This window comes from Netta rufina, assembly GCF_964035555.1.
Source record: "Netta rufina genome assembly, chromosome: 30".
NCBI lineage: Eukaryota > Metazoa > Chordata > Aves > Anseriformes > Anatidae > Netta > Netta rufina.
This window is the reverse complement of record NC_140154.1, coordinates 1,659,541-1,725,949: the sequence shown is the minus strand read 5'-3', so window position 1 is coordinate 1,725,949 and position 66,409 is coordinate 1,659,541. Positions and strand designations below refer to the sequence as shown.

General features: G+C 59.7%; 5 protein-coding genes across 11 annotated transcripts in view; 2 read left to right on the top strand and 3 right to left on the bottom strand.

Moving 5' to 3' along the window:
- TMEM106C (transmembrane protein 106C) overlaps nt 1-6,948 on the bottom strand; it is a gene marked incomplete at its 5' end in the record, with an annotated part of 8,232 nt that extends 1,284 nt beyond the window's left edge. Inside the window, 7 exons of the mRNA XM_084303649.1 lie at nt 338-391; nt 669-718; nt 972-1,112; nt 1,206-1,365; nt 1,882-1,945; nt 2,053-2,262; nt 6,861-6,948. Coding sequence (XP_084159775.1) covers nt 338-391; nt 669-718; nt 972-1,112; nt 1,206-1,365; nt 1,882-1,945; nt 2,053-2,262; nt 6,861-6,948 — 767 coding nt within the window. The remainder of the gene's footprint in view (nt 1-337; nt 392-668; nt 719-971; nt 1,113-1,205; nt 1,366-1,881; nt 1,946-2,052; nt 2,263-6,860) is intronic.
- Nucleotides 6,949-9,155: 2,207 nt separating this feature from the next.
- Nucleotides 9,156-45,539, top strand: VDR (vitamin D receptor). Its single transcript, XM_084303498.1, has 11 exons — nt 9,156-9,179; nt 13,376-13,541; nt 27,247-27,318; nt 28,693-28,843; nt 34,251-34,381; nt 41,456-41,640; nt 41,883-42,006; nt 42,391-42,562; nt 43,021-43,172; nt 44,237-44,353; nt 44,440-45,539. The coding sequence occupies exons 3-11, from the start codon at nt 27,255-27,257 to the stop codon at nt 44,697-44,699; spliced, it is 1,356 nt and encodes a 451-aa protein (XP_084159624.1). The 5' UTR covers nt 9,156-9,179; nt 13,376-13,541; nt 27,247-27,254; the 3' UTR covers nt 44,700-45,539.
- A 1,682-nt stretch (nt 45,540-47,221) lies between these two features.
- Nucleotides 47,222-54,310, top strand: MYG1 (MYG1 exonuclease; the record flags this gene model as incomplete). 5 transcript variants are annotated; one of them, XM_084303540.1, is made up of 8 exons in its annotated part: nt 47,222-47,395; nt 48,287-48,399; nt 48,480-48,639; nt 48,808-48,957; nt 49,046-49,168; nt 49,961-50,142; nt 50,244-51,320; nt 54,232-54,310. In XM_084303540.1, 7 exons carry the CDS (start codon nt 47,222-47,224, stop codon nt 50,428-50,430), a joined length of 1,089 nt encoding a protein of 362 aa, XP_084159666.1. In that variant the 3' UTR covers nt 50,431-51,320; nt 54,232-54,310. The 5 variants fall into 5 exon arrangements, with proteins under 5 accessions (XP_084159666.1, XP_084159665.1, XP_084159667.1 ...); XM_084303539.1 differs by lacking the exon at nt 54,232-54,310 and adding an exon at nt 52,232-52,317; XM_084303541.1 differs by lacking the exon at nt 54,232-54,310 and adding an exon at nt 52,118-52,168.
- Nucleotides 51,529-58,908, bottom strand: AAAS (aladin WD repeat nucleoporin). Of its 3 annotated transcripts, XM_084303531.1 has the most exons (17): nt 58,842-58,908; nt 58,095-58,230; nt 57,882-58,009; nt 57,481-57,539; nt 57,287-57,378; nt 56,958-57,004; nt 56,685-56,783; nt 55,875-56,018; nt 55,617-55,737; nt 55,102-55,226; nt 54,795-54,855; nt 54,607-54,697; nt 54,065-54,158; nt 53,877-53,944; nt 52,990-53,071; nt 52,691-52,775; nt 52,183-52,464 (listed from the first exon to the last, which is right to left on the bottom strand). In XM_084303531.1, exons 2-17 carry the CDS (start codon nt 58,215-58,217, stop codon nt 52,324-52,326), a joined length of 1,560 nt encoding a protein of 519 aa, XP_084159657.1. In that variant the 5' UTR covers nt 58,218-58,230; nt 58,842-58,908; the 3' UTR covers nt 52,183-52,323. The 3 variants fall into 3 exon arrangements, with proteins under 3 accessions (XP_084159655.1, XP_084159657.1, XP_084159656.1); XM_084303529.1 differs by having other exon boundaries at nt 51,529-52,464; nt 54,607-54,855; XM_084303530.1 differs by lacking the exons at nt 52,183-52,464; nt 52,691-52,775; nt 52,990-53,071 and having other exon boundaries at nt 53,122-53,944.
- Nucleotides 58,909-62,100: 3,192 nt separating this feature from the next.
- On the bottom strand, nt 62,101-63,159 carry SP7 (Sp7 transcription factor; the record flags this gene model as incomplete). The annotated part of the gene is made up of 1 exon (XM_084303543.1): nt 62,101-63,159. The coding sequence occupies one exon, from the start codon at nt 63,157-63,159 to the stop codon at nt 62,101-62,103; it is 1,059 nt and encodes a 352-aa protein (XP_084159669.1).
- Between the last annotated feature and the right edge of the window lie 3,250 nt (nt 63,160-66,409).

Below are 66,409 nucleotides of genomic sequence, written 5' to 3'. Positions count from 1 at the left end.
GCCACCAGCAGCCTGCATTTGTCACAAAACTCCTCTTCCCACCCTCAAAAGCTGCGGATCCTCTCAGATTTCCAGTGAGTGCACCCAGGACTGCTCGCTGCAGGGAGCTGGTGAGTACAGCCCCACGCCACCCATCACATGGGAACTCAGTTTAGGGCAATCTGGTGCCTTTTCCCCCCTGCCTTACATTTTACCCAACTGCGTCAACTGGTCTGCATGAAAGCTGACACAGGGAACCAGGCCGGGGTGCCTGCCAAGCGGGATTTTCCTCGTGCACCCTGATCTGCTGTGGCAGCAGTTCCCCTTTGAGTCAGGAGCAGCGCAGAAAGCAGCCTACCTCATGAAGATGACGATGTTATGCACCTTCACCTTGGGAAACGTGCAAAAGAAACTGGAAGAGACCAAAACAAAGAAGTAGGTCAGGACAGCCTAAGCAGCCTGCTTCTCGGTACCTTCCCATGTTGTTTTCCCCTCGGTGCTAACTCAATTCAAGACAGCGTCCAAAACCCCATCACAACATCCTCACAGAGCAACCTTTCGAGTAATTTCAAGCAAAGTTACTTTTCAGAGAGTTAGCAGAAAGCTGGTAGTTTCCTGAGCAAATGCTAAATAAAGGATCTGAAACCTTCCCACTCCCCAGCCAGACACAGAGAACAGTAAATGCTTACTACACGTAAGAGAAAGGTCCGCCCATCTCCGCCTTCACCGTGAAATTCACCTGCAAAAGAAAAACACGTCCACATGCAGCCTGCGTGCTCACTTCAACCCATCCCTTTTGGGCTCTTTTCTACCTTATTACATTTCAGCTGGTGCACACAGAGCCCAGCCTGCTGTAGCCATGAGTATTTGCTAAGCAAATGTCTGTCTTTAGGTATAGACAGACAATATTTAAGGTAATTTGTAATACTGCATAGGTTCCACACGATTTAGTGATGCTTTTACTTATTGTGAGTGTAAAGAAGGAGAAATACCAGTTTGTCACTCAGGGGCTGGATGCTGGAGACGTTGGTGATCTGCTGGCTTCCCACCACGGTGTTCATGTACTGCACCTGGCTGGTCAGGCTGGTCACTGCCACCGAGTAGAAGTTGGAGTTCCTGATCCGTAAGGTGGCCTGGAAAGAAAGGGGAGAGAGGTAGCAGCGACCTCCTGGGCAGCTCAGCACGGGGCTTGTTCCCTCGGGAAGAGAGGGGCAGAGAAACTTTACCGTGATGGCAAGGACGACAACTGAGTTCTTCTTGTCAAACCAGACTTGAACCACTTTGATGCCACCGTCATCCACCAGGACAGAGTGGGGGAAGAGGAAGAAAACCACCAGCCCTGATATCAGGAGGCAGAGCAGCACCGACAGCAGGACGTAGAGCTTCCTGGAAGAGGCAGGGAAGGGCTCAAAAACAACACTTGTGACCGTGGGACCCCATGAAGCTGAAACCCAGCAAAAAAACCACCCATTTGTCCTTCCCTGAAAGAGGCCTAAAGTGCTGCTCAAACGTTTTCGATATCCGATCTTGCTCAAAACCATCACCCTTTAGCTACTCATTACCAAAAAGTAAACTGCCTCAAGAATCACTCTTGCCCCCGTGGTGCTTTCAGCGCACGTTTTTGCTGCTGCTACGGCGGTTTCTTTCTAAAACCCTCAGTAAAGAGCACGGGGACAGAGGCTGTGAGTGGGACGATTGTTTCCATGCTCACCCCTACGGTGGGATTTAACAGGAAATATTTAGAGTTAAAAGTCGCATTTGTTAGCATATTTTGGTGAAAACAAGCCAGTAGGGTGAAGGAAAGGCTGGAGACTGTGTAGAGCGTTGAGCTCTGCTACTACACGACAAAAAAAGCCCTGTCTGCTCTTCACAGAGGAGCAGTTACTCTTACTCCACACTTACGTTCTCTGCGGGCGGAGCCGCTGGTCGCTGTAGGGGATGAGAGCCACCAGCTCGTTGACCTGCTCTGGAAAGCAAAAAAAAGAGCACGAAAACCGAGTTGGAGATGGAAAATTCAACAAGGAGCGTTTCTGCCCCCTGCTTTTTGGTTTTACGCACGAGGGGAGCGCTCACCCGTGGGAATGCAGCCGGTGCCCTGGCAGGTGGGGCAGGTGATGCTGTCCTGCCCCGTGAATTCCACGTAGGGGAACTTGGCGATGTCCTCCTTGCGGTCCCTGCTGTCGAGCAAATCATCATCGTCGTCGTCACCGCCAGCCTTCCTCTGCTGCCGGGGGGCAGCGCTGCCAGCCGGGGGAGAGAGCGCAGCCCCCATCGCCACCGAGCCTGTGATGGGGACACGGGACGTTAAGGACAATTTCTGGCAGGCCAGGAGACCCGGCCCCAAAATATGTGCACGGGGGAAGCACCCAGCCCCCAGAGAGCCCCCCAGCAGGGACCCCTCCCAGCACCCTTTAGGGAATCCCCCAGCACACAGAGACCCCTCCCTCAAGTCAGAATCCCCCCTCCCAGGGGTCCAGCCCCCACCCCAGGGACCTTCAGCCTCAGGGGGAGCTCCCCCAGCACCCTGCCAGCAGAGGCACCCCACCAGGAGCACCTCAAAGGCTCAGCTCCCCCACCCACCCCCCAAAAAGAGAGGCCCCCTCCCCCAAAAGGGAGACCCCCTCCCCAAAAAGAGAGGCCCCCTCATGCTCAACCCCCCAAAAAGAGACCCCCTCAGCCCTAAGCCCCAAAAAGAAGCCCCCTTACATCCCCCAAAGAGACCCCCCTGTCCCCCACCCCTAAAGAGAGACCTCATATCCCTCCCAAAAAACAGACCCCCTCATCCACCCAAAAAGACCTCCTCTTGCCCCCCAAAAAGAGCCTCCCCTCATATACACCCCCAAAAAGAGCTCCCCTCACCCCCAAGCCCCAAAAAAAGCCCCCCTTGCCCCCCAACCCTAAAAAGAGCCCCCCTCACACACACCCCCAAAACGAGCCCCCCTCAACCCTAAGCCCCAAAAAACAGCCCCCCTCACCCCCCTCCCCAAAAAACAGCCCCCCCATGCTCCCCCCCCAAAAAATAGCCCCCCTCACAGCCCCCTAAAAAGAGGCCCCCTCAACCCCCAACCCCAAAAAGAGGCCCCCACACCCCCCTTTTTCCCCAAAAGCCCCCCCAGGCCCACAGGGGGTCCCCTCCCGACCCCCCCCCCCTTCACCGCCACCGCCTCCCCTCAGGCCGCGCAGCCGCCGTTGCTATGACGACGACGCGGGCGGAAGAAGGGGGCGGAGCCTAAGCCTCGCCCCGCCCCCCTCCGCTGAAGGCGCATGCGCACTGTGCTGAAAGGGAGTTGGATCTTCGCTGGCCACGCCCCCTAACTGAAGTCACGCCCATTGCGTGCGCCGGGCGGGGCGTTGCGTCATCGACCCGACCCCCGAGGTAGTGGGCGGGGGGCTGTGGGCCCCGCCCCGTCGTGACGACAGAAACAGCCCCGCCTGGGCGCGGCTCTCCCTCACTGCGCATGCGCTAGGTGGCAGAGGGGCGGGTCTGCGGCCACACCCGTTGGTGGGGCTGAGGGGCGTGTCCGGAACTGCGCATGCGCATTAACATCCCGGGTGGAGGGCGCGCTGGTGGGCGGGGTCTGGGCGAGGTAAGGGCGGGTCCTCGTGCGCATGCGCAGTGCCCGCGCTCGCCGCTCTTTGCCCGCGCATGCGCACACACGGGGTGGGCGCCGGGAGACAGCGCGCATGCGCGGCGAAGGGGTGGGGGGCGCTGGGGGAGGTTCCCAGTCTGGAGCCGTCCTGCACCAGTGGGGGGGGCACGTGTCCCAGTATGAGCCCTGCCCAGCCAGTATAGGGGCACCCGGCCCAGTATGGAGCCCCCTGCACCAGTATGGGGGCACACATCCCAGTACAAAGCTCTCCCTCCACCAGTATGGGGGCACCCATCCCAGTACAGAGCTTCCCTGCACCAGTATGGGGGCACACATCCCAGTATGGAGCCCCTTTGCTCCAGTATGGGGACACAAACCCCAGTGCAGAGACCCCCTGCACCAGTATGGGGGGCACCCATCCTAGTATGATCCCTCCCCAGCAGCAAGTATAGGGGCACACATCCCAGTATGAGGGCACCAGTCCCAGTATGAACCCCCGTGCACTGATACGGGATCACCCATCCCAGTATGAACCCTCCTCCATCAATATGGGGACACCCATCCCAGTATGAGGGTCCCCACACCAGTACTGGGGAATCAATCTCAGTATGGAGCCTCCCTGCACCAGTATGGTTGCACACCCCCCTGTATGAAACCATCAGCACCACCATGGGGGCACACCCCCCCAGTATGAGGCTGCGTGAAGCCATTTGTGCTTGTGCAAACCCCACAAGGCTGCGCGTGCTTGTGCAAGGCCCTGGGTGCTGCTGTGGGGCCATGTGAAGCCCTGGGTGCTGGTGTGGGGTCGTGCAAGGCCCTGGGTGCTGGTGCAAGGGTGCAAAGCCGTGCAAGGCCCTGGGTGCTGGTGTGGGGCCGTGTGAGGCCCTGGGTGCTTGTGCAAGGCCATATGAGACCCTGGGTGCTGGTGTAGGGCCGTGTGAGACCACGGGTGCTGGTGCCAGGCCCTGGGTGCTGGTGCAAGGGTACAAGGCCGTGCAAGACCCTGGGTGTTGGTACAGGGCCATACGAGACCCTGGGTGCTGGTGCAAGGCCATATCAAGCCCTGGGTGCTGGTGTAGGGCCGTGTGAGACCATGGGTGCTGGTGCCAGGCCCTGAGTGCTGGTGCAGGGCCATATGAAGCCCTGGGTGCTGGTATGAGGCCATATGAGACCCTGGGTGCTGGTGTAGGGCCATGTAAGACCCTGGGTGCTGGTACGGGGCCGTGCACGCCCGGCACTCTCCATCCTTCACCGCAGCCTCACTAGATGTCGCCTCAGCCGGCGAGGAGCAGCAGCAGCAGCTCACCAGCACCCGGTGCACCCCGCTGCTAACCCCCAAATCCAGGCTTTTTTCCCCCACAGCGCTCAGAGGCGCCGGCTGCAAGCACAGGGCTTCGCTGCGGGGACTCGCTGCCGCCGGGTTCGGCTGAGGAAAAGTGAACCTGGCTGTGCTGCTGCAGACAAATTACCCCAAAACGCGGCGTTTAAGGGGGAAATTGCCTCTCATTTGCAGTCGCTGGGTTCGCAGGGTTTTTCCTGGCACCAGAGAAATTCGGCTTTTCCTTCTCCTTCATTTTCCCCAAGGATTTCCGTGCTGCTGGGGGTGCCGGTCCTTTTGCACCGATTTATCAGGGTTTTAGGGGCTCTGCAGCCCAGATGCACAAAAAAAAAAAAAAAAAAAAAAAAAAAAAAAAAACATAGCAGAAAAAAACATCCTGCCCCAGTTCCCAAGTTCCAAAAAAACACATTTTTTTATGGGGAAAAAAAAAATCAAACCAGCCCATTCTTCTCATCCTCTCCAGCCCCAATAGCTCTGGGACAGAAACAGGTAAAAAATGATCCTTTTGGGTCAGTGGATGCTCATAAACTTGCAGAGCCTCCCATGTAATCACTTTTTTTTTTTTTTTTCTGCCACAATAAACGTGAGAGCTCAGTGGAAAAACAAATTCCTTCCCCTCATAATCGCCCAAACCATAAAAATTAAGTTTACGGCAAGAAAATATTTCCATCGACCTGTGCCGCCGATGGAAACTTAATGGATCATTTGTTCTCTTCTTCCCGGGAGTGAAATGCCAGCAAGAGGGAGGCTCCCCGGCTCGCTGTCCACGCTAATTGCTCCCCTTAATTGGATGGGCTGCGCATCCCCCAGCGCCCCCCAGATGAGCTGGGGACCCGCTTGCTGCATGCCCTGGGTGCGGACGTGCACCACGCAGACAGACACCCACACGGACAGGCTGCAAACAGCATTTTGGGAGGGGTGTGGAGAGGGAGGCTTTCACCAGGCTCCCTGAAGGGCGAGCTCAACCCTATAGCAGACAACAGAGAATCCCAAAGGGGCAGAAGCTGCGCCAAAGCCATGAGTGCTGTGCTGTCCTGTCCTGGGGATGCCAAAAAGACATTTTAGGGGATGCGTGTCCTGAATCAGTCCTTTTTTTTTTTTTTTTTTTTTTTTTTTTCTTCCTAGTTTTAAACTCATTTTCCCTCCCAAGCCAGCCCAGATGGGCAGAAAGCGGGGATGGGGCTCCCCCAGCCCCACACACCCACATTGTGTGGGGGTGTTGTGGTTGCTTCCTGAGAGCCCTGTGCTCACCGGGGGATGGAGCAAGTGTGGGAGACACCCTGGGAGAGCTGTCCCTATGCTCATCCCCATCCCTGTCCCTATCCACATCCCATCCCATTCCCATCCTCGTTCTCATCCTTATCCCCATTCCCATCCCATCTCCATCCCCATTCCCATTCCCATTCCCATCCCACCCTCATCCCTGTCCCTGTCCCCATCCCCATCCTCATTCTCATCTTTATCCCATTTCCATCTCCATCCTTATCCCCATTCCCATCCCATCCTTATCCCTATCCCCATCCCATCCCAACCCCATCCCATCCCCACTTCTGCCTGCATCCAGCCCTGAATTCCCTTTCCTGAGCTGCAACGGGGTGGGAAAGAGCATGCAAAAAGGGGTTCAGCTGGGAGCAGGATTTCTGGGGTCAAAAGAAACATCATGCCAGCGTGGTCCAGGCAAGGACAGGGAGAAGCATGCGGTGTCGAGCCTTAGGATGGATTTTAAGCAGACAAATGGCTGAGGTTTAAACTCAGCAGAGGTGGTCTGGTGATGGGCACCCTTCTGCACAAAATCCCCCACCCTTCGTCTCCCTGTTCCCTGAGAAAGTTCTGCGTGACCAAATTGTCTCTAATGAACTCCCATTTCTTCCCAGACTTTTTTTTTTCTCTCTCTCTCTCTGATTGGCCTCATTAAACCAATTTGAAAACATTTAGCAAAGCACTTTCCCCACGTGAATTAAAGCTGTTGAACTCGGTGATCACGGCTGCGGGGTGCTGATTGCCGTCTGCCATGACGGCGGCGCGGCCGCCCGCGCTCATCGGCACGGCGGCTCATTTTCTCCGAGGATTTTGGGTTTAGGGGCCCTTAGTAAACCCTGGAAGATCACAAAGGGGCTTTCTCGAAGCATTCCGTGCTGCTTTATAAAACGTTGCTGATGTCTGCACCCTGGACAGGTTTTGGAGGATGGAAAGGGAGGAATTGCTAAATATCCTGAGTTTTTCAGCCTGGGGGTGTAACGTGCCCTGAAGATTGAGTGGCTTTGGGCTGGAGCTGCAGCACCAGCTGAAACAGCTCAGCTTGAATCCGCATCCTCCAGGTTTCCTTCCATCCCCAGCGAGGGGATTTTGGGTGGCTGAGCTCAGCACTTGGACCTGGCCGGTTGCACGGTCCCAAACACCCCCAGGACCTGCAGGAGCAGCCAAACTCCGGAGTCCTGCAGGCCCCTGCTCCCGAGACGTGCCAAGGGCTTCACACGGGGTCCGTTTATGCAGGACGTGAAGTCCCGGCCACACCGAGGTGAGCGAGGGGCCGGAGCAGCTTGGAGGCTGCAAACATTGCAGGAACCTGCCCCCCCTTGGTTTTACTTGTCTCTAGTGCTTGGAGCTGTGCCTGGGCCCTTGCAGATGCTGCTATCTCTAGTCTAGAGGCCAGGGATGAATCAGCTCTCCTTCTGCCCTTAATCTGATCTAAGCATCAGAAAAATCCACGAGCTCTCCAAGAGCTGTAACCAGAGAGGGGATTTGCAGTCTGCGGTGGCAGGTCTCTTGGGTGGCATCCCAAAAATGGGAGAGGAAGGAGACGAGCCCGGCAGATGCTGCAGCTGCAGAGACGAGACGGAGTCCACTTGCCAGGTGATAAATGCGGCGAGTGCTCCTGGTACAGGGTGGCTCGTTGCATAGAAATCCGGAAGGGAAGGAGACTCTGACCCACGGCCAGCCCCGTGGACGCCTGAACTTCCAGAAGGCACCAGAGCAAAGGTGAGACACTGCAAGGACACCTAAACGTGATCAGGAACCGATGCTGCCAGGAAAATGTTTGCCCCGGGCTGCTGGGGGGACACCGTTGTACTGGTGGTCTTTGCCCTGTCCCAGTAAAGGGCTGACCAAGAGCCAGGTGGAAAGGAGGACACAGAACTGCATGCCCATGCACGCAGAGCCCGCTGAACTTTCTGGAATGGCTGTGAAGCCATTCAAGCAGCAGCAATCCCAAAGCCCCCAAGCAGCAGCAGCACCCCAAAAGGCACAAACAGCAGCAGCAGCACCCCAGAAACCCCAAGAAGCGGCACCCCAACTCCCCCAAGCAGCCCCGCTCCAAAAGCCCCAAGCAGAGCACCCCAAAGCCCCCAAGCAGAAACATGTCAAAGTCCCAAGCAGCAGCACCCCAATTGCAGCAGCAGCACCCCAAAGCCCCACAAAGCAGCACCCAAAAGCCGCACAAAGCAGCAGCACGCTGAACTCCCCAAGCACCAGCACCCCAAAGCCCCAAGCAGCAGCAGCAGCATCCCAATTGCAGCAGCAGCACCCCAAAGCCCCAAGATGCAGCAGTACCCCAAAAGCCCCAAGCAGAGCACCCCAAAGCCCCAAGCAGCAGCACCCCAACTGCAGCAGCACCCCAAAGCCCTAAGCAGACCACCTCCAAACCCCATGCAGCATCACCCCAAAGCCCCAAGCAGCAGCAGCACCCCAACTGCAGCACCAGCACCCCAAAACCCCCACGCAGGTGAATCTCAACCCCCCCATGCAGCAACACCCCAATTGCAGCAGCACCCCAAAGCCCCCAAGCAGCAGCAGCGGCACCCCAAAGCACTGAATTGTGTCAGCAGCACCCCAAAACCCCAAACAGCAGCACCCCAATTGCAGCAGCAGCACCCAAAGCACCGGGGGGGGCCTGAGCACCCCCCCGCCGGGCTCCCCAGGCCGGGCCGCCACGTGCAATCTCCCGCCAGCCCACGCCACGCCCCCAGAGGGCGTGACCTCACCCATTCATTACCTTATACGGGCATGGGAGGCGGGGTCAGGGCGGGCCCGCCCGCGAGGGGGCGGTGCCGAGGCGGTGCCGCGCTGGCATTGGCGGGGGCGGGGCGGGGGTGGGGGCGGGGAGAGGGGCGTGTCCTCGGACAAAGGGGGCGTGTCCTTAGGGAAAGCGGGCGTGGTTTAGCGGAGGGGGGCGTGTCCCCGGGGAGGGGCGGGGCGCGCGGCCGGCGGGTTCCCGTCAAAAGGCGGCTCCGGGGCGGGGGGGGAGGGAGGGGGAGGCAGCGCCGGGAGCGCAGGTACCGGGGGGTACCGGGGGTAGGGAGGGGGCACGGGGGGGGATGGAGGCATTTTGGGGACCCCCCCCACTCGGTGCCTGCCACTGTGGTTGCTGTGGGGTGGGGGGTGCGTGGTGCTGGGGGTATTGGAGTCCCCCCCCAGTGGTTTAGGGGGTGCTGGGGGGGTCACCGGGACCCCCCCATGGCTCTGGGGGGTGCTGGGGGGGGTGACCCCCCGGTTTGGGGGTCCCGTGTGGGGTCCCGTGTGGGCTTGGGGCTCCGCAGTGCTCAGCGTGCCCCTGTACTCGTTTGGGGTGCTGGGGGTGTGTGGGTCCCCGGGTGCTTTGTGCCCCCCCCAAAATTTGGGTTCCCCCCCCGTGACCCCATACTGGGAGTCCCCAGTCCAAAAGGGATGCTAAGGGATTCCACCCCAAAAATGGGCTCTCTTAGGAACAGGAGGGGTGAAATGGGGGGAGCAGGGGGGCTACCTTAGGGTGGGGGGGTCCCTGACCCTCCCGACCCCCCTGTGGGGGTGACTCCTGGTTTGGGGATGGGGATGGGGGGTCAGGGTTCACGTCCTGACCCCCCCCCCCATTGCTGGGTTTGGGGTTTGAGGGTTTGGCCGGAACCAGGGGGTGCCGGGGAGGCTGTGTTGGGGCCCCCATGTGTGCCCCGTGCTGCCCTGAAGCCCCTTCCCCAGCTCCATGTCCCCCCCCCCATGTCCCCCAGCTCCCCGGGGTGGGACCTCGCCTGTCCCCCTGCCCCAGCCACGTGCGCCCCTTTCCGGGCGCCTCTCTGGTGTTTTGGGGTTTCCATCCCATTTTGAGTTAATGAATCAGGTGAGCACCTCATTAACGACCAGCTTTAAGCAGCATCCTTAATTGGATTCCCCCACTGGTGCTTTTGGGGGGCTGGGGGAGCTGTCAGGCTCCAGGCAGAGCCCCCCCCCCGGCACCCACCGCGCTCGCTGTAATTCCCCCATGGGTTTGGGCTGCCCGTGAGCGATCCCACAGCAGCCGGGACCTCTCAGCCACCAGCTCCCAGCACGAGGAGAATTGGGGGTACTGGGAATCTACTGGGGACCTTCCCGCATCCCCCACCCGAGGAATGGGTGCTCCTTTCCCCGGACCCAGCCGGGCACCCAAGGGTGCTGCGGGGGGGCTGCCGTAGGGTGTCAGAGGCGCCGTTCCCCGGTTTGCTGAGCCTTCCTCTTCCTCCTCCTCCTCTGGCTGACCAAGGCTGGAGCCTTCAGCGCTGAAAGTTTCTTTGGAAACGGCTTTTCTCAAGAAGCCGGCCCCGGCGTTCTGCGGCGCTCTCCTCCCACGCGAGCTGGGCACTGACTCATCTTCCTCCCGGGGCTCGGCGAAGGGAGCGCCGGCAGCGGGGCCGCGTGCGTCCCCTCCCGAAGGGGGGACATCTCCCCACGGACCCCCTCGGTGCTTCCTCCGTGCCGGCCACGCTGCCCCCGTGGTGCCTCCGTGCGCTCAGCCCGCTGGGGGAGGACGTTGGGGCTGTAATTACTCATTTAGCTAAAACCTCTTCTTCCTCCTCTGAAGTCTTCCTCCTCCGAAGCAGCCGCTTTGCTGGGGTGAATCGGATCGAGTTTGTAGCTTTCGGATGGGGTCTCGGGATGGTGTACCCGACTGGGTGAAAATAGTGGGGTGGGCTGAGATTTGGGGGATTTGCGTAGCCGAGGAGCTGGGAAAACCCAAAGCTGTCAGGTGCAGGGGGCGGCGCGGATGTCTGCCCGAGATCCCGTCTGCGAACGCATCAGGTGCAAGATCTCGCAGCAGCACTTCAAGTAACAAAGGCACAAAAAAGGTTTTTCATGAGTCAAGAATTCGCCTCGGGTGAGTTAGCTTTTCACTAGGTGTTTTCTTCCCCAATCCCGGTGTACTTAATCCGAAATAATCCAAGCTCTTTTTTCTCTTAATGACTAACTTCGGAGGAGCGGCTCTCCTTCCCGAGTGCACCTCTAGCCAGAGAGAATAATTTTTAACCTGCTGTCGCTGAGCCGGAGCACAGTCAGTCTGGCCCAAACTTCCTGTGGCTTTGCAGAGGGGAAATACAGAAATGTCAAGTCACTGGGAGATAAATAATCCTCCTCGAGTGGCTGGAGGTGGGTCTGTGTCTGCCATGCAGCGTCTGAGCATGGGGTTCCACGAGTGTTTGTGGTCATAGACACTTTATATGTTTTTTTTTTTTTTTTGATATATATTTTTATATATAAATAAAAACAAGGTGAGGACAGGGACTGGGTTCTGCTGAAAGGGGCTTTCCCAGGACTGCGTGGCGTTTTGGGGCTCAAATCCCACTTCTGTGGAAGCTGGTGCTGAGCACGGGGTGTCGTGATTTGGAACCACGTTGCAGTTGCCTGTTTTTGCGTGCCGCCCATCAGTATCTGAGCGTGACGCGGCAGTAGATGCAAACAGCCTCTAAATATTGACGTGGGGGCTGCCCACGTGCCGGGCAGGGTCCGTGCCCGTCCCCACGGGGCCGTCTGCGTCACGTTTCCTCCTTGCGGCCGGAGGTGCTGGGAACCCGCAATTTGGGCAAGCGCCTGCCCCAGCCTCTGTGGGCTGGCGAGTTTCTAACCACGGTTACGGGGGGCAGGTTGCCCCTTCGGGCAGCCTCCTGGCCACGTCCCTGGGGTAGGAAGTGGCAGCAGAGCATTTCGGAGCTGGGGATGGTGTAACTGATGCGAAACGGCTCGCACTCATCATCCGGGCTGAAAGATCTGGGGCAAAGCAGCTGCCGCATCTCCGGGCTGCTGGGGAAAGCTGGTTGTGAGAGGTGGCTCCTCATCTTGCAGCCCACGGAGGGCAGGACCTGGCTTTTCCTGGTGGTTTTCTCACATGAGCCTGCTCTCGAGTGGGTCTCGAGAGGTGGCAGCTTCTCCACGAGTTTCCCAGTCGCCCTTCGTGTTGCTTTTCCAGCCGTGATCTCCCTGGCGTGGCAGCAAACGTGGTGCTCATCCTGACCTGTGGGCACCCGCTGCTATCCAGCAACACCCCTTGGGGGGCATGGGAGGCAGTGGCATCAATTCTTTGCAAGGGTAGAAGTTAAAAGATAACCCCCAAATGAGAGAAAAGCAAGAATTGTGTCTTCAAATAGAGGCACTGAGACCTCTGAGGGAGACCTGTGACTTGTAGCTGGATGTTAATGCTGCCGTCGTGGAAGGCATCCCTCTGATCGGGGCTGTTGGTGTTAAGTTTTGTCTCAGGTTGTACATGCTGGGGCAGAGGGGGACACCGAAGAACCAGGTGGAAATGAAAAGTAGTGTGTTTTTAATGTGAGAAACCACAGGTCTTGGTTAAAGGCAACCAAATAAGACACCCGAACGCTAGACAGACGTTGCAGCAGGTTAACAAGTCTGAGCGCAGAGTTGTGAATGCATGAAAGCCCTGAGCAGGCACCGTGGAAGAACTTAGTGCTGTCCTGCATCATTTTCCCCTCTTCCTGCTCAGCTCTCAAGAGTGTGTTCTCTCCAGATATTGCTTATGAGAAGGGTGAAATGCCCTTGGTGAGTGCAAATGGAGCCTGGGGACTTGGGAACCCCGCTTTAACAACCCCCCTTTCTCCAGATTTGGGAGATTAGCGGGCTCTCAATGCTGTAATCCCTTCCCTAGGGAAGGGAAGCCCAAACTGCAGGTGATAACACGGCAGCAGGACGGTGCCATGGGAAGTGAAGCCCACCGGGGAGCTTGAGGAGCGCCGGGACAGGCGTGGAGCTGCCCGCAGAGCATCTGGCACCGGCACAGCCCGCGGGGCCGGGAGGGGGAAGGACGGTTAAACCAGGGCGTGAGGAATATAAATGACAAGGAGAGCAAAAGTCCAGGGAGATAAGGAAGGTCAACGACTCTGCAGGCTTTAAAACAGGGCTTCTCAGCAGTGACCTGAAGAAGCAGATGCTTTGTGGTGGGGGAACGGGTCTTCTGGAGCAGTCAGGAGACCTCGTCGTGACTTCTGAAGGACCGAGGCAGCTTGGTAACCTCTGGTGCTGCCCCTGCATGCGTCTGCCTTCCCTTCAGGTGCTTGCTGAATCAGCCACAATTCACAGGCAGTTTCCTTATCTGTGGCTTTTAGTGGTGGTTAAACCACCTCGCGCATGCAAGTGACTTTTGGCTACTAATAATTGGAAATGGGGTGTAAAAGCAATTAAAAACAATACCTGGAACGTTTATCTGTATATCTCAAAGCCCTTCCTTCGTTGCCAGGAATTTGTGCTGCCTGCCCTGGTTGCTGGGACCTGCTGCCCTGACTTCTGACCTGCGATCCCAAACCGCCTGGCTCTGCTGTGTGCCTCCTGTCCTAACCCAAAGCCCCACTTGTGGCTTGGTTCCAGCCCCCGGAGGTTTTTGGTGAGCCTGCGTGTTGAACAAGGTGAGTTTGGTTGATAGAGGTGCTCTTAACCAGGCTGCCTTTGTATTCCTGACAAACCCACGGCTTTTTGTAGGGGTCTGCCCAGCAGGAGCCTGCTCTCCCCTTTGCTTTGGGCTATCCCATCCCGTCGGTGCAGGCTGGGCGTCCAGCTCCTGTGGGTGCACTTTGGTTTCCCAATCTAGGGCTGCAATTCAAACAGCAGCTTTATCACTTCTCCCACCTCCTCCTGCCCTCTCGAGGCAATCGGTGGTGCCGAGGGGCACCCATTCCCTCACCCACTGGGTGGGCTCGTGCCCCGTGCCCCCCATCACTGCCAGGCGAGGGACGGGACCCTGGGGACTGCAATCACGTCCAGGCCCAGGAGGGTTTCTCCTCCCCTCCCCGCATGGGTAGCGCTGACACAGACGGTTCCTCATAAACATTTATCGCCTCGTCAATATGCCTGTTTAACAGCAAGCAGATAAGATACGAGCACCGGCTATATTTAGACTTGCTTAGCCCTGCGGAACGTGTGGTGCCCTCGCTCAGGCCTGCGGGCGTTAGCGGGCTCCTTGGCCTCAGGGTGGGCCAAGCGCCGGCAGCACTTGCTCCTGAGCCCTGGAAAACACCTCTTGGGACACGGTGGCCTTCCCTCTGTCCCCATTGTCCCCTAATCCCTGTGTGCTTGTAGGGAAAAAGCTTGGCTTGGTCCCGTTTCCCCAACTTTAAGGGATTCTTAGTACATGAGCAGCCATCCATTCTGTGCTTATCTTCTCCCTAAAACGGGAATATTCGGGCCTTGCAGTTCCCCCAACAAAAATGTTGACTTTCACTCTGTTTTGAGGATGACGAGAGAAAAACAGGAAGGATTCAGTAATGTAAGCAAGCTCATGTGCAGAGGAAGGTTGATGTGACTCCAGCTGTATTTTCTAGGTGGTGCATAGGGACGTGGTTTAGTGGGTGACCCCGGTGGCAGGGGGATGCTTGGAGCAGATGACCTCAGAGGCCTTTTCCAACCTTAATGATTCCATGTTTTTTTTCTGTTTTTGTTTTTTTTGTGTGTGTGTTTTTTTTTATTTTATTTTTTTTCTGAAATCACTTTGATTTGATAGCTTGAGTTACCCTGAAGGGGGAGATGGTGCTGACCAGTTCCCGATGCTGAGCTTAAATCTCTTCTTTGGGGGCTCTTTCATACAGAGGGGAACTTCTCAGCCCGGCGGTCCTGTGCCCTGCTTTCCTCTAGCCTTTTGCCCCAGGGTCTGGGTGCAGGAAGCTCCCATACGTGTCTGTGTAAAAGCAGCCTGATAACTGGAGTTTCAAGTTGTGCTCTGGCTGGCACGCTTGAAGGAGAGGCAATTGTTTTCCGAGCATTTCGGCTTCGTGCTCAGACACTCGAGTAATCCTGTGGTCTGCTCGGTGCTGGACAGAGGAGAAACCTGTTTTTCTGTGCCGGGCTGCTGCCCTGCTCCTGGTGGTGCCTCCCACGCTGTCCTTGTTGACACTGACTTCAAATTACTGTTAGAGGGTGCAAAAGCTGGCGTGGTTGGGCTGTCTGCTCTTCAAATATAAATTATTGCTCACTATAGCAGGGTAGGAGACCCTGTATTTGTACCAGAGCTGCTGGATGTGCACTGCGAGAGGCCCTTCCTTCAGTTTTTTTTAACTTTGCATGCATGACAGAATTTCAAACCAGTGAAGCGTGTTGTGACAAAACCTGTCTGTGGCCCTGGTTGGGATCTCTGCTGTGAAAACGTAGCAGGGACGATAAGGATGAGGCTGGACCTGAGGTGGTGCCAAAATCCGTGGGTAACCTGGGCCTGCTGGTGGGAGCAGCGGTGTTTAATTCCTGGCAGGTCGGAGCAGTGTTTAACCACGGTGGTTAAAAGCACAGAGACTTTGTGCAGCCCAGACCTACCTGGTCAGAGCACTCGGCTCGAGGCAAGCTGAACCGAAACCGGCTGCTGTGGGGTAACGGGATTCCTACAGCTCATCTCTGGGAAGGAGAAATCTGCGGGTAATTCTGCTTTTCTGAGTAGAGGGGAACAATTTTAACCCTGCTCACCCACTCACTTCCTTAAGTAGCAGTAAAATTGCTGGAGAAGGAACTGCCTGTCGAGGGCAGGGCATGACTCTGCCTCGACGTCACGTGCTGCAGCTGTGCTGAGCCCTGAATTTGCCCATCGGCTCGTCCAGACAGGCACGAGAAGCAGCGACCTAGGAGCCAGCTCCTTGTAGCCTTGCTCCCCGGGCACCTATTGCAGGTAAAAAAAAAAAAAAAAAAAAAAAACCATCCTGGAGGACCGAGGGCTCCACCGAGCTCATGGGTCTGCTGCCTTCTTTAGGGTCCCTGATCTGCTGTGATTTTGAAAAACTTTTTCACGAAAAAATGCAGTTAATTTTAAGGTTTCACAGTCCCTTTGTTTTATCTCTTCTCTCCTCGGTGAGATGGCCTCTTTGTTTCGTGTCTCTTGTTTTGCTTCTTGCTCTGATGTCCCCGTCCTTCCCCTTCTGGCTTGGTGCTGTTGTCTGTTTGCTTTAACCTGTGGCTGCTGCATTTCTGGTTGTCCTTTATGCAGCCGATAGAGATCTGCTGAGGAATCGCTGCTCTGCTCGTGGCTCGCAAGGAAATTAAGGTTTGTTGGGAATGCTTGGGCTCCAAAGGTGCAAGCAAGCAGGCTGGGCTTCAGCGTGGATGAAAAGTGGGATGACCCGAAGGTAGAGAATTAATGCAAGTCGTGAGTCAATGAGGAGACAGCACGACAGCGACAGCAAGCTGAGCCTCGGGAGCCTGTGTGCAAGGCAGGGCTCTCCCCTGAGGGACTGGAGCTGGAGAGTTTGGTGCCAGAGGTGCTCCCTTGCAGCTCCTGTCCTGTGGCATTTGCATGCATGCAAATGTTGCTGACTGTGGGGTGGCCTCGGAGGTGGCGTGCTCCGGTCTGTTGCTCCCACAAACTGGAAATAGCCCCCAGGGATGCACCAGCCCAGGTCGAGGGATGTGCTGATGCCAGGTCCCATCCTACCTAAAAGCTGGCAGCTGCCGTGGCTGTGCTGTAACTTCCTGCCTGATTGCACAGGTGAGGCTTTCGGTCCTGTTATGCTGTGTTTTGGAAGCTATTTTTTTTCTCTTTTCAGCAGTAAGACTCATGGTGGCACTTGCTGTCTGCCGTAATGCCAAATTCCTGGGAAATGTGCTTGGTGGTGAAGCTGGAGCTCTTTTAAATCAGCGGGGAAGCCTGCGGGGTTTACCTGCCTCTTGAAACGAGGGCTGGTCAAGGCTTGTGTTTCTATGGTGTTGGTTTAAGGTGACTAATCCATCACAAATCAGCTCCTGTCACTTGCTGCTTCTCCAAATGTGGCTTCCTCCACGTCAGTGTCTTTCCCCACCCTAATGAATGTCTGAAAGCAGCATAGGAAATAACGCAGCAGGGTAGAAAGTCTGCCATCAGAGCAGCTTGACGCATCTAGGTTGATGCAAAGGGCTTACATTTTGCTGTTTTTTCACAAGGTGTTATTTTTTTGGTCACAAGGTAGGTCTGTGAGTGTGGCTGGGTGTTCTCGGCACCTCGCGGTGAGTGCCTACCATCTGCTCCCAGCACAAATCGACCAGAGCTGCCGGCTCTCCGCTTCTGGGAGCAACTTCAGATGTTGCTCTCTATCTACTGGAATCTTAGTCAATTAGTTTATTATTTCAAAGGCCACTGGAGCAGATCGGCAGCCTCAGAAGGGCCCTATCTTTTCTGCATATGATATGATTTTGTGAATCCCAAGACCTTGAATTCTGGACTCGTTCTGCAGAGCTCCAGGTTGGCACCTTGCAAAGAGGAGCTGTTTTCCCGGAGCCCTGATATCCGAGTGCTTGCCTATTTTTAACCCCCTTGTTTTCAGCAGTGCAGGAGCCTGAGGAATGTCTGTTGTAACACCTGACCTGGTTTTGTCATGTCTGGCTGTGGCTGCAGCCACTGGCACCGAGCTCGGGTGGCTCTCCAGCCCTCCCACCCTCTCCTGGTGGTCTGGAGCAAGCTGTGAGTTGTTTCTGCTGGGGGGTGGCCAGGCACCTCCTGACACTTGCTCTGTGTCAGGGGGGAAAAGGCTCCAATTCTCCATCTCACAGCTCCAGGTCACGTCTTCAGGTCGTTACCTCTAGGCTGAGTGAGCTGCAGAATACTATTGCTGAAGCTTGTCCTCCACCTCCAGCAGAAAACAAACAAACAAACAAAAAAAAGCAACACAAAAAAAAAAAAGCATTGACTTGATCTGAGAAGAGATTTTCAATATCAAACTTCCTGGGGGGTTGTATATTCTTGGTGTGATCTGTTTTGTTGTTTTTTTCCCTTCTGGAGAAGGATAGAGCAGTTTGCATTCTTCACGAGAACCTGTTTGCATACGTTTCGAAATAGGGGAGAAGCCCTTAAGCAGTGTGGTATTTGCCACATGCAGGGACAGCTCCTTTCCGTTGGTCCTTCCTGAATTTTTGGTGTATGAGAGCGAGGATTCTTCGGCTGCTCTCACCGAGGTATTAGTGCTTGGGAAACGAAGGCACAGCCAAGGCACACAAGCAATTTGGGGCAACAGAAATGGGTGACTGAAACCCAGGGAGGCTTCAGGGGACACAAAGTGTCACGGGGAAGGATCTGTGGAAATAATTGCTCTTGTGATTTTGTTAGGACCAAGCATTCCCTTTGCCCTGTCCTTGCCGTGCCCTGCAATTAGCTGGGTGCAGATGTGCTGCTGTTACTCCGAGGCACAACGGCACGGGCAGAACAACAGCAATATCAGTGTGGAAATCATGTTGACTAAGCTGAAGGCAGAGTTTCCATTGGAAACATTGGCTTGGAGAAATAACTCCTCCAGATAAGAAGTGAAAATGTGGAAGAAGGAAATGGCTGTTGCACGCTGCTCCTGTCTGCAGTTAAAACGACGAGCCAAAAGGTTAGGAAAGGCAGACATCTGCTGCTGATAATTTGTGAATGGGCTAGGGTTACAGCACCTTAATGCCAAGCGCTACGCGGTGCAGCTGGTGGAGATTTAATTTCGGAGCCCGCCCCGCTGTTGTGAGGGCTTCGTGCTCAGCCAGCTCTGCAAACCTGCCGGATTCCCACCTGGGAGCTCGGGGGGAGCGAATGCCTGGCTCCTGCGTCCCCTGATGGTGGTAAATTTTGGTGAAGCCGTAGCGGGTGACATAAGTACCAGCTGCGGTGCTGTTTGGAGAGAGGCCGTGCCAATAAACATGTATTTGTTCACTGTGTCCATCTGAAAAGCAAACACGGCTCAGCAGCGACAGCCTGCAGCGCTCCCAGCCTCAGTGCATCCCCAGGCGCCTTCGGGAGCTCTGATCTTGACTGTTTATTCTGATTTTTTGTGAGTTGCTTCCTCTAGCTGGCTTTATTCTGTAGCCCTTGACCACCTTAGGACAGCCAAGCAGGATTTTGTGCAGCTGGGATCAGGCTGAGATGGCTTCTTCCTTGGCTTCCACAGCCTGCAGTAAATCATAGACATATGGGGGGGGGGTGCAATATAGCAGGAATGACTTTTTTTTTTGGTACTTTGTCCCTCTTTTTCCCTATGAACCAATGAATATTTGAGGCAGGGACGGTGCTGGCTGTTAAATAGCTGTTTTGCCTTAAGCAGCTTTCCCCAGAGGAGCAATCCCACTGCTGCACCTTCGCAGGGACCAGCACTCGGAGCACCTCGTGCGGGGGCCAGCTCAATGTGATTGAGGCACAGCCAGGATCAGGCCCTTCCACCGAACCCAGAGCAGCTTGCGGGCTGTTTTGGAGAGCCACGAGGGGCCAAATCCTTCCTGCAAACTGGTGCTCGTGCACCTGCCTTCCTGCTGACCTCGGGGCTGAAGGTGTCTCGTGGCACCTCCAGCCCCAAGCTCAGGAGGGATGAGGTTGGGCTCCCACACTGCTGTCACGCTGCCTGCGGCGTTTTTAGCCCTGGTTGCAGTGGGAAGGGATCCTGGCAGCAGCTTGGCCAACGTGCAGGCATGAACACGCCACGTGTGTTCGCTCTGGACTGGTTTTGACAGACCAGGATTCCCGTTTAGAGACTAAAGTGCACAGAACAGACCCCTCGGATGTGGCTGAAGGGCTGCACCGATGGTGACCATCTCCATGCCCTGCAGGTTTTGGGGTGGCAAGGGCACAAGTGCTCTGCAAAGAGCATCAGTGACCAGAACTGCCCCTGGAGCAGCGTGTAACCCTGGCTGCTGCTCCCCAGGGTGCTCAGCACCAGCAGAGGTGCTCCTGGGTGCAGGAAGGGCTGGGAAGATTTTGGTCTAAACCAGCTCGTTCTGTGCTGGAGCCAAAAAGTGCTTTTCTGTCAGTCTTACCTGAGCCCAGCTGAGGAAGCACCGTGGGTTTTGGCTGCTGAGCTGGGTGTGGAAGGGCTGGGTGCCCTGTTGGAGCAGCATGGGGCTGGTGGTGAGCGTGGAAATGCAGTGTTCTGTGTTTCCTCCCAGCAGATTGGGAGGAATAAATGGCTTTCTGGATGCTGTGTAGCTGGGTTTGGGCATAACCAAGGCACCGTGTTTTAAGCAGAGCAGGCTGGCAGCTGTGCCTGAATTTTAAATCACTTTGCTGTGAGTGCAGCACGATAGCAGCACATAAACCATTTTGGAGATAATCCAGTTTAACATCCACCAGCTGCCTTTCTCCTGAAACAAATCACAAACACATGCAACAGCTTCTGGGCCAAGGGAAACCAACACAACTTTCATTGCACGGATCTGATGATTTTTATTTATTTATTTTTTTTTTTGGTCATCTTACCACTTCTCATTCATGACTAACATCCTCCTGTGGCTCTGCGCAGGAAGCGAGGCAGCCTGCAGCTCGCCCTGCTGCCGTGGGCGCTCTCCCCTCGGTGCTGTGCTGTTTGCTAAGTTGTCCCTTGACCCTCAGGCTGCGTGGCCGGGTTTTTTTTTTTTTTTTTTTTTGCTCTCTGCAAGCCTCGGTCCTTGCAAGGCTGTGAAATAAACTCGGTGTCTGTGGGTGATGCTCATGGGGAGGGCAGGCATCCCTCCCAAAGCACCCGTGTGCCCTCCCGAAATGTGCAGAGGCTGTGTTTGGTGGCATTGCTTCTCCTTCAGAGTGCAGGGAACGTCCGTGGCCGTGCTTTATTAACGTGCACCAGTTGTGGATGTGCACCATCATGTGCTGCTGCACCTTAAATGCGGCCACTTTGGAGGGGGAGCTTTGAGGAGGGATGGAGCAAACGGGGAACATCGCTCGTGCAGTGGGGTAATGGGGTCGAGTGCTGGGGGCTGACGTCTTGGCACCGGGGCTCAAAGCCACTGCCTCATTCCTGGGGTGAGCTGCCCCAGCACGGGTGTGTTTGATCTGCCTTGCGTGCATGTTATCAGTTGGCAAACCTTCACCCTTCCCTCTCCTTTTTTTTTTTTTTTTTTTTTTCCTGGTTTTTGTATGGGTGGTGGCTGGAGCTGGTGCCAGCTGCATCTCCCCCCACGCTTGGGGCATTCTTCCTGCTAAAACCCCACGTTTCTGCTCTGGGGCTCTCAGCCCGTGGGGTTTGGTGCCAGACAAGGAAAAAGGACTCAGACAGGGCTGGGAGAGGCGTCTCCTGCCTTCCTGTTCCCCTTTAAAGCACGTGGTGGTTGTCTCCTGTCACCTCCCGTGAGGGGAAATGGGAATTGTTCACCCCATTGCTGGAAACCAGCCCCCGTTTGGCAGGGCATTGGTGGGGGCCGAGCTGGTTGCTTCACCCCCAAACCCGTGTGGGGCCCCAGTGCTGCTGGACCCTGCTTTTGGGGATGCCCCAGGCTGGGGCTGCTCAAGACTGCAAAGAGAAGAGCAATTTTGGTGGTTACCTGCTCAGACTGGAGGCACTGGGGTTGGGACTGGCTTATACTGTAGGAATATTTTGGGCCTGCACAGGACAAAGGGCCAAAATTACCCAGGACACTGAAGCTCATAAAGAGGCAGTGATGTCTATGTGGACTCGAGGTGTGTGTGAGACTTTTTTGCACGGTGTCGGTGCTGAATCATTGCTCGACGTCTTCTGTGAAATCAGAGTCTGTGAGAACAAGGCTTTGCCGAAACGTTGCTCCCATCTGAAAGCTTTTATGACTGCTCTTGCTCTAGAAATGTTTTGGGGCTCTGGATCTCGAAATGAATCACGGATACGTGATGCTAAAACGCAACAGCTCCTTCACCCCAGGGTGGTGCTCTGAGTGATTTTGGGCATCGCTTCTGGGTGAGGGTCCCCAGGACAGACCCTCCCCGTGCTGGTGGGCATCAGGAGCTGGTCAGAGGTAGGGAGGGGGCTCGGCAAGCTCCGATGCCCGGGGGGAGCCCACAGCAGCCCCCGTGTGGCTCAGTGCTCGCTGTGAGCTCTGCCACTGTGGTGGCTCCTCCAGGCGGAGACGGGGGCTCCGTGGGCGCTCCGGCGATGCCGTAACCGAGCGCTCGTCTCTGTTAATTGCCCTTATTAATTACCCTTATCGGCAGCCGATGGGCAGGTGGGGTGTGCCGCGCTTGCTCATCCCAGTTGGCAGCCGGTCCTGAGAGCTGGCTCTGTCTGCAAGCTCTTACATCAAGAGAGAGTGCGTGGCTTGGAGAGGGTCGTGGCTGGGAACAGGGGCAGAGCCTGGGCTGGGTGGGCTCAAACGAGACCTCCTCCATCCCCCCCTTGTACCTACAACCAACCGAGGTGACACCAACAGGTACTGGCTTGTGCCACGAAGCCACAATACAAGCTAAAAATGAGAAGAAAAAAAAAAGAGGACAATCCATCAGCTATTGGAGGTCCGGCCATATGAAGTTTTGTTGAAGGTGAGGTTGAGGAAGGACCCTCTGCTCACAAAAATCCCATATTAGTGATATTATTTCTGCTAATCTGGTGCTGGGGGTGTCCTCGGCTCGCGGATCCAGCGGGGTTTCTGCACTGTGGGCTCTGGCTACCTCTTTGTGGCCTCAATGACAAAGCGCCGTGCCAGCGAGGAGTCAGGTTGGAGGTATTTTTGACGCTGTGCCCGAGCGGTAATCTGGAAATCTGTTTACTTCATTCCTCCCCGTCAGGGGAATGGCGCTCCGAAATATTTTCTGCTTTTACCTGCGCATGTAAGGATTTGTTGCCTAATTGCGATGTGAGATCCCATAAAGATACTTGGCTGATGTGGTAAAAGAGCTTGTGTATGGCCAGATGTTTTTCTCCTGTCTGTCCAAGCTAGGAAAGCTGTTGAGGGCTTGCATCACGATGCTCGTCTGGCCACGGTGTCCCCTGCTCCTTCTCCTGCCTCTTGGTGCCGTTTGTGCCCGGACTCCAGCCCCAGATTCCAGCCTGCAGTGGGGCAAGAGGAAACACATCCCCGGCCCTTGGACCTGCCCCGTGCACGTGTTTGCTTGAGGCCGTGTCGCTGCACCAAGGGGTGAGGGACAGATTTTGGAGGGTTGCACGCTTCTGTGTGCCTGTGAGGTGTCCTGGAGCTGTTCTGTGGGGTTTGGGTTTCTCTGACACCCTGGGAAAGCCGTCACCCTCTCCCAAGGAGCCAGGAAGGGCGGTATCAGCACGATGGCCGTGGAAACCCAAAGAAACCCACACATCCCCTCTTCCCCCCTCCTGCTTCCCCATTCACCCCATCAGAGTTATGGACACAGCAGCAAGGGTGCCCCACGGTATGGGGTCCCCACCACCCCCAGTGGGTGGGAAGGGCCCCGCAGGGCTGAGAACGGACCCGATCCCCCTCCATCAACGCTGCTTTATTTGAGCTTTGTCACCAAGGCACCGCTGTCTGCTCCCAGCTGCGTCACCGGGATGCGTTGGGGTGCCTGTGGTCGAGTTTCCCGTGTCCCTGGGCTTGCTCTGTCCAACACCACAAAACGTTTGGATGGCCCCGATTAGCAGGATTAGCATCCTTCGAGCGGGGTTTTCGGGTCCCTTTGCCCTCCTCGGGGCTGATGGCGTTGGCTCCTCCAGCTGCCCCGCAGCTGTCTGACTGCAGCGACACGCTGCTTGCAGACGGGGAGTGTCTGGCCTCTGCGGGGTAGGAATTGTCATGCTTACGTGTTCCTGGCACGGAGGCGCCTCCAGCCCCGGTCTGGGGGCGTTGGTAGCACTCCAGGAGGGTTTTTACATCTGATCAGGTTAATGGGGCAAGGGGTGGCAGGAGCTGGCTTGCAGCAGGTGAGGAAGCGCTGCCGGTCTCCCGACTCTGCCACCCTCGACAGCCTCCTTGCCCAGCTCCCGGGATGTTGCAGCCACTCTGGGTGTTGCAAAAAAGAAATGACAATGTGCTTCTAACCTAGAAACGGAGGGGAGCGTGGTGCAGGGAGCTTCACCGTCCCCGCACAGAGCAGTGCTGGGCTCCAGATGCGCCCGTGGAAGCAGCGCTTCGTCCTCCCAGGAGGCTGTCAGTCAGCTCCCTAATAAATCTCACAGAGAGCAGCAGCAGGGCTCCCTGGAGCTACAGAGGGAAATGATTTAATTGCCTTTTTAATAGAGAAAGGGGTTGCCTGCGTGCCGTGACTGGATGCTTTGAATAGGCTGATTTGTACTGGAATATCTTCAAGATGCAAGTGCGTTGCCAGCGGCTCTGGGGATGCTCCACGGAGCAGCATCGCTTTGTTTTGGCGTGTCAGCAGTGGTGTGAATTGAGTGTGAGAGCCAGGGAAATAGTAAAAAACCTCCGTGTGAACGAACGGGCCTCTCCAAAACGAAGCAGAGTCCTCAGCAGCAAGTCGAAGCGGCGCTGGGGTGAGGATTTGTCAGGAGCCAGCCTGTTCTTTTCAGGCTGTGTGGGTAAAGCTTTTGTTTTGCTTGGCAAAGAAGCGAACCCAAAAATGCGTTTCGATGGGGGAACAAAGATATTGAGAACTTGACAAATATTTTCCTGCTATTGTAACGGTATTTTCGGCGTCCTGAGAAGGTTTCAGGTTGTCAGTCTCCAAAACACTGAAGGCTTCACAGCCTCTTCAAGGAGGTGCCACCCGCGCTGTCCGGGGAAGGCTCAGCTGTTCCTTAACTGGCTCGCTTTCTCCCCAAAACTTTAGCATGATGGTGAAGCTGGAGCCTCCTGGGCATGGGAGGCTGGATACAGGCTCCTCATATTTGCACCCTTGGCCAGACAAAGCCTTGGTCTTGATTCCAGCTGTAAACTCGCCTGTTGCTTTCAGCAAACTGGGTTTTCCTTGCGCACACAGCCCCAAACAGACTCTTTAAAGGCTTTTCCTATCCCGGGAGCTGATGTCAAAATCAAAATGCATTCCTGGGAAAGTGGGGGGCACCTGAAGCCGAGCCCGGCGAGCTGGGGTTTGTGCAGCAGCTGTCCTGGCTGGATTCGTGCTAGCATTTGCTCCGGTCGCTGCTGGTGCCAGCAGGGGAACGTGCTGTCAGAGGGCAGCGTTTCAGCGCCCTGGTGCTGGGGAGGAAGCAGACGCTGGGAGCGGGTGAGTAAGGCTTCCAGCAGGAGCCGTCATCCTCCGGAGCCTTCTCCCTCCTGCCAAGCCTTGAAGAGCCGCGAGCGCGGGGTTTTGCAACTGCAAGCTGGCAGGAGAAAAAGGAAAGTGATAAAGCATGAGAAAATGCTGCAGAAAAATGCTTCCTACCGGGGGGAACTCGGACATAAATACGGGCTTAAAAGCAGAGAATGCTGCCTCCCTTGGGCTCAGCAGCAGGTACAAGCAGGTAACTTCCCACACTCAGTTCTTGCTGAAATTTTCCCTCGTACCTCTGCCTGCTGTCCCAGCATATGGCCAACAGGTTGTGGGTTTGGTGGCTGTTATGGCTCAAAGGCTGTTATGCCCATCTTCAGGATGATTTTACCCCAATTTGAAGGAAACTGGGCGCACCTGGGGAATGTCAGCCCCCTCCCCAGGATGTTTCCAGGCATTCTGCTCCTACCAGGTTTGTTCCCCAGCTCTCCCCGAGCACGGCTGCTGACCTCCTGCCCTGTGCCTGCGCTCTCAGCATCCCCCCATCTGTCTCAGCCTGGGTACGTGGGATCTGTCGCAGCCCTGGCTGAAATAGCAGCTGCTGGCAGCGCTTTGCATGGAGCTGGCTGGCCGAGCTGTGCTCTTCTCCCCCCTCGACGTGTCTCCAGCAGGTGAGCGGTTCCCAGGGGCTTAAACCTTGGGCACGGCAGCTCCTGTGCTGCTCCTTTCCCCGAATGTCATCTGGCAGCATCCCAGCAGGGTGCTGTGACTGAGTGTGAGCACACAGCCTTCCTTTCTGGCGTTTTGGGGCTGTTCGAGCTGCTACAGCTCTGTACAAACCAGGGGAAATAAAATAAAATTTAAAAAAGGGTCACTGGAAATCACGTCTCCTGACCTGTTTGTGGAGCCTTGGGTTTGAGGTGGTGCAAAACCTTAAATTTAACTAATCACGGCTGCTCTGCAAGCCAGCTCGCCGAAACTTTGCTGTGCCTGCTGCAAAACTAGTTTAACCTTTTGGATGCCCGGTGGGGAGAGCTCAGCGCTTTTAAAACAAATTATTTTGCTTTTTTTTTTTTTTTTCCCCCCCCCCCCCCCCCCCCCCCAAGAGGTGAAGGCTAAATGTCACGTTTGATGAATGAACGACCTTTCGTGGGGGTGGAGGGGAAACTCCTGCGTGCGCTCCACCCCGCGTGCCGACGTCACGGCCGTGATGGGGCTGAGTAAGGTTTTCCAAGAAGTCTGCGATGGCAGCTCGACGCCGCGCCACCATCCCTGCGGGAATTGTGGCCGGCGCAGGCTTGCTGCTCCCTAACGAGCGGCGGTGACCAAATCACCTCCTGCTAAATCACCTCCTGCTGCTTAACCGAGAGCTGGCAGAGAGCAAGAGGCGTGATGAGGGCGCTCGGAGAGCTCCCCTAGGCTGCCACCAGCGCCTGCTTTCCTCATCCTGGGGGTGTCGGTGCCCCTCTGCGTGGTGCTGGGAAGGGGGGCAGAGCAGGAGCAGCACGAGGTGCTGGAGGAGCACGGGTGTCATGGTGTCTGTGGATGCTTTAGGTGGCTGCACACCCAAGAGTGAGATTTGGGGTCTCCACAGGGGTCTCTTTTGGCACCGTCATCGCTTCAGGCTGTGGGGTTGTGCTGGGAGCAGTGTGGTGACCCCCAAAGATAAACCACTCAGCTCCCTGCTCCCCGAGATAGGGAACCTTAAGGAAGGCGAAGCACCTTAAATCCTCTTCCCTATCTCCAAAAACCTTTTTCCTGTCCCTATTTTAAGACCGCGTTAGCCCAGCGCCGGTGAGGTGCTTCCGTCTGCAAGCTGAAAGAGCCAAGTGACGTGAGGAGGGAGCAAAACCCCCAAAAGCTCCCCGTCCTCGGCTCTGAAGCGCCGCAGTGATCCCATTGACTTTGAAGACGCGTGCTCTGCTGCGCGAGGAGCCGCGTTTATAGCAGCCATCCAGCTCCGCTTCGTGCCATCCCCCGCGAGCCGGCGGGTCGCACGCCGCTGAGCGCCTGACAGGCTGAATTGTGAAATTTAAATTTATAGGGAAATATTACCGAGGTGAAGGGAACGAGCCGTGCGGCTCTCGCTGCCTTTTCCTTCCCGTGCCCTTGCTCTTTCTCTCTCTCGCTGCGTTCCCCGGGCTCCCCCAGCAACGTGCCGGAGCGTTGCGACATCTCCTCCCGGATCCGCGGTGGGAACCCAACAAGCGGTGCCCGGTGGGGCTGGCTGCCTCCAGGTCACCCCACGCTGCTCGGGGTGCGAGCTGTGGTTGGTCTGCCCCGGCTCATCGACCTCGGAGCTGTCTCAGACTGTCCCATCCGTGTCGTTGCAGGTGGCTCCATGTCCCAGCTCCAGAGCTCCTGGGAAACGCACCGGCAGGACATGGCTTATCTCCCAGACCCAGGTAAACGCTGGCCCTCCTCAGGCTCCTGTCCCTTTCCGTGCAGGACCCCTAGCTAGAGGAGCCTTGGTCGTGCTAAATTTCAAGCGAGAAACACAAAAAAAAACAAGAACCAAGAGCTGCTGCAGCTGCGTGGGGACCCAGGGGTCCCCAGGTGCTCTGGGGACATCTCCCTTGTGCGCTGCCAGCTGCAGGGTTTGGGGCTTCGTGGCCAAACTCTGCAGGGCTCTGTCCCCAGCAGCAGGTCGAGAGGAGTCCAGGTTTCTCTGGCATCAAGCACCAGCAGTCTGGTAGACGTATGGTGGGGTTTAAATCGCTCTGGAGGGTTGGGCTCTTGTTGTTCTGTTTGTTTTTTCTGAGCTCGATTTTGTTCCAGACTCATTGTCTGCAGTCACCCGGTGACTGACGATGTTTTGTGGAGGACAATGCATCAGCTGAGAGCAGACTAGACCTAGACAGCAGCTATCTGCAGCAACCTCTTGAGAATATACATAAATAAAACTAAAAAAAGAAAAAAAAAAAAAAAAGAAAAAAAAAAAAAACAGGAAAAAAGCTCTCTTGAAGCTCTTGAATCAACTTAAAAATCTCTCATCCTGAGATGCACAAATGGGATAACGCATCCTGTGCGTGGGGACATGGGGGCACAGGAGCTGAGCTGTGGGGTGGTGCCACCTGGAGACACAACTGTGGGGTCTTTACCAAGACCTGGCCCCGTGGAAGCTCCTAACCTTTATTTTCTTGTTGGTTTTTAGATATTTTATCTTTGTAACAGCAGATGGACTTGTACCGGTGGATATCAGAAGCCAGGGAAAGCCTACTGAAAGCTCCCTTTTAATATTTATTTCAGCTACGCTGCACATGCTCTGCACTAGGAGCACTGTTTCCTTCCTCCCTTGTTTACGTCCCTGCTGAGGATTTTTTTTTAAACAACGTTCAGTTGACTTGCGTTTGGGATTTTTCGCACTTACGGGAGCTGGCATGAGTGTGCTGGTGTCGCTTCCTGTCTGTGCACAAGGGAAATTCTGCTCTAGCTGGCAGGCGGTGTGACCTCTTTCCCTGTGGTTTTGCAGCTCTGGTTTGGGTGAATTTGGGTCCTTTCAAGGCTTTTTCTTGAAAACAAACACTAAAGGAGTGTAAGGGGGAAAATAGATCAGGGTTTGGGGTGGGCTGTAGGACCCTTCCCATCTAAGAACAGCAGGTAAATGCGAGCACAATCTGCGGTGTGTTCAAGGCTGGGAGCATGGGCAGGGGGGATTGGAAGCTTTTCTCATCAGATCACGATGAGTGCAAGGAGGCTTCCTTTGCTTGCACCTAATTAGCTTTTTGTGACGCTGTTGACAGCTGCAAATAAATACCTGCCTTCCTCTGCTCCCCCAGACATGGAGACCATGGCTGCCAGCACGTCGCTTCCCGACCCAGCCGGCGAGTTCGACAGGAACGTGCCCCGAATCTGTGGGGTCTGTGGGGACAGGGCCACGGGCTTCCACTTCAACGCCATGACCTGCGAAGGCTGCAAGGGCTTCTTCAGGTGAGCGAATCTCTGGGGAGAAGGAGTCTTACCCCGCCATCCTCGAGCTTTGAGGAGAAAGTGACCTGGTCCTGGGGTGCTGCCTGGCTGCGGCTCACTACCTGGGCTGCGGGCAGCTCTGCCAGCCCCATGCCCGCACTGCAACCAGCTGATACGCCTGCAGATCTCAACAAGAGAGGCCCCAAAGCACTTCCTTTTTTGTGGCTTGGCGTGGCAATCCACTTCCGCAGAATAATTTTCCCCATAACCATCTCGCTGGGAGCCTTGCAGACCTCCGCGTGCTGATGCGCCGCGTAGCAGGAGCATAAAAGCCCCTAGGACACTATGGGATGGGAAAAACACACCTGAAATGAGCAGTTTTTTGAGAACTAAGCTGGTTTGCTGGGCACAAGCTTGTCTTTAAAGCAGCCTGTCTGCTCAGAAGCTCTGCACACTTCTGTAGTGGGGGATGCACGGGGAAACCTGCTCGCTGCTGGAGGTGGCACCGAGCTCCCTCCCCAGCTCGAGCAGCCTTTCCGTCCCTGCTCCTGGAGCCCAAAGCAGCTGTAGGCTGTACGTGCAGCTCCTCCGAGGCTTTTTTCCACTGCCAGGTGGGAGTCTTGAGCAGTCCCTGGCTTGTCCCAGAGCAAAAACATCTCAGGGCTGTGGGGGCCGCAGGTTTGTGGATGTTTGTTAGCGGCCCGTGTGTCTGCACCGAGGGTGCTGAGCCATTCACGTGGGAGTTCAGGTCGCTTGCACCAAGTGAGAGAATGACTAAGTGCTGATGAGACCAAGTAAGATAATGACTGGCGTGGGACTGGCTGGGAAAAGCCTTGCTCAAGTATTTTGCACTGTAATGAGATGGCAGCAGCAGGTGGCTGGGGGATTGCAAAGAGCAGAGCTGGAGGCTTTGCACGCCGAGCAGGGCTCTTACATCAAGCAGAGCCCGGGCTTTCACAGCAAAATCGTGACTCCTCCTCATGCAGGAATTTCGGGGCTAGATGGGGGTTTTCACATACCACAGGCTTGCAGCCTGCCTGAACCCTGGCCAACCTGAGCAACAACATTTTCCTCAATCGCTGCTGCTAAACGAGGAGCTCTCCTCTCAGGTGCCCTCCTCTGTGCTCTGGTTTGGGGTCCCCAACCTTCCCCGTCCCCCCTGTGCCTGCGGAGGCCGCTGAAGTGGCTCTCGACCCCTGCAATGACTGGTGCTGCTTGACAAACCCTTGACAGGGCTCCAGTGCTGCTGCATTTCCCCTTTCTCTATTATCTCACCGGTGTAGCCATGTACGACGTGTGATTGTGACAGTATTTCTGAGCAGACGTTTTAATGAGGTGAGAAGCTCTCATCTTCAGCTAGCCCTTCATGCCCCATATAAGGCCTTTATTTTCAATTTGAGGCTCGTTCTATGTTTTTTAATCAAGCTTCCCAGACACGCTGTCCCCGCGCTAGGTCTTGGTGTGTTCCCTCTTGCTGAAACGAGCTTGTTTGCAAGCCATTTTCAACCGTTGAGTTAATTAATGCTTGCTGCTGCCATGAGATCCGAGTGCTCTCTGCCTGAGAACACTGCAGCGGGGGAGCCTGGACCCCTACAACACCCCCAGGAAAAGCTAAGGATCCCTTTGCAAGCACCTTGTGCTTTATACCAGCTTGTGCTTACGTGCATTAAAAAAAAAATAGAAATCTGCTTGTTTTCCCTGAGCAGGTTTTTGGAGAATGGCTGCACAGGTGCCAGTTCCTGGTAGCTGTTCCCCGGGGGTCAGCCTTGCACTGGAAGGAGCTAAAAGAGGGCGAGCAGCTGAGAATATCGAGCTGCAGCAGCAAAGCTGAGGGTGAAGGACCTCTGGGTCGCTCTCATCTGCCTCGGGGCCATAGCCGTCTATGATTTCCCAGCATTAATCCAGCGTGAAATCACCCAGGAGGGTCCCAGGTTTAATGGCCCTATAAAAGGCGTTAGGAATTTACGGGCACCTCTGGGTGCTCCGACGTGCACGTAACCCGCAGCACAAACAGGCACGAGCCAACCTTTGGCCGCTTGCTTCAAAGTCCACTGTTTATTAATGATGCCAACGGCAACGGTGGCCTTTTATTGAGCTCTGCTGTTTGCTCAGGGGCTCTCACAATGCGGCCAAACCCCGCTGATTTGTTCTGCTGGGACTTGGCTGAAGCATCCGCGGTTCCTCGGGTTTCTTCAGTCGTCCCGGGCTCCCCCAGCGCCCTGACCCCGGGTGTTAATAGCAGAGCTGCTTGGAAAGGCTCCGGGTGTTTCAAAACCGACCAGCTCCCCACCCATCCTGTCTGCATCACTGCATCTCCCACTCCTATAATCCTCCCCAATTGTTCTTTGAGCTACTCTGCATGAAGCTGTTTTGCTGGCTTTTTTTTTTTTCATTTTAAAATAAATCCATCTCTCCTTTTGTGCTTCCCCGGGGCCACGAGGTGTTTAGCTTAAAACACTCCGTCCCCTTGTGTTGGCTTCCTGCAGCCACGTGGCTGTTGCTGGAGGGGAGGAGGCAGCCTGAGAGCCCTGTCTGTGATTTTTTAAGTATGTGGGGAGGAAAGGATGCGAAGATCCAGGTAACGCAGAGGCCAGGAGTGATCCCAGACCCTGGGGAAGGGGGCTGAGCACCCAGCAGGAGGCGTGCACCAGCCCAAGGTGATGCCCAGGCTGCCTAGGGAAGGGGTGGAAAGCAAGCAGAAGAAACCAAGCATTGATTTTGCTCCTTGGCTTGCTTCAAAGGGCTGCTCCTGATCTATTTCCCTAGCAAGAACATGCCAGGGGCTCTCTAAAGATGTTTTTGGGGGCAAGGGGCAGTTGTCTGACCAGCTCCCAGGAGCGGAGGATGGAGCAGGTGGAATATGGGGGAGAAAATATGAGTAGTGCACCGCTCTGCTCTAAGCCTTGGCTTGGCTGTTGGTGGTGGGCTTCATAGGGGGCTGTGAAAGAGCACGGGGAAGGAATAGGGAATTATCTGATCCCAAGCAGTTTGGCCGTGCCCTGTTTCTCAGGGAATGGTGCTTCTGCCACAGTCTTGGTGCCCAAAAGACCCCCAGTGTGCCAGCCGTGCGGTCCCCAGCCAGCTCCTGGGGCTGGTGAGAAGGACACGGTGACCAGAAGGTGGCTGCAGGGTTTGGTTATGAGTAGGGAGAGCTGCGTGCATCAAAATCTCATCTTGCCAACAAAAATTCAGAGGCTCCCTTTGACGATCAGTCCCCTTGGGTGCAGCAGAAGCAGAAGGGCTCCGTGTCCATGCAGGGTGGGCGTCCTGCGAGCGATGGCTGTCCCTCCGTGCCTTGCAGTGCTTGATGCTCCTCGTTCACAGGCAGCGAGTGGTTGTGTTGGAGGACACCCATGGAAACGCTGTCCCCTTTCCCCACAGATGCTTACAGACCTCGGAGCTCCTTGCTGGGCAGATCCCAGCTCCCTCGCCGCTGGCTGTGTTTGCGCAGGGAGGGATCTCGTTATTTTTAACCTTCGGCAGCCTGCCTGGGACGTGGATCTAAATGAGCCTTGAAATGGCCGGTTCTGGGGCTTTACAAAAATACACCGGAGCAGGACACTGTGTGCTCCACGCCGCTGATGCAAGGCCGGGCGCTTCGGAGCCGCGAGCCGCCGACCCCTAGGGCAGAGAAGCAGCTGCTCAGAAACCCTCTATTGTGCCCAGCCGCCCTGGGTTTGGATAAGCTGCAATTTTCATACCAAAACCATAATGTTGGTTTGCACGCAGGACATCTTTCCCTGCCCCAGGGCTTCGTCTTTCTCTTGTTTGTGCCCTCCGCAGCCTTGCCCTGGGCTGTAGGGGAGAAGGTGCTGCTCCAGATACTCAAAATATCCGAGTTGTTCACCGAAACTGGGAGACTCCAGCGTGTCCTGTTCCAAATCCTGCTTTGCCCCTGGGTTGGGAAGCGTTTGTCCTTGTTCCTGGGAAAGCAAAGGCGCCGCTGGCCTTGGTGGAAGGGGAAAACCCAGAGAAAAACATGATTAAAACTGAGAGCCGGCTGCTGGGGGAAACACAAATTTCAAGCCGAGCACTGCTGCGTGAGGCAGGTTGTGGAGGCTCTGCCATCAGCCTCGCCTGTGTTCGTTTTCCTAAATGCATTTATTCATCCGTTAGGTGAAGGGAGAGCAAAACCTCCTTGTTTACATCTCTCTTTTTAAAGCAGCCTCTAATTGCACGCTGGAACAGCCCAGGAACATATATTTATACCCTATATGTGCAGCCTTGGCGCTGGTCCTGGGCTGAAGCTCCGTCTGCCCTTGCCTCTCTGCCTTCCCCTGGGGACAGTTGCACGGGGAGCTCGGGGTCCTGCACCCCCTGTTTGATACCACGAGGGGATTTTATCACTGCTCCTCCTCACAGAGGATGTTTCCTCCAGGCTCTGAAATGCAGCACCAGTATGGGGGTGGCCGGGTTTGGCTTCTTGATGCCGTACCCAAGCTGCATCTCAGCTCTGCGCTCTCCCAAGGGCTTTTCTGTTGCATTTGCCCCTCTGAGCATCCTCGCTTCAACTTTCCAGCCTGGAGGTGCCCCGGGCTTGGTTCCCTCCACCTTCACTTAACGTGAGCAGCGTGCGTGGAGATGCTTGCAGCCCAAGAGCAGCTTTGCTCACCGATGGGAGGTCGTTGAGTAACTTTCTCCAAAGCCCAGATGTGGCATCCTCGAAACCGCCCTGAATGGAGGAGCTCAGCTATGCCTGCAATGTGTCATTAGTGGATGTCGCGCTGGATGGCTGCGCAGGAAGGCGAGTTTTTTTTCGCTGGGAGCTGTGGCTTTGACCCTTTGTACTTGGAAGATTTACAGGCCTGATTGTAGCAGCGGATTAACGTGGCACGGTGTGGTTTTGGTGGAGAAGAGGTTATTATGTTAAGTGTTGTTTCTCTTGTATCCTGCAGTGAGATTTTTTCTCGTGCACACGCAAACATGCACTCCAGCCAGTTATTCTAGCAAAGCCGGGCTTTAAAGGCTGGTAAATGTTTAATGACACCGCTTTGGTACGTGCTGGCCTGCCCTCTGCTTTCCTTTCGTTGCTGGTGGCTCGGGTGGGGGGTTCCCTGCAATCCTTCCACCTCCTTTCCAGCTTCAAAGGAAGTTTGAGACCAGAAAGCTGGCAAGTGGTGGTCGAACCCCTGGGCTGTGTCCTTTTAAGAAGGAATCCTTCCCATGCTGTGCAGCAACAACTGGATCTCAGGGATCAAACCACAGATGTATTCAACCAGGTGCAGCCTTCCGAGCTTGGTCCCTGCTGGAGACCAGCTGAGCTGCACGGCGTCAGGTCAGAGCCCTTTCTGACCTGCCCTTGGGGTTTTTCTCCAGCTATTTGGGGGATATGGGTTTGTGATGCATCTCCCCCAATGTCCAGAGCAGCCTTTTTGTGCACCGAAAACTGAGTTGGGTGACCCGGGGTGTTTTCTCTGCTCCTCTCCAGGCGAAGCATGAAGAGGAAGGCGATGTTCACGTGTCCGTTCAACGGCGACTGCAAAATCACCAAGGACAACCGGCGGCACTGCCAGGCCTGCCGGCTGAAGCGCTGCGTGGACATCGGCATGATGAAGGAGTGTGAGTATGCAGCCGGGCATCCCGTGGGGAAGGGCCCTGCCTTGCTCTCCGACGTCCTTTTCCTTCTCAATCAACGCACGGCACAGAAGGAAAGCGCGCGAGCGTAAAGCTGTAAAAGCTCCGTAAGGCGAGGATGCAAAGGGCAGGGGACGTGGTGGGTAATGATTGAGAGGAGCTCATTTAATGATTGAGGCCTTTCCCGTGGCCGTTAGCTCCGTGGGGAGCTGCCCGTGCCAGAGCCAGGCCGTCTCTGTGGGCTGCTTGAGGGCAGCCCCTTGGGGAGCGCATCCGGAGCTGTCGCTGATTAACTCGCAGCCTTGCCCTTGCAAAGCCATCGGCCTGGCACAGCACGAGATCCTCACCCTGTCCCGGCAGGCAGGGAGAACCAAATGGGCTTCCCCATATCACTGGTTTGCCATTTGGTGGTGATTCAACGTGGAATCAACTGACTTTTTGCTCTGCAAAACCTTTTGGGCCTTTTTTTTGGGCCTTTGTTCTTGCAACGTGAGCCTGGCCACCTGGCCACGTGCACGGCGGAGACTTGAGCAAATAGCAGAGGGAGGCAAAGTAGTTTTTAACCCAATCCAAACAGACTAATGTTGTCCAAATATTTATTTTCTTCAACGATATTTTTAGATAAGCAGCTTTTAAAAATAAAAGCTGTTTGACACGCTTCCTCCTACGCGCTTTCCGCGTCTTAAGTCTTCGGGAGAAGGCAGGCATTCGCGTAGCGTTCAGACCAAAATAACAGCCCTCTGCTAGGAGACTCTGCAAACAGGACATTGTGTCCCGTGATTGATGGACCTGAAGATTTGGAACCAGCTTGGAAAATCGGAGTGCTGCTGGTGTCCTTACGCGACAAGCAGAGAGCAAACAGCGCCTGACGTCACGGCGCGCCGCCGAAACGCAGGTCTGGCTCCTCCAGCAAAGCAAAACTTGCAGGTGTTTGCAGGAAAAAATGCCCAAATTTCCAGGTGTCACAAAGATCAAGCAAATCCCCAGGAGTAGAAGGTCCCTGGGTCTCCTTTTAAGCTGGTAGCAATGCCCTGGGGAGAGGTGGAGAGGTGAAGAGCAGGTAGCGCACCACGGGAACCGTTCTCGTGTGTGAGTACAGGGGTGGGTGAGCCCACGGTAGCTCAGACCACATCCTGTGTTTTGTCCCACAGAAACAATGCTCAGATTAACATTTAGACAGGAGCAAAGAGCCAGCCCCTGTCTCTGTAGCTGACCAAGCAACCTAAAAAATGCTCTGCACAAAGCGCGGTCTTGGCGTTTTGCTGCTTTGGCACCTATTGCTGCAGCTTTTCGTGGTTGGGACAGCACCAGCAGGCACCTTCTGCACCAAAAACCATCTCGGAGGCCTCCTGGGATGTTCCCAGGATGGTCAGAGACCCGGCTCCTCTGATGGTGCTTCTTGTACCGATGTTATCTCGTAATCACGACGCGCGGAGAGAAGGCGCCGCGTTGTTGGAAAGGAGAGCGCTGCCATGCCCCAGTGCACAAAGCTGCCTGCTGGAAGCTCTCGGCTCCGGTTGCTGCGGCTCATTTGGTGCAGCCGTTGCTAACGAGGGAAACGTGTTGACTTGGACCAGCTAATTACCTGGGAAGGGCTGGAAAATTCAGTGGCGGCAGCGCACCCCGGCCGGGGCCCAGGACCCGCCTGCTCTGGGCAGGAGTTAACTTGTAAGCGACCCCCTTAGCAAATTGTTACTGAATTAATGAAACCTGACCAAGGAGCCTAAAAATAACCTTCCTGCGGACTTTGCTGCTGGTGAAATGAGTGGGGACAAGGTGTGCTGCTGTTATTTATAGGTCGCATCAGGGATCTTTAAACTCTGGACGGGAGCTGGTGTCTTCCCCCGGCTGTCATTGGTGGTGATGAGGACAGCCACGGGCAAGGACGGGCTGGATTTGCTCTGCTGCCGATGGGTCCGAAGCAGAAATAAGAGCGAGATGGGGGTAAAGAGGAGGAGGAGGAAGAGGGGAGATGTTGACAAGCCTTGTGCTTGCGTTAATTTGAGGTCTGGTGCAGGCAGCCCCATCTCCTTCCCGAGTCCTGAGGTGCTCGGACCTAAAAGCCAGGCTGGTTTTTGACGTCGTCCTCAGCCACGTTTGCAGGGACGTCGCCAGCGGGCTCGATGCTGCGGTGACGGGCTGGAGAAGGGCGATGAGGCGAAGGGAATCAGGCAAAAAACTCCCCGGGGAGGGGACGAGGTGGAGGCTGGAGGGCAGCAGGAATGCTCTGAGCCCGGCGAGCGCATGGGAGCAGCGAGGGTCAGGGCCGGGCTGGGGGCAGCAGCAGCCGTCGGGACGATCCCTGGCCCCGCCGCAACGCCTGCGGTTCAACCCCGAGCTCTCTGCAGCCAGCGTTAGCAAATATTTGTGGTTTTCCACCCGTCTTATCTGCGTGGGGTAAAGCACAGGGCAAGCTGACAGCGGCTGGGGATCAGCGGAGGCAAAGCCCCCCTCGCAGCCCAGGCGAGAAGCCACGGTGGTGGGAGACGTGCTCAGGAGCTGCTTCTCTTTGGATGGGGTAAATGAGGACAGGTTTCCACCCCGGGGTTACCGCTGCCTGCCCTGCCTGCTAGCCACTGATTTCTCCTAGGATAAAGCAGCACCAAGGGTCCTATTGCCTGGGTGGCGAGAAAACGCTTAAGTTATCCCTTTTGCCCCCCAAAATTGCCTTTTGCCAGCTGCCTGGCACTCGGGAAGGGACATCCATCCCTCCAGGGACCTGGGTGTCGCAGCCACCCCTAACCCACAGGCGATTCACCTCTCTTGGTGTCTCTGCCCTGTTTTCCCCTGGCTTTTATCAGCTCTCCGATATTTACAGCGTGTGCACGCGGGGACAGGGGACAGGCTTCCCCTCGGCTGCCCCGTGCCTGCACGGTCTAAAGGTGTTGCTGCAAAGCAGGGAGATAAATAACGTGTTGCTGCAGCAGCCTCGTGGCGCTGCGTTTGTCCTCTCCCCGCTGTGTTACTGCCGGGGAATTTTTTGTGCTTGTCTCAGTGCCCGTCAGCTGGGATCAGGGAGTCTCCTTGGAAGGCTCCCAGCTGCACTCTGCATCCTGGGGCCGTTTGTCTGTCTGCAGGTCCTCAGACATCGGTGATCCCCGTCCCCGATGTCACAGCAAGGTCTGGTTTCCCTGGGGTCTGCGCCCCAGGGGGCTGCTCCTTCACTTTCCCCTTTCCCAGGGAGAAGGCTTGCGGTTGCAGTCACGAGCAGGTGATGCTCAGCTTTCTCACCACGAGGCCCAATTCGTGATCTCAGCGCTGAAAATCCCCTAAAGGGAGGAGAATAAAAAGTCATCCTCTGGGAGCCGGGGAGAGAGGAGGAGAAGCTGGAAGGAGAAAAGGGAATTTCCCGACTCCGTGGGACCATGGGCGAGGGCCGTGGGGGCGCCAGGAGGGAGCTGGTGCCTGCAGCCCTCCTCCGCTTCCCCGAACAGACGGCGGGACTCGAAACCGAGCAGCGTCCCCAGGGCCCCAAAGGTGGAATTTTTCTTATTCCCTTACTCCCCACCCCGACAGCCCTTGTGCAACGCCGGGCCCCGTGCTGACGCCAGAGGCTGGCCGAGAGGCAAAGAGGGAGCACGAGAGGGAAGGAGGAGCAGCAGCCGGCCGGGAAAACGGCACCCGGCGGCCTCTGGGCTTTGGGGGCTGGCTGGGGGGCATCTGCTCCCCAGGGGCTCGAAGCGCCCGCTGGAAGCAGCCGGTGTCCCCTGTAATTAGGGCAGGCTGGAAAGGCAGCGGGGGCTGAGCAGCTGGGGAGCCCTCTTCAAAATCTGTGCGAGCATCGCTTTGGTGAGCCGTGGGGGGCAACCGGGGGCCCTGTAGCCGCTGGGGCTGCTCCGCTTGGCTCCGAGACCCACGATTTAAAGCCCTGCTGCTTGCTTATTGCTTTGTTTCCTGCTGCAAGCTTTCCTCCCCTCCAGTTCTACGTGCCATAGACGTGTGCTGCCCGGCCAACCCCCCCCCGCTGCAGTTTGTGCTCCCATCGCACAGTTTTGGCCGTGTCACCCCTCGTCCTGTCCCGTCCCCGCTGGCTGATAACACCCAGAGGGTGTTATCTCAAACCACCCCGTGTCCCACTGATGAAGGTGCTCAGGGCTCAGCAGTGGGAGCTGGGATTTGGGGGACATGGGGAGGGCACCGGTTTGGGAGAGGCAGCGGGGATGAATTCAGCTTTGCTCCTGCAGCTGCAAAGATGAACTCAGAGCGATCCTGGGCACCCGTGGCAGCTGAGCAGGGTCTCAGCACCCTGAGGAGCTGCTCAGGGAGGATTTCTGCCCTCGGTGCGTGCATCTCATCCCCGTGGTGTTAAACACAGAAGTGCTGCTGCTTCTGCTGCTCAGCCCTCATCTAGCTGCAGCTCGCTGCAGCTGCAAGGGGCATTTCTGCTTCTTGTTGTCCCGCCGAGATCCCGAATTTCACCCCACTATGAGAGCCGTGCCAGGCAGGCTGTCACAGGGTGAGGGACAAGCCACGGGGCTTGAAATGCTTGCACGACATCCAGCCAGCGCGCTTCGTGCCTGAAGTTTGCCAAATTTCATTTTTGGCTGCTGTTCAGCTGCCCCTTTCCTCACCCGATGGGCCGAGTCCCTTCTTTTGGCTGTGTCCTCGCCCGGCCGCCGCATCCCCCGGCGCTCGGTAAGCCCAGCACAACCCCTGGGGTCGGCTGTGGCTTCCCCTGCTGTCCTTGTGGTGTCTGCAGAGAGCTCCCGCGTCTGTCCAGCAGCGATGGGCAGATTTTATCTCAGCCTCCGCGTGGGCTTGGGGTCAGGGCAGCCCACAAGCGCTCTGCCCGTGCCAGGAGCCTGGGGCTGGATGCTTTCAGCTCGGCTTTGGGGAAAGGAGCGGAGCTGGGGCGATCTCGAGGGGAAGGAGCAGGCAGGCAGGGGCATGCGGGGCCGCATCCGTCCTCCTGAGCACACAAATGAGATGCTAATCCTTTTTTCCCAGGAACCGCGCTGGCATCCTCACCCGTGCGCCGCTGTAACGCTTCTCCCTCCCCAGACCAAGCTGTGCTCGGGGTTTGCTGCTCCCCGGCGGCACCTGGAACGATTTCCCCAGCCGTGCCGGGCCGTTTCCCAATCCCCTGGTGCTGGGCTCTGTCGCAGCTTGCACCAGCAGCGCCGTGTCGGTGCGCGGCTGGAAGGGACTCGCAGCCCCGCTTTATCTGATTTTTCAACTTGCCTGCAGGGCTTCCTTTGGGTTTTAGTCTCCTGTGGGCTCCGGCAAGTCCTATCAGAGCATTAAACACCCAAACGGGGACCTGCTGCCAGCTTTGGCCACGGCCCCTCTCCGTCAGCATCGCTGGTGGATTTGCAGTGGGTTCAGAGGCCCCAGCGTGATCGGCCAAGGCTCAACGCACCAAAACCCTGGGACGGGCAGGAATCGGTGCAGACCCTGTACAGGGAAATCCGTCTGCCTTAGGGGACAGGACCAGGGGGCACGAACCTCACTGGTGTTTGTTCCCCTGTGGAGGCGATGCTCTGGGAGATGCTCTTGCTTTTCAGAAGCTCCCACCAGAGCGAGAATTGCTGCTGCCTCGGTGTTTCTCCCAGCAGGCACTAGAAACAAATCCGTTCTGCCAGCCCTTTAAAAGCAAAGCTTTCCTATGCCGAGCCTTTAAATAGGGCTGATTGCAGCAGGGTCACACCGAAGCCCCAGTTAACCTGTAATTGCTCCCGAAGGAGGCGGCGTGGGCTCCTGCTCCGACGGGCCAGGCAGCCGGGTTTCACTGCCCCATCCTCATCCTCCTCCTCCGTTTTGGGTGCTGGGGTGAGCATGGGAGACCCGGACAAGACCCAATTTCAGCTCTGTCCTCACCCCCAGCCCCACAAGGAGCTGTTCCCTGCCCTCCCCTTCCTCTGCCAAGGATTTTCCCTCGTTGCACGCAGCACCCGGATGGATCCGATTTTTCCCCAATTCCAGCAGGGACGGGAGGTGGCGAGCTCCCAGTTTGGCTCCCTGCAGCCCTGACCGCACCGCGCCGGTCACGGGAGCGACCTCTTGGCCCGAGCCTCCCAGATCTTTACATCCCCTCGGAGGTTGGGCGAGTTCGAAAATGTATTGGAAAAACGCTGTCGGCTAAACGCGGCCGAAGGAAGGGGCCGGGAACTGCAAACGGCTCCTTGCAGCCTCCAGCCCCGACCCCTCCTTGCGAATTCCACCCCAGCTCGCCCCACGCCACGTCTCCGCAGAGGGCAGAAAGCCTCCCGTCATCAGATAAGGTGCTTGTTTTTTTTGCTAATGACCGGTTGTAGGGTTAATAGCGTCTCCACCAAGGGGCACTGCTATTTTTAGGATCCGCGGGTTGGGAGCACGAAGTCCCCGGTGGGACTTGGTGTGAGGACGAGTGGTTGTGACCCCCACGGGCTGATTGTGGCTCTCTGGTGTTTCCCTGACTCTCTGGGGGGCATTCAGGTCCTTAAGCTCCTTGGAAAGGTAATTTTGGAGCCCAGATTTCCTGCGGGGGTGCTCCCATCCCTAAATAAACGGGAGAAGCTTGGCGTAGCGCCTTCGGTTCCCTTGGCTGCTGATGAACTCTACCCCCCTGTAATATAAGCAATATACGGGTATATTTATACATCCCTTTAGCTTAAAAACACCCGAGGTATTGCAGAAGTGCTGCCGGACACCCAGACTGCCTGCCTCAGCGTGGTGGCCCGCTGGATGCCGCGCGGTGCCGCCGCATCGGGCTCCCTCTGTTGTCAGCAGCCCAAAGCGGCGCCGGAGCCGGCTGAACCCTCTGGCCCGCCTCTTGCAGGAGCAAGATTTCTTCCAGCCGAGAGCCCAGAGCAAACAGGAGGGTTGCACTCGAGCAAGCACGACCTCGCTGCACCCTGTCCTCGCCTAAAAGCACCCGAGCGGGCTGGAAACGGCGCCGGTCTCGTAGCGGGGAGCCGTGACCTGGCAGGCAAGGGCACGGAGCAGGACGGGGTGGCGCGGGTTCAGTGGAGGGATCGGCGACGTGGCAGGGATGCTGCTGGCTGCAGGGGTCCTGGGCTGCTTCTTTCTCGTTTTCCCAGCGCCTGTTTGTAACTCTCCCTTTTCCTCCCGGCCCTGCAGTCATCCTGACGGACGAGGAGGTCCAGAGGAAGCGCGAGATGATCCTGAAGCGCAAGGAGGAGGAGGCGCTGAAGGAGAGCCTGAAGCCCAAGCTCTCGGAGGAGCAGCAGAAAGTCATCGACATCCTCCTGGAGGCCCACCACAAGACCTACGACCCCACGTACTCCGACTTCACCAAGTTTCGGGTAGGTGAGGGGAGCGCCAGCCCCAGTTCCCATGCACAGCACCGACAACCCCAAGCGGTTCCAGCAACCCCAAATGGTTCCAGCAACCCCAAATGGTTCCAGCAACCCCAAGTGGTTCCCAACAACTGCACCCGACCGGTTTCATCCCATGATCTCTCCTTGGCCATTAAAAATCCCGGTGCAAAAATCCTGATGCTGCAGGCGAGCCCCGTTCCTCACGTCCCACTCTCTCTCTCTTGCAGCCCCCGGTGAGAAGCAGGTCCAGCAGCAGGGTGGCGGCGCGGTCGTCCTCCATGCTCACCCAGGACTTCTCCTCCGAGGACTCCACCGACGCCTTCGGCTCCGATGCCTTCAGCACGTTCCCCGGTACCGCTCTCACCTCCCCGTGGGGGCTCGGGGTGTGCGTGTGCTACTGGGGGTGGAAGGGGAACGGTATTACGAAGTCTGGCCAAGAGTAAAACGCTTCTTTTACTTCTCCTGGGAAATGTATTTAATTCAAAGAGCCTCCCGGGGGGTGTTTAGAGGGCTTTTTGTGAGCTGAAGGCATTAAGTGCTCGGCTGGAGCGTGGCCCTCTGAGCATCTCATCCCTCTGGGGTAAGGGGAGCTGGGCTGTGTGTGCCCTCCCAGCCCCATTCCTCACGCCCAGCACAGGGAGCCCCTGGCAGGACGGACACCGCTCCTGCTTCGGGCTGGCACCGCTCCCTGTCCCCATGTCCCCGTGACACCTCCGTCCTCTGACCCCCCCCCAGAGTCCGTGGAGCCCCCGATGTTCTCCAACCTGGTCCTGTCCGAGGAGAACGACGAGAGCTCCTCCATGAACATCGAGTTCTCCCACCTCTCCATGCTGCCCCACTTGGCCGACCTGGTCAGCTACAGCATCCAGAAGGTGATCGGCTTTGCCAAAATGATCCCGGGATTCAGGTGAGGATTTTGTTCCCAGACCCAGTGTCTGTGGTGGTTTTCTGCCCTCATGGACTCCATCCCACTCGTTTTTCCTCTGTCTCACCTCCAGGGCTCTGTCCCCTTCCCAGCTCTGTTCCTATCTTCGTGTTTTCTCTCTCTCCTCCTTCCCGGGGCTGATCCTTTTCTATCCTCAGCTCTCAGCCATGTGAGCAAAACGCTTCAGCTCCTGAGAAAGATACTCAAGGCTGTGCAAGCGGTGCCCCTCCTGGTTTGGGGGGCACCTCAGATCCCCTTTAACTCCAGCCCAGTGAGAGTCAGGCTGGTGCCTGGGGTGCTGGGTGCAGCCCCTCATTAAATACAGCTGCAGAATCACCCAGAAATTTGGGGTGAGGGGGAAGAGATGGGGTCACCGCCGGGACCTGGTGCGTGCCGCTGGTGGTGGCCAGCTCTCAGCTCGCCCTCTCGCTGCCCTGCAGGGATCTGACCGCAGAGGACCAGATCGCCCTGCTGAAATCCAGCGCCATCGAGGTGATCATGCTGCGCTCAAACCAGTCCTTTACCCTCGAGGACATGTCGTGGACCTGCGGCAGCACTGACTTCAAGTACAAAGTCAGCGATGTCACCCAAGGTGAGGGCACTGCCGGGCCTTCTGCTTGCTGCAGGCCAGGAGACGTCACCTGGGGGCCAGCAGGGGGGATAAAATTTGCAGATATTGTGGATTTTAAATCTCTGCCTGCGCTTGGAAGAGATTTAGGGTAACCCAAGGATGCCAGGATCCTTGGTGCAAGGGCAGAGAGCCCAAAGCAAGGTCCTGAGGAAACCAGGCAGAGCGCTGGGAGCAGGCACGGGGCCACCGAGGGCAGGAGTGAGAGCTGCTGGTGGGGTGCTCGGGGCGCCTGGGGGGGTTTGTGATGTTCCTGCAGGACGGGGGGCACCCGGGGGTGATAAGGGGGCAACACGCCTGTGGGCTGATCGGCCTTGTGGCTCGCAAAATAACCTGCTCCCTGATCTCCTGCTAAGGAGAAAAGTGTCATCAGGAAGAAAATAAAGTAAAGTAAAATAAAGTAAAATAAAGCAAAATAAAGTAAAATAAAGTAAAATTTATTTACTAAGTAATTTATTTATTTATTTATTTATTTAATAATAAATCATTTATTTACTAAGTAAAATAAAGTAAAGTAAAATAAAGTAAAATAAAGTAAAATTTATTTACTAAGTAAATAAATTATTTATTTATCTATTTAATAATAAATAATTTATTTACTAAGTAAAGTAAAGTAAAATAAAGTAAAATTTATTTACTAAGTAAAAAAAATATTTATTTATTTATTTATTTATTTAATAATAAATAATTTATTTACTAAGTAAAATAAAATAAAGTAAAATAAAGTAAAATAAAGTAAAGTAAAATAAAGTAAAGTAAAATTTATTTACTAAGTAAATAATTAATTAATTAATTTTTTTTAATAATAAATAATTTATTTACTAAGTAAAAGTAAAGTAAAATAAAGTAAAGTAAAATAAAGTAAAATAAACAGCCATGTTTGAAGCTGTCCCAGAAGTCCCCTTCCACCCCCCTGCTCCCTTTGCTGTGCTGAAGGAGGAGCTGCCGAGCCCCCCGCTCGCCCCCCAGCCCCAGGGGAGCCGGGCTGTGGTCCCGGGGCTCCGTGCTGACGGCTCCTCTCTCCCCAGCCGGCCACAGCATGGACCTGCTGGAGCCGCTGGTGAAATTCCAGGTGGGCCTGAAGAAGCTGAACCTTCACGAGGAAGAGCACGTGCTGCTCATGGCCATCTGCATCCTGTCCCCAGGTAGGCTCCAGCTCCCCAACCCACCAGATAACCCCGAAAAACCCACCACCCCCCGTCCCCTCCTCACCCTTTTTCACCTCCCCCAGACCGCCCCGGCGTGCAGGACACCTCGCTGGTGGAGGCCATCCAGGATCGCCTCTCGGACACCCTGCAGACCTATATTCGCTGCCGCCACCCTCCTCCCGGCAGCCGCCTGCTCTACGCCAAGATGATCCAGAAGCTGGCCGACCTGCGCAGCCTCAACGAGGAGCACTCCAAGCAGTACCGCTGCCTCTCCTTCCAGCCCGAGCACAGCATGCAGCTCACCCCCCTGGTGCTCGAGGTTTTCGGCAACGAGATCTCCTGACTCCCGCCGCCTCCCTGAGCCGGGGGGCGTCCCCCGAATTAAAGGGAGAAGTCAGCTCGGCCTCCCCCCGGGGAGCCCGGGTGCCAGCTCGGACACGGAGGGGTTGGTTTCACACTACTGCAGCTCCTGCTTTGGCTCGTCCACGGCTGCAGAGCGGGCACGGACCAAAACCTGCACGTTTTGTCCCCAAAACCTCCGCCAGCGGTTTTCTCACCCGCCGGAGCTGATTTATCCCTTTCTGGATGTTTTTGAGGCTAGGCTGCCTCGAATCGGTTCTTTCTGACCTGAGAACTCGGGGCTTTTTGGCAGAAGCCGGGGGGTTTTGCACATCCGTGGCGCCGGGGAGCAGCTGGCGCCGGCTCCTGCTCCCCTCCGGGACCCCAGGGACCCCCACGCTCGCCCCCCTTCCCAAAGGACGATGCCAACGGGGCGGCACACCCCAAATCCCCGCGGGGAAATGCCGTGGTCATGCTAAAAGCACTCCTCCAAGGCAAAACGGGGAGAAAAAACGAGAAAAAAACGCGTCTGGGAGCAGCCGAGCTGCGTTCCTAACACTACTGCCTGCTGGGGGGAGCGGAGCTGGTGGGGGGGTCTCCTGCAGCCCCCCCCCGAGCCCTCATTGTGGGGCTGGGGTCTGCGACCACCCATGGGCTAACGAGGCATCGCCTTAACGATGGAGGTGGGGGCTCGGGGGGGGCACGCTGAGGTTTCCTGTGCACCCATACCGAGACTTCTGAGGCTGCCGGGGGTGCCCCGTGTCCTGCTGTCCCCCCCCCTCCAGAGGTGGCCTTCGGGGAGGGCAGCTTGGGGACCCCGGAGGCCCCAAAACCCTCCCCCCACGGCCGCCCCCCTCCAAGGGACACCGGGTCCTGGCCCCGGGGACAGCGGTGACACCGGGGTGGCCGTGCACTTTATGGGGGGGGGGGGGACACGGACACGACACCGGGTCGATCGCTGCAGCCACCGCTGCCACGTGCTGCTCTGTGCAAATAAATATCGCTTGGGAACGGCGCCCGGGCTGGTTTTTGGGGACTCTCTGTCTGTCTGTCCCCATGTCCTTCCATGTCCCCGTGTCTCCATCACTCTCCTCCCATGTCCCTCATGCTCCGTCCACCCGTGTCCCCGTGCTGTGTCCACTCGTGTCCACGTCCCTGTGCCCCACACTCCCCATGTGCCCTCCTTGTCCCCCCCATGTCCCCATGACTGTTCTCCCCATGTCCCTGTGCCCATGTCCCTGTGCCCCATGCTCCTCGTGTCCCCATGTCCCAGTGTCTGTGTCCCCTGGTGTCCCCCTATGTCCATTCTCCGCATGTCTTTGCTCCTCATGTCCCAGTGTCAGTGTCCCCCATGTCCCCCCCGTGTCCCCCATGTCCCTCCGTGTCCCCATGTTCATTCTTCCCATGTCCATGGTCCCCATGCTCATGCCCCCCTCCATGTCCCCGTGTCTGTGTCCCTGTGCTCCATACTCCTCATGTCCCCACCATGTCCCCATGTCCGTGTCCCCTCGTGCCCACCTGTGTCCCCATGCCCCATGTCCCCATGTCTGTGTCCTGTGCCCCCCATGTCCCCTGATGTCCCTCCATGTCATACCCATGCCCCCCCGTGTCCCCCAATGTCCCCATGTCCCCCCTTGCCCCCCCATGTCCCTATGTTCTCCCCATATCCCCCTGTGTCCCCCTATGTGTCCCCCCCCATGCCCTCTTGTGTCCTCGAATGTCCCCCCCGTGTCCTCCAATGTCCCCCCAATGTCCTCTGGTGTCCCCCTATGTCCCCGTGTCACCCCATGTCACCCCCATATCCTCCCATGTCCCATTACGTGTTCCCCCCATGTCCTCTTGTGTCCCCCAATACCTCCCCCCACATCCCAATGGCCCCCCCATGCCCCCCCCATGTCCCCCATGTCCCCCCCATGTCCCTATGTCCCCCCCATATCCCTCCACATCCCCATATGTGTCCCCCCATGTCCCCTTGTGTCCTCCAATGCCCCCCCCACCCCAATGTCCCCCCCATGTCCCCTTGTGTCCCCCCCATGTCCCTATGTCCCCCAATGTCACCCCCATATCCTCCCATGTCCCACTATGTGGCCCCCCCATGTCCTCTTGTATCCCCCAATGCCCCCCCCACATCCCAATGTCCCCCCCATAGCCCCCATATCCCCCCATGTCCCCTTGTGTCCCCCCATAGCCCCCAGGTCCCCCAATGTCCCCCCTCCATCCCCCGCCCCCCCGCAGCTCCGCGCACGCGCAGTAGCAGGCGCCGCGATTCCCCCCCCCCATTTGACGCATGCGCAGGGCGGCAGGGCGGGGGCACTTGGGGCGCGGCTCAGCGCATGCGCAGAACAGAAGGGCGTTGCCGGGGGCGGGAGCGTGCCCGCGGGGCGAGGCCGGCGCATGCGCGGTTCAAAAGGGCGTGGGCGGGGCGTGGGCGGGGCTCACGCGGGAGGGGCGAGGGCGCGTGCGCAGTCAGCGAGGCAGCGTCACGCGTGCGCAGTCAAAGCGGCGAAGCGCCGCGCATGCGCAGTGATGCGCCGCGCCGCGCGGGCCCTCCCCGTCATGGCCGCCGCCGGTACCGGGAGCGGGGCCGGGCCCAAGCGGCCTCGCCCCGGCCCCGCGCCGCGCATCGGCACCCACGACGGCACCTTCCACTGCGACGAGGTGCTGGCGTGCTGCCTGCTGCGCCTGCTGCCCCGATACCGGGTACGGCCCGGACCGGCCCCCCCTGAAGGAGCCGAGGCCGCCGTTAGGGCCCCGGTGTCGCCGTTTGGGCCCCGGTCCCCGTGGGGGCCGCGCTGGGGTCTCCCGAGGAGCCCCTCAGGGGTCGTGGGGACACCTGGGGGCCAACCTCGGGGTCTTTAGGGCCGCCCTGGGGGCCCCCAGCCCCCCCCTTGGTGTCCTGGGGGCCTCCTCGGGGTCCCCTCGGGGTCCTCGGGACCACTCCGAGGGCCTCCACCCCCCCTTCGTGTCCTCGGGACCACCCCGGGGCCTCCCCGGGGCTCCCGGTGTCCCCTCAGTGCCTTTGATCCCACTGGGAGGCCGCCCTGGGGTCCCCCGCCCCCTCTCAGTGTCCTTGGGACCACCCGGGGGCCACCCTGGGGTCCCCTGTCCCCCCCCCTCGGTGTCTTTGGGACCATCCTGGGGTCCCTCAGCCCCCGCCTTGGTGTCCTGGGGTCCCCTGCTGCCCCTTGGTGTCCTTGGTTCTACCTGGGGGCAAGCCTTGGGGTCTTTTGTCCCCACTCGGTTTCCTTGGGGCCACCCTGGGGTCCCCCATCCCACCTCAGTGGCCACGGTCCCACCTGGGGGCCACCCTGGGTCCCCAGTCTTCCCTTAGGGTCTCTGGGTTCACCAGGGGCTACGTTTAGGGTCTCCAATCTCACCTGGCAGCCCCCTTGGGGTCCCCATTCCCCATTCAGGTCCTTAGTCCCACCCTGGGGTCCCCCCTCCACATCTTTGGGACCACCCTAGGGTCCCCAGATCCACCCGGGGGCTGCATTCGGGGTCTCCAATCTCACCAGGCAGCCACCCTGGGGTCCCCAGCCCCCCCAAATTCCCCCCTGAGCCCCCCCCCAACCTCACCCCGTGCCCCCGCAGGACGCGGAGGTGGTGCGCACCCGCGACCCCGAGCGCCTGGCCGAGTGCGACGTGGTGGTGGACGTGGGGGGTGAATACGACCCTGAGCGGCACCGCTACGACCACCACCAGAGGTGAGACCCCCCCTGCAACCCCAGGCTCCCTGCTTAGGGTCTGGGGGGGTTCTTTGGGGCTGACCCCATTTCCCTGGCAGGTCCTTTGCCCTGTCCATGCACAGCCTCCAGCCCAGCAAGCCCTGGACCACGAAGCTGAGCAGCGCCGGGCTGGTTTACCACCATTTCGGCGCCCAAATCCTCGCCAACCTCCTGGGGCAACCAGAGGACGGCCCCGTGGTGACGGCGCTCTACGATAAAGTACGGGATGGGGGGGCTCCCCCACCAGCTTTTTATGGGGTGACCCCATAAACATTGGGGTCGCTTCCTCCCAGCGCCCGCTGCTCGCTCCAGATGGGGCTGACCCCCCTCCCCGTGCCCCCTCCCCTTGTTTTTTGTTTTTTTTTTTTTGTTTTTTTTTGGCCCCAGCTCTACGAGAACTTCGTGGAGGAGATCGACGCCGTGGACAACGGCGTGGCGCAGACGGACGGGGAGCCCCGCTACGCCCTCACCACCCACCTCAGCGCCCGCGTGGGCCGCCTCAACCCCCGCTGGAACGACCCCGAGCAGGACACCGAGGTGGGGACGGGGAGGGGGGGGACACGAGGGGGTGGGGGCCACGGGGATGAATTCCTCGGGGTTGATCCCCCCCTCTCTGCATCCCCAGGAAGGGTTCAAGCGGGCGCTGGAGCTGGTGGGGGGCGAGTTCCTGGACAGGCTGGATTATTACCACCGGGCCTGGCTGCCCGCGCGGGCGCTCGTGGAGGAGGCCATCCGGCGGCGCTTTGAGGTGATCCCAGGGCTGGTTTTGGGGTTTGGGGGGGGGAAAGAACAGTGGGGCTGAGCCCCGGGGCTGTGAGGGGCCCCCTGCTCTCGCTGTGAGCCTCCCCGTGCAGCCCCGTAGCCGGGGGGCATGGCCCTGCAGCCCCTGCACCCCAAATCCCTGTGCCCCACATCCTTGCACCCCCTGCACCCCAAATCCCTGCACCCCATACCCCTGCGCCCCCTGCACCCCACATCCCTGCACCTCGTGTCCCTGTGCCCCATATCCTTGCACCCCATTTCCCTGTGTCCTGTGCCCCACATCCCTGCACCCCACATCCCTGCGCCCCCTGCACCCCATATCCCTGTGTCCCCTGTGCCCCATATACCTCTGCCCTCTGCACCCCAAGTCCCTGCACCCCATATCCATGTGTCCCGTGCCCCAAATCCCTGCACCCCATATCGCTGCGCCCCACATCCTTGCACCCCGTGCACCCCATATCCCTGCACCCTGTGTCCCTGCACCCCCTATCCCTGCACCCCCTGCACCCCATTTCCACCCAGATCACCCCCTGCACCCCAAAACCTGCTCTCACCCACCCCATACACCCTCATATCCCCAACCACACCCCTTCCCGTGCCCCCCACTCCCCCCCTCTATGCTTTTACCCCCCCACAACAGCACCGGGACCCATCGGGGGCAGGGGGGGGCTCTTCCCTTTAGCTTTTAGGCAGAGAATCCGAACCCGCAGCAGCACCGTGGCCGCGTGGGCACCCCCGCAGATGCCAGGGCACTGTCACACCGTGTCCCCCCCTGCAGGTGGACGCCAGCGGGGCGGTGCTGGAGCTCCTGCAGGGGGGCTGCCCGTGGCAGGAGCACCTTTTCAGCCTGGAGAAGGAGCTGGAGCTGCCCACCCCCCTGCAGCTGGTGCTGTTCCCCGACCGCAGCGGGCAGTGGCGGGTGCAGAGCGTCCCGGTGGGGCCAAACACCTTCCAGAGCCGGTGAGCCCCGCGCCCTAAACACCCCCCACCAAGCTGGGATGGGATTTCACCTTCTTATTCCCCTTTTTTTCATGTTTTTTTTTGTTTTTTTTTTTTTGCAGCCTTCCCCTCCCGGAGCCGTGGCGGGGGTTCCGTGAGGAGGAGCTGTCGCAGCTCGCCGCCATCCCCGGCTGCGTCTTCGTCCACGCCAGCGGCTTCATCGGCGGCAACCGCACGCGGGACGGGGCCCTGCAGATGGCCCGCAGGACGCTGGCGCTGAGGCACGAGGCTGGAGAGCAGAGCAAATGAGGTCCCCGGACGGGGGGCACCCCCAAAAATCCCCCCCGGGACAGAGCGGTCGCAGCCGGACACTGAGGCAGCGGCACTGGGGTTTTACTGGTCCCAGTTACGGCGTGGGACTGGTGCCAGCGCAGAGGACTGACTGAGAGGGGTTTAGGATCTGGTGCTGGGAAGCTTGCCCCCGTTCCTGCGATGTACCTGCAGCTTCCCAGCCCTGACACCAGTAAAAACCAGTACGGTCCCAGCACGGTTCCCACCCTGGCAGCTGGGGGTCGTCCGTGGGCACCCCAGGGAGCAGGGGGGGTGCAGCGGGGCCGGGAATCGGGGCAGAAAAGTTGGTTGAGGGCATCAAACCCCCCCCCCGTGTCCCCCCTGTCCCATCTGGAGCTGGTTGAGGAGCCCGGGCGTCAGCAGCCAGCTGTCCTGGGGGGGGACACGGAGCCCCCCCCTCGCTCCCAGCACGGCTCGGGGACGATGCGGGCGGCCTGGCTGCTCCTGCTGGCCCTGGGGCTGCCCTGCTGCCCCCGCTGCCCCATGGGGGGGCCCCGGGGGTTGCCCCCCTCCGACGGCCACAACGAGACGGCCACGGGGAGCCGGCGGCCGCGGGCCCCGGACACGGGGGTGTTGGTGGCCGTGGGGGGGTGGCTCGGTGCCCTCCTCGCCTGCCTGGGCCGCTACGTGCGCAGGAGCCGCGCCGAGACCCGGCTGCACCTCCAGTACCTGCGGGCGCTGCCCTGCCAGCGGCCAAACCCCGAGGAAGAGGAGGATGAAGAGGAAGAGGAGGCGCTCAGCACCGTCCTCTGACGCGCCACGAGCAGGAGGAGGCGGCTGGAAATTGGGGAGCCCCCCCCCGAGGGGTGAAATCCCCCCCCCCAGAGCTGTCCCAGCAGCCGGAGCGGGTTCGTACCCCGTTTTTTTTTACCCCTGGCTGGGAGCTGGCTGCTGCCCTCCTGCCCCCAGGGGGAGGGGATCTTTTTTGGGGGGAGGGTCATTGCCGCATTTTGGGGATCCTGGGGGGGTGTTGTAGAGCTGCGGAGGGAGCCAAAGCCCTCCCCATCATCTCTCCCCCCACCCCAGGCTTTAGGAGGGTGATTACAGCGTAATCCCGGGGATTAACCGTGTGTAATCCCGGGCTTTAACCCCGCTGCCCCTCACGGCTAATCCCTGCTCGGGGCCCATCTGCTCCCCAAAAAAAGCCTCAGCGCTGGCCGGGCTCATGTGGGCCAGCACGAGCCCCCCCCTCGCAGCCCCCAGGAGGGCCCAGGAGCCAAAATTTGGGGTTTCACACCCTCGAGGTGGTTCCTACACCCTCCAGCTGAAGCCCAAAAGCTGCATTTTTGGCCAAGGATGCCCCAGCCCTCACAGCAGCCCTTGTTCGACCCCAAAACAGCACCCAGACCCCCCCCCAAAGGCTTACCCCTACCCCTGCAGCACTGAGAGCACCCAAACCCTGCAGCAGGTGCCTCCAACCTGCTTTAATTATTAATTAAGGCACTGCCGTGGCTGGCCTGGTTCACCCTCACCCCTGGCACCACGGAGCACCGCCAGAGCCCCAAAACCAGCCCCAGCCCTGCACAGCTTTGGGAACTTGCTCCCCACAGCACTTCCAAGGCCAACCCAGGGCTGCTTTTGTGCGAGGAACAAACGAGGTGCAGAAAAGGCAAAGGGGAGGAAAAATCACCTTTAATCCGAGCAGCACCGACCCCCAGCTGCCCGCCCCAGCACCTGGGGGCAGGAACCCGCAGCAGATGCCACCAAAAGTCCCTCGGATGCCACCAGAAGCCCCTCGAGCCCCGTTGTTGTGTCCCAGGAGGAAGAGGAACCCGCAGCCGAGCCCGGGGAGGTGACGGAGGGAGCGCCCCAGCCCCGTTTTTTTGGGGCAGGGGAGCCGCTGGGGGGGGCTCAGAGCTCCGAGAAGAGGGGCTGCTCCCGCACGCTGCCGCTGGGCATGGCCACCACGGGGCTGCGGCCGGGGCTGGCGCAGGGCACGTGGGCGCTGACGAAGAAGAAGGGGACGTGGCTGATCTTCCCCGTGGACCAGCACTGGAGGAGACACGAGCAGAGGTCAGCACCACCCTCCCAAACCCCCCCCTGGAGGAGCAGGATGAGTCCCAGAGCTCCCCAAAACCCAGACAAAGGCGTTTTCCTCGCCCTCTGCCCACCCAGGGACGCTTTGGGGACACTTTGGGGACGTTTTTAACCCCGTGCTGCAGCCCCTGCGTTATTCACGGAGCTGCAGGAGCTGCTGGCAACGCGGAGCCCCACTCACCACGGTCAGGAGGGCGCCCTGCTGGAAGCAGGGGTGGAAGGCGATGAGCTGGGGCTGCGCGTCCTGCTCGCCCCGCAGGAATCCGCTGCCAGGGGAGGGAAAGACGAGGTCAGCACCCCCACGGGGCCCCAGATAAAGGGTTTGGAGGGTCATATGGCCAAAATGGGGGCAATATGACCGATTCTGGGGGAAAACAACGCTGCCTGGAGGAGCAGTGAAAGGTGGCAGCGTCTTCTCCCTCCTCCCCACCACGTCCCACGGGTGGGCAGCCCCCAGGCAGCTCCCGGCGCGCTACGCACCAGGGCAGGAGCTCGAACACGGGGCTGTTGCGGGTACGAAACACGGCCACCACCGTCTGGCTGCCGGGGGAGTCGGGATTCCCTGCGGGAGGAGAGAGAAGCGGCCGTCAGGATGCCCCCGGTGGTCCCAGGGGCGCGCTGGGGGCAGCAAAACCGGGCTGGGGGCAGCAAAATCGGCCCTCAGGCAGGTAAAGCTGGGGGAGAAGGGGTTGGGCAGCAGCTGAGGCAGCTCCTTTAGGAACACCCCAACCTTTAGGGCATGATGTGAGGGCCCCGTGCCCCGAACCCAGTGGTTATTTTCTATTTTTCTACCCCTACGGGCGCAGAGGATGGGGAGGAGCCAGCTGCAGGAGTCCTGGGCCCCTCCAAGGTTTCCCCCCCGTGTTTTTTTCCCCACCCAGCTTGAAGCAGGGCAAAATAAAAGCGGCTGAGCTCAGCCCCAGTGGTTCTGATGCAACCCAGGCCCTGTCCCCACCAGCAGCTTGCAGGGAGGCCGAGGCGAGCGGCAGCGTCCCCAGCGCCGCGTTTTCGGTGCTCCCTCAAAGGGCTGCTTTGTGTCGGGGCACTGCTCGTCCCGGCTGCAGCCAGGAGGGCCTGAATGGCTCGATTATCCCCGGGGCTGCTCCTCTGGCACAGCCAAGAGGCTGGAGGAGCAGTGCGGGCACTGCGGGAACACCGAGAGCTCGGGCAGGGCTGGCACAGGGCACGGAGCTCCCTCACCAAGGGACTCAGGGGAGCAAAGTCCTGGTGGGGAAGGAAGGAGAGGGAGCGGGTGCCACCTTGCTGGCCCCTCACCCCTCTCGGTTTGCTCCCAGCCCGCTGCAGTGAGGATTTTGGGGTGAAATCAGCGAGGAACAGCCCACGTGGGGGCAGCACCTCGCCCTTACCTCTGATGATCACCGCCAGCCGCTCGCCGGTGGGGTCCCACACCATGGAGTGCACCTCGCCCCCGATCCTGGAACCCGCAGGAGCACGGTGAGCCCCCCGCCAACGTCCCCCACACCGGGGGCTGCTGGAAAGAGGGGCACAAACCCCCTCTGCCCCCCCCCCAAGCATTGTGCAGGGGCAGACCCACCTCTCCTCCCCGTAGAGCGTCTCGAAGGTGGTCTCCGACAGGTCTGCCACGATGGAAGCTGTTTTGGAGCCCCCCACTTGCCCCTGCATCTCCCCTGAAAGAGAAACTCGTTGCCTTCAATCACATCTGCTTCCAGCATGACGCCCGATTTCTGTTTCCCGCAGCAGCTGTGGAGGAACCTCCCGCTGTCCCGGCAGCATCTGCCTGTGTTTGGGGTGGAGGACAGGGAAGGATTTCCCTCGACAAGCACGAGGAGCAGCTGCCTTCGTGGAAAAAAGCTGGGCGGTGGCAGTGTAAAAGCTTCCCTGCAAACTGTGAGTGACTGTACGGCCGTAACTCAAAGCAAGGAGCAACAAAAAGGGGGAAAAATCGGCACCGAGCTGCATTTTGGGAGCCCCCAGGAACCTGTGGAAGAATCCCCACCCTTCCCTGCATGTCCTGGCTGTGCCCCCAGCAGGTTGGAGCCTCACCAAAATGCTTTTGTGGCCAACCCCAGCCAGGGCTGACAGCAAGGCAGCGCCTCGGGGACCTCGGGGACTCACCTCTGTACTCGGAGAAGGACAAGGAGTAGATGACGGACTCGCCCAGCACCGTGAAGAGCAGCCGGCTGCCGTCGGGACTCCAGCACCCCGTCTGCAGGGCACGGAGGGACATCAGCGCCCGCCGCCACGGCTGGGGAGCTGGTGGCTCGTTGGGGGGGATGAAACGCCCGCTGGTGGCACCGTCCTACCTGGCAGCGCCCTTTGATCGTGGGCCACCTCTCGCACGTCCACATCTGAGCCTCCCAGACTCTGGAGGAGAAGCAGCCCGACGTGAGCAGGATAAATTTTGGGGATCTGCCCCGCTTTTGCCTCCCTGAGAGGAGCCCGAGAGGCCAGACCCAGCTAACCCCCGATTTACCCCCCTCGGCATCGGTCACAGGGGGAAGGGGGGCGGCTAGGAGACAAACAGAGCCCTTTATTTAGGGGAAATGAGGATGTTAAAGAGGGCTGAGAGAAAACAGCTCGGGGGGGGCAGCAGCAGGACCAGGAGCTCACCTGAACACCGCCGAGGGGGTGGCCGCCAGCACCTTGCTGCCGTCCGGTGACCAAGCCAAGAAGGTGACCCCGCCGCCCCCAAACCACTGCAGCTGGACACAGTTCTCCGTGGACACGTCCCACACCTGGAGAGGGGCACAATGGGGCTGGGGGGGTAACGGGACACCGCACAGCCCCACAGCCACGGGGACGGCTCCTGACATCGGCCAAATGGGCCGAAATGGGACACTGGAAGGTTGGGGAATGGATCGGGGAGTGAGGTGTGAGGCTTTCAGGGCTGAGTGCCCAGAATTCAGGACCTAAACCTCCCCCTGAGGAAACCCAACTTCAAATTCAGGACCTAAACCACCCCCTGAGGAAATCCCATCCGTCCCCAGTGGATGCAGAGCCTCCGAGGTGGCCCAGCAGTGGGCTGACAGCTCCAGCACCCCACAAAATGAAGCCCCCCTGGCCAAACGAAGCCTGCCCCTCCCCAAACAAAGCCCCCCTGACCAAAAGAAGCCCCCCCAGCTCACCAGCATGGCCGTGTCCACCGGCGAGGCCGAGAGCAGCAGCTCCCCGCTGGGAGCCCAGGCCAGGCTGGTGACGGGGCTGTGCCCGGGGTAGGAGAGCACCTGGGCGCAGCCGGACGAGGGCCTGGAGGGAAGGAGAGGAAAATAAAACCAGCTGCTGACACCCCAAAACCTGGCATCCCGGCGCCGTGATCTCCCCGGGTTTAACCCCGAGCCAACCAAAAAGGGGTCGGCAGCAGCCCCCCCGGGGGGGGCTGGCACCTGGTGGAGAGGGAGGTGGGGTCCAGGTGCCAGACCAGGACGCAGCTCTGGCAGGCGACGGCCAGGATGGAGGCGCACAGCGGCTTCCAGGCCACGGCGGCCACGTTCCTCTGCAGGCGGTGCTTCAGCGAGGGGATGGTGGCGCTGAGGAAGAGGAGGAGAGCGTGATGAAGGGCAGAAAGAGGGAGTGGAGCGCTCACCCCGCCCGGGGGGCAGCTCCCAGGGTCCTTCTCTCCAGCTCTGACCGCAGCGGGGTGCCTAAAAAAAGCCTAGGGTGAGGGTGCCCCGCTGTGACCTGCTTCTTTTTGGGGTGGGATAGGGGGGGACAGAGGGGACCCCAGCCAGGGGACACCGGCGCGGCGAGCCGGAGCACACCTCAGGTGGTTCAGCACCGAGCCCCGTGCTCCCCACAGCCCAGTCCCGGGGGGAGCTCTGGCACTTGCGGGTTTGAAATCCCAGCTGGGGGAGAGCGGCTCAGCGGGGAGGCGCTGGGGGGGCCGCAGGACGAGGCGGCGGAGTCGTCTCGTCAGGAGGGCTTTACACGCCTGCCGAGACGCGCCGGGGGAGCGGGGAGACCTGGAGGAGAGAGGAGACTGCAGGGCACCCGGGAGGAAAAAAGAAACAGAGTTTGAGGCTGGAGACCCTGGGAGGTGCCCTAGGGGGGCTCCTGAGAGCTCTCGGGATGGGTGGCACCGACGGGAGCGGAGCCTGAGCGCACGGGGACGGGGATGGGGACGCTGGAGGAGTCCTGGGAGCGTGCTGGAGGCGTTTTTGGGTGGGTGGGCTAAGGGCAGGCAGCAGCCTCCTCACCTGCTGGAGTTGTACACCCGGACGGAGTCATCCAGAAGCGCCACCGCGAACTTGCTGGTGTGCGGGTGCCAGGCGAAGGCGCGCACGGTGCAGCCGGCCCTGCGGGGACGGACAGGGAGCGGTGGCACCCCAGGGCCACCAAAGGCAGCTCCCAAAAGGTCCCCGCTGAAATACACCTAACCCTGCCCTCCCGCCGCTCGGCGGGGTCGTTTTCTCTGCTAAATTCCCTGCAAAAATTTTTCCTCTGCTAAATTCGCGCAGCTCAGCACTCACCAGTCGACAGCCTGGGAGAAGGCAGCGATCATGTCTTCGCTGGTCAGCTTCAGGAAGGGGCAGACGGGGAGAAAAGTTAGCCCGGAGCTGGCAGCAAATCCCTTCCCTCCCTCCCGCCAGCTCCACGTCGCTCCCCCCGAAGCACTTTGCTGCCCCAACGCCCCTTTGGCACCCGTTGTTCTCCCTTTATGGGAGGAAACGCGCGGTGTTTTCAGCTGCCCACCAGCACTTTGAACATTTTGCTGTGTTTTCAGCCAGCAAGCCCCCACCTGCAGCCCCTAGAGCAGGCACATGGCACTGTTCCCCCCCCAAAAAAAAAACAAACTCACGGAGAGGTGGGGGAAGAGGGAGCCGTGCAGGGAGGACAGCCAGCGGCACACGGCCAGAGCGGAGCTCGAGCCCGTCTTCAGCCACTGCAGACCTGCAGGGGGCACGGGCACGATGGGACGGCCACCGGGGGAGCAAAGGGGGTCCTGGAGAGCCCCCGGAGATGCCCCGGCCCCTCCAGCTGCCCCCCACTCACCCTCCTCTTCCTCGGCGCTGGCGATCTCCTTGAGCAGCCCGCACAGCCCCGCGTCCCGCCTGCGGGGGAAAGCCGCGTGAGCCTCCCCCAGACATGGCTGTGGGGACGCGTCCCCATCCCAAACCTGCTCCCGGGTCACCTCCCCGTGCCCGCTGCAAGGCCCTGAGCCCCCCAGAACCCGCCCCAGCTGCTCCGAGCTCCCTTTTACACCACAAAACCCCAATTTAGCGAGCTGGGGATTCACCCCCCGGCACGGAAAAGCCCCAAAGCAGGGCACATCTCCAAGAAAAGAGCCTCCAGGTCACGTTTAACGGGGCTGGGGGCAGCCACCGGGCGAAACAGCAGCACGGGGCCGTACCCCCCGGGGGTCGTAACCCCCCCCCGGTGGTGCTGGGGCTCACCAGGCGTTGATGCAGCGCTTCCACAGAGCCTCTCGGTGGTGGATGAAGGCCGGCCGGGTGCCGTGCTCCAGCCGGCCCGGTGCTTTCAGGCCGTCCTTGGGCAGGCTGAGGGCTGGCAGCCCCGCCAGCTGCGGGCACAAACCGGGCACCGTGAGCAGGGCACGGGGCACGGGGAGGGGGGGCCACCGGTAGCCCACCCCGGGGGGGTCTCACCTGGCTCTGGAAGGCGAGCGGCAGCGGCTCGCACAGGCGGCCGCACACCAGGACGTTGTTGAGCTCGTACAGGGTGGCCGAGCCCGGGGGTGGCGGAGGGGGGAAGAGCCCCAGGGAGCACATCCTGAGCTGGGGCCTGTGGGGAGAGGAGACACCGGTCCCGGTCATGGTCCCGGTGCCGGTACCGGGTCCCTGGTTCTGGTCCCGGTCTGGTACCGGGTCCCCAGCCCTGCCCCGGTGCCGGTCCTGTCCCTGTCCCAGCCCCTTCTCCCGTCCCGGTCCCGGTCCCCAGCCCTTCCCCAGCCCCGTCCTCAGTCTCTGGTCCCCGGTCCCGGTTCCCGGCCCCATTCCCGGTCCCTTCCGCGGTGCCGGTGTCCCGACCCCGGACCCGGTCCTGCCCCTGCCCCAGCCCCGTCCTCAGTCTCCGGTCCCCGGCCCCAGTCCCCAGCCCTATTCCCGGTCCCACTCCCGCCCCTTTCCCGGTCCCGGTCCCCCGACCCCGGTCCCGGACCCGGTCCCGCCCCTACCCCTACCCCAGCCCCTGTCCCAGCCCTTTCCCGGTCCCAGTCCCAGGCCCGGTCCCTTCCCCTTCCCCTTCCCCACTCCCGGCCCCGTTCCCGGTCCCTTCCCCGGTGCCGTTGTCCCGGTCCCGGCCCCGGTCCTACCCCGGCCCCGGCCCCGGCCCCGGCCCCGGCCCTTTCCCGGTCCCTTCCCCGTCCCCGGTGCCGGTCCCGTTCCCATCCCTACCGGTTCCCGTTCCCGTTCCCGTTCCCGCCGCCGGTTCCCCGCGAGTCCCAAACGGCTCCGCGCGCGCTCCCCGGTGGGGGTGGGGGGGGCCTTAAAGCGGCCGCGGCCCCTTGAGAGTTCCCGGAGCACGGCGGGGCCGGCGCCCCGCTCCCACCGGGCTCCTCTCCCGGTTGTTTTCTCTCCCCATCCGAGCTCTGTACGGGACGCTCGGGGCACCCCGCGCTGCAACGGGAGATGAGAAATAGTTGGGGGGGTCCATCACGATGGCGTTGCCCCTTTAAGGGAGGCGGCGCGCCGCCGCGGGGGCGGGAAAGCGGCACGTGGGGGCCGGCGGCGCGCCCCCTGCACGTGGGGGACTGCGCGGGACCACCCCCGTCCCGGGGTCTCCTGCGGGACCGGGTCCCATGGGTGCCTGTAGGGGAACAGCCCCGTATTGGGGTCCGCTGGGTGCCCAGGTCCCATGGGTGCCCTTATGGGAACACCCCCCCACTGCGGTCCAAGGGGTGTCTGTATGGGAACACCCCCCTATTGGGGTCCCAGGGGTGCCTCTATGGGAATATCCCCTGTTGGGGTCCCATAGGTGCCCACGTGCTGTGGGTGCTGTATGGGAACACCCCTCTATTGGGGTCCCAGGAGTGCCCAGGTCCCATGGGTGTCCATATGGAAACGCTCCCCTATTGGGGTGCCCAGGTCCCATGGGTGCCCCTATGGGAATTAGCCCTATTGGTGTCCCAGGGGTGCCCGTGTCCAGTGGGTTCCCATGTGGGAACATCCCCTATTGGGGTCTCAGAGGTTCCCATATGGGAACACCCTCTATTGGGGTTCCTATATGGGAATATCCCCCACTGGGGTCCCAGGGGTGCCCAGGTCCCGTCAGTTCCCATATAGGAACACCCCCTATTGAGGTCCCAGGGGTTCCTATATGGGAACACCCCCTACTGGGGTCCCAGGGGTGCCGTGCCCGCCCCGCTCCCCCCAGCCCAGCCCCTCGGGCTTGGAGCGCTCCCAGCTCCTCTTCGTGGGCTCTCATTTTCCTTCCCTCCCGTTTTCGGCTCGCTTTTATTATATTTATCTCTGTGTTTGCCTTAGCGGCCGCAGAAGTTATTTTAATTTTTTCAGGATATTAAATAAACGCTCTGGCGGAGGGGGCTGCGGCGGGAGGCCCTGCATTCCTCACCCGTTACGGAGCGAGCGGGGTTTGATAGGAGACAACGATTTGGACGGCGCCGATCGCTGGAAGACATCAGAGCCACCGCAGGGCTGGCGTGGCCTCGCGGCTTCCCTTCGCTGGGACGCGGCGGTTGGAGCCGAACCCCCCCCCAAAAAAAAAAAATTAAAAAAAATCCCCCCCCCAACACACCCTGGAGGTTTGGGAAACCTCGCGCCGCCGTGGGGGGCTCTGGGGGGCTGTCAGAGCGGGGCGAGGGTGGGTTTGGGCTCCCCGTGGTTTGGGGAGGCTCCGGTTGGGGTTTGGCTCGGGGACGCAGCCGGATGCGCTCGGCGCCCGTTGGCACCGGCCCACCCACAGCGAGCAGCGTTTTGGGGGGAAAAACCCCTAAAAAAGCCAACTTGTGTCTAGCGGGGGATCAGTGCTGGGGGGTCCTCGTGCAAGCTGGCACCCGCCACCCCGAATTCAAGGCCCGAGGAGGTGGAAGAGCCAGCCTGGGGATGGCGTTGTCACCCGCCGTGGCACCGCGTCACCATGGCTGGGGACGTCCCCGTGCCTCAGTTTCCCCCCAGCACCCCTGGGTCCCTGCCAGGCGCGGTGACTCAGCGCGCGGTGGCACACGTGGCCGGGGGTGGTGGCACCCGGGGCCCCGCCACGCTGGCACGGGGACCCGCCGCCGGCCCCGTGGGCGCTGGGATGGGAGGCGGCCGAGCACGAGGCCGCTTCCGCCTTCCTCTGCCTTTTTCCGTGGCTTTTTTGGGTTTTGTAGAAAAAATAAAAATACACAAAAAAAGCCCCAAAATGGGGCTCGGTGCTTCAAAGCCCTGGCAGGAACCCAAGGCGCTGGGGTTGCTCGGTGAAGAGGGGGGGGGGGTGTGGGGGTGCTGCCAGCCCGCGGTGCCCAAAATCTGGGGGTCCTCGGCCCCACACCGTCACCGAGTGTCCCCCACCGGCCGTGGGGAAACTGAGGCACGGGGCACCTCACACGCGTGGGGTCGCGTGTTCCCATGCATGGATGTCCCCGGGGCTGTTGGACACGGGGCTGGGGGGGCACACGTGTGTGGGATGTGCCCACGTGGTCACTGCAGGTGGGGGACCCCGATGGGACCCCAAAAGGGGCTTGGGTGGTCCCTGAGCCTGGGGACATGGGGATGCAGGGACATGGGGACACGGGGCTATGGGGACACGGGGACAGGGGGACGTAGGGTTATGGGGATGAAGGGACACGGGGCAATAGGGACACGGGGTCACAGGGCTACGGGGACGTGGGACCGCAGGGTGCTGGGAATGGGGAGACGCAAGGAATGGGGACATGGGGACACTGGGACCCGGGGCCACGGGGCGATGGGGACACAGAGGGACGAGGGCACAGCGACACGGGGCCACCAGGACGCGGGGACGGGGGACAAGGGGACACAACGGGATCGTCCCCAGCACTGCTCATGCTGTGGTGACCCCGAGCAGGGACATCCCCTGGGGGCTGGGGGCACTTTGTGGGGCCGGGTCCCCCCCCGCAGCCACGTCCCCGCGTGCCTCAGTTTCCCCCCAGGGAAGGGACGGGGGCACCACGCTGCCGTTGCTCCTGGTTGATCCCTTTATTGCTTTTATTTATTTTTTTTTTGGGGGGGGGGGGGGGGGGTAGCCAGCTAATGAGGGGGGGGGGTACATCAGCGCCTAACGACCTGGGCGTGCTAACGAGGCGGAGGAGAAGGGGCAAACCCTGTCCCTGAGCTCTGTGCGGGGCCAAGACAGCCGGCGAGGCGAGAAAAGGGGGGGGGGGGGAGAGAAAAAGGGGGCGCTCACCCCAAAAATCCCCCCCCGGCGCTCCCCCCGGCGCTCGGCGAGCCCCCGCCCCGCGCCCCTCGCCATAATTTAAGACATAAATTATAATTTATAACGGGGAGCGGCTGCCGGCCCCGGGGGGGGGGGGGGGGACCCCGAAATAAATATCCCCGGCGAGGAGGAAGAGGAAGGAGGAGGAGGAAGAGGGGAAAAAGGAGGAGGAGGAGGAGGAGGAGGAGGAGGAGGAGGAGGAGGAGGAGGAGGAGGAGGAGGAGGAGGAGGAGGAGGAGGAGGAGGAAGGCTCGGGGCTCAGATCTCCAGCAAGCTGCCGGCCTCGGGGCTGCCGGCGTCCTTGTCCGGCGAGGCGGCGGCGGGGCGGCGAGGGGAGGCGGGGGGCTGCTGCTGCTGCTGCTGCTGCTGCTGCTGCTCGGCGGCCCCCCCGGCCGTTTTGGGCGGCCCGGGTTCGGCGTGGGTCTTCTGGTGCTTGCTGAGGTGGTCGGAGCGGGTGAAGCGCTTGCTGCAGAGCAGGCAGGTGAACTTCTTCTCCCGCGTGTGGGTGCGCACGTGGCGCTCCAGCTCGTCGGAGCGGGTGAAGCGCTTGCCGCAGAAGAGCCAGTTGCAGACGAAGGGCCGCTCGCCCGTGTGCCAGCGCAGGTGGGCCTTGAGGTGCGAGGCCTTGCCGTACACCTTGCCGCAGCCCGGGATGTGGCAGCTGTGCACCGGTTTCTTCCTCAGCCCCCCCGCGCCACCGCCGCCACCACCGCCGCCGCCCCCCAGCCTCTCCAGCTCCTGGCAGTTGGGGCAGTCGCAAGCCGCTCGCCCCCCGGTCCCCGGCGAGCCCCCGCCTCGAGGCCCTTTGCCCCCCGCGTCCCCCAAGCCGCTTTTGGGGAGCGGGGTGGCGCCGGGACCCCCGGCGTAAGGCGGGGGGTTGAGAGCCCCGAAATCGGAGCCGTAAGCGGGCAGGGGGGGGCTGAGGGCCGGCTGGCCCTGCAGGGAACCCTGCAGCCCCTCGGCGCCCGCCGGCCCCCCCAGCCAGCCGCCGTTGGGGTGCACGTCCCACCAAGCCGGGGCCGCCGGCCCCGAGCCCCCCGGTAGCCCCCCGCCGATGCCGCCCTTGTACCAGGAGCCGTAGGGGTGCGGCATCTCCAGGGAGGGGTAGACGCCCGGCAAGCAGTCGCCCGATGGGTGCCCCTTGGTGGCCACCACCACCGGGGCACCCAACACCTCCTGGGTGCCGGCGGGCGCGGGGAAGGGGTGCCCGAAGGGGCCGTAATCGGGGCCGTAAGGACCGGGCGATGCCTGGGGGCTGGCGGAGGGCGAGAGCAGCCCCGGGCCGCTGGGGAAGGCGGCGGTGTAGGAGTCGCCCATGGCGGGGGCACCCAAGGGTGCTGGCGGAGGGGGCGGCCGTCAGCGAGGGCACGGGGCCATGGTGGTCTGCGGGAAGAGGGGAAAAAAAAAGGGGGGTTAGAAGAGAGGGGAAGGGGGTGCTGGGGGGTGTGTGGTGCTGGGGGGCACCCAGTGTGATGGGGCACCCTGCTCCTGGGGGCACCCAGTGCAGTGGGGCACCCAGCACCCCGGGGCACCCATTCCCATGGGCACTTTGCACCACGGGCACCCAGCACCCACACCCCCGACACCCAGCACCCCGGGGACACCCACCACCCCCCTCCCCGCACCCCCGTGCCTCAGTTTCCCCCCACACCCCTCCTGCTGCGGGCACCCCCCCCCCCAGAGCAGGGGCTTCTCCGAGGGCTCGTAGCGAGGCTGTGCCGGCAGCGGGGACCCCGCAGCCCCCTCCCCGCCGCCTCCCCCCGCTCCCAATCTCGGCTCCTGCTGCCTTTATGGCCTTTTAATCGAATTACGCTGCGGCCTCCCCCCTCCTCGGCGACTTCCTCTGCTTTTATTCCCTCCCTGAGCTTTCAGCAGCCGCTGCAGCCCCGCGCCGCCGGGCTGAGACCGGGCGTCACGAGCTGCCCCCCGCCGCCGGCACCCCCAGCTTTTTTTTTCCCTTTCATTTTTTTTTTTCTTCCCCTCCTTTCACCCACTTTGTGGCTTTTTTTTTTTTTTTTTTTTTAATTTCATTTCTTGCTTTTTTTTTTTTTAATTCCTCCCCCTTCCCTCTTTGCCGTGGTTATTGCTCCTATTTTTAAGCCGGCCCCGGCCGCGGCCGCAGCGCGCTCCCGGCCCTCCAGGATAACAAGGGCCAGGCCTGTGCCCCGGGAACGCTGCCCTGCGCGAGAGCCGAGGTAATTAAAACCAGGGCGAGCGTCTAACGGAGGCACGCTTAAAATAGTGTAAACCTCCCATAAATCAGCTCCGCTTGCGCCGGGAATTAGGAGCAGGGCCGGCGCCCCGGGGAGCCGCGGGCTGAGAACGGCGCGAGCTCGCTGCACGAGTGGCTGCTGCGGGGCCGGTGGCTGCGGTGGCTTCGTGCCCCCCGGGTCTGTGCCCTGTCCCTGTCCCCTGCTGGGACCCCCATCCCCTGCTATCCTCCCCCCCCCCCCAAATATCCAGGAGCAGACCCTGCCGTCGGGGTGGCCCCGCTTCCCCGTCCCTGGTCCCCAGGTTGCAGTTTTTGGTCCCCAATTCCTGGTCCCCGGAGCGTGGTCCCAGTCCTCAGTCCCCCAAATCCGTCCCCTGGTCCCCCAAGTCAGGTCCCCAAACCCCATCCCTGGTCCCTGGTCCCAGCCCCTTGCTCCCAATCCCCGGTCCCCAGAGCGCAGCCCCTGTTCCTGCCCCCAGTCCCTCATCCCCCTTCCTCGACCCCAGGTCCCCAAATCCCACTCCTAGGTCCCCAAATCCCACTCCTGGTCCCCGATTTGTGCTCCCTTGTCCCCAGTCCCATGTCCCCAAACCCCAATCCCATGTCCCCAAACCCCCATCCCTGCTCCCTTGTCCCCATTCCCTGACTCCTCGTCCCCAACCCCATGTCCCCAGCCCCCAGTCCCTGTCCCCACGGTGCCTTTCCCCCAGCCCCAACCTCAGCGGGTGGCCCAAGACCGGGACCCCCCTCGGCCCCCTGCCTCAGTTTCCCCATCCCCGCTGCTCCCGGCTCCTTCCATCCTACGGCCACCAAACGTGGGGGTCCCCGGGGGGGGTCCCTGGGGGCCACCCCTCACCCGGCCGGGCCCTGGCTCCCCCTGCTCGCACGGTGGAGCTGGAGGGGACAGCCGGTGGCAGAGGTGGCACTTGGCACTGTCCCCTCGCCTCCGCAGCCTTGTCCCCTCCCTGGGGACAGCAGGGGACCCTGCTGGGCTGGGGGGGACACCGAGGGTGGGCACAGGGACAGCAGGAGGGAGGATCAGGCCCTACAAGGGGGGGAAGGGGGACACCGGGTCCCCGTCCCAAGCCACGTGGGTGTCCCCATGTCCTGGTCCCCACGGCTCCAAGGGACCGTGGTGGCTTCTGGTGCCAGCCCCGTGTCACCGCAGGGCCCCGGCTGTCCCAGGGTGGCCCCGTGCCAGGGGAAGACGTGGCCAGGGTGCCACAGCTTTGGGGACAGACATGTCCCCAACGGCAGGTCCCGGAGCACCACGTCCCAGCGCTCCGTGTCCCAGTGCCTCGGGACCCCGTTGTCCCCCTGGGTGCCATACCTGGGGGTCCCGGTGGCAGCGGGGACGGGGATGGGGGACACATCTGGAAGCGACCCCCAAATCCCAGGGCTGAAAAGCTCCTCGGAGCCACCGAGCCCCGATGCCACCCACCCCGGGGGCTCTGTCCTGTGGAGTCCCGTATCCCATGGGGGTTTTGTATCCCATAGGGTTTTGTATCCCATGGGTCCTGTACCCCAGGGGTCCTGTAACCCACAGGATCCTATATCCCAGGGGTCCTATATGCTGAAGGTCCTGTGTCTTGGGGATCCCTATCCCAAGGGTCCCATATCCCAAGGTCCTATATCCCAGGGGTCCCATATCCTCAGGGTCCCATATCCTGGGGATCCCTATCCCAAGACTCCCATATCCCAAATGTCCCGTATCCCAGGGATCCTATCCCAAGGGTCCCATACCCCGAGGCTCCCATACCCCAGGGGTCCCGTATCTCGGAGATCCCTGTCCCAAGGCTCCTATACCCCCAAAATCCCATATATCCAAGGTTCCCCATCCTGGGGGGTCCCTGTCCCCGAGGGTCCCCCTGCCCTGTCCTGAAGAGCTGCCTGGTGCGGGGCTGTCCCCGTGTCCCCACGTCCCCATATCCCCACATCCCAATGTCCCCAAGTCCCCAAGTCCCCCATATCCCAACGTCCCAATGTCCCAATGTTCCCATATCCCAATGTCCCCAAATCCCCAAGTCCCCAAGTCTCCATATCCCAATGTCCCCATATCCCGATGTCCCCATGTCCCCATGTCCCCATGTCCCCACGTCCTTACCGCTCTCCGGGTTTTCCGAGCTCGGGGTCACCGCTAAAACGAGGAGGGGGCGACCGGAGGGAGGGTCGGGGGGGGGGGGGGCGGCACCGGGGGCGAGCCGGGACGGTGCCGGTACCGGGGATCCCGGGGATGCCCGGGGGTGCCCGGGGGTGCCCGGGGGTGCCGGGGATGCCGGGGTCGGGGGGCGACCCCGGGGGCTCGGGGGGCTCGGGGGGCTCCGGGGGGCTCCGGGGGGCTCCGGGGTCCGGTGC

Bases quoted from the DNA above. Each gene is read 5' to 3' on its own strand.
- VDR (XM_084303498.1), top strand. From the start codon at position 27,255: ATGTCCCAGCTCCAGAGCTCCTGGGAAACGCACCGGCAGGACATGGCT. The intron at 34,382-41,455 runs GTGAGTATGCAG...CCGGCCCTGCAG, and splicing joins CATCGGCATGATGAAGGAGT to TCATCCTGACGGACGAGGAG. The intron at 44,354-44,439 runs GTAGGCTCCAGC...CACCTCCCCCAG, and splicing joins CATCTGCATCCTGTCCCCAG to ACCGCCCCGGCGTGCAGGAC.
- AAAS (XM_084303529.1), bottom strand. From the start codon at position 58,217: ATGTGCTCCCTGGGGCTCTTCCCCCCTCCGCCACCCCCGGGCTCGGCC. The intron at 52,776-52,989 runs GTGCGTAGCGCG...CTCCCCTGGCAG, and splicing joins GTGTTCGAGCTCCTGCCCTG to CGGATTCCTGCGGGGCGAGC. The intron at 52,465-52,690 runs GTGAGTGGGGCT...TGTCTCCTCCAG, and splicing joins AGGGCGCCCTCCTGACCGTG to TGCTGGTCCACGGGGAAGAT.